The sequence below is a fragment of the Podarcis melisellensis genome, assembly GCF_964234715.1.
Source record: "Podarcis melisellensis genome assembly, chromosome: 12".
Taxonomy (NCBI): Eukaryota; Metazoa; Chordata; class Lepidosauria; order Squamata; family Lacertidae; genus Podarcis; species Podarcis melisellensis.
In genome coordinates, this window is record NC_138544.1 from 49,794,856 (window position 1) to 49,855,803 (window position 60,948).

The window sequence follows — 60,948 nt, forward strand, 5'->3', positions numbered from 1 at the left end:
AAGTTCACTGGGCAATTATTAGCATGAATAAGTCAGCTTCATCTTAAGTGACACTTTGCTAACCAAGAGGCGATTTTGTTTGAAATTAAAATAAACATGGGGATTTGGGGGGAAGAAATGTAGAGCACCATGTTGCATCTCCAAAGGTGTACATAAAACAATTTCACGCAAGGACAGCCAAGCACAACAGAATTGGGCACAGCTAAGAGAAACTGGATTACTAGATGTACTAAAGGGACAGCTACAGCCTCTCTTTCTAGCCTAGGTGGCAGCTCCTTCACACACATTTGCCCTAGTTTCCCATTCCTGCAACAGGCTTCTCAGATCTAAGGCCAGTATAAAGTTTAATCAATTAGAATTTGTTATGCATCAGTTATCAAAAACTGTACAATCTTATTGTGGGAGATTAGCAGCCAAACCGAACAAGTGCATATTCTTGCTAGTTATCATGAGAAGGGGCCAATACCACAGAGCTGTATTGCTGAGAGGCAAATACTCAAGACCATAGAAATGCCATTGGTAGAGTGGGCTCTGTATGATGTCATTTCCCCTCCTCTCCCAGAGAGGAAGAAGCATATCGTGTGTTCCTCTCTTTCCCTTCCTGTGACCAGGGTTGGATATAGACCTGCCTCCGCTTGGTCCAACTTGAAGCTGGTTATACTGTAAATGTGTTTTGCCTGCATGGTTTTTGCTGCTGCCATTGCTATGAACCAGTGCAAGATAATAAGTAAATTATATTTTTAAGCTTACTTCCCAAGCTGTTGCCAAGCAGAATATGAAAGGGAGAGCCAGCTTACAAGAGAGCTGGACTTGCTCAAAACAAGTCTAATTCCTATGCTTTAACTTTTGCTGCCAAGGATGGGATTTTGAAACTTTATTCTACCCACACATGTGGGCATCTGGAGGGATAAATTGCAATTAATATATCCTCTCCTACCCATTAAATCCATCACACACTTATTACACACATACAAAATCTAAGGAATTTAAAAAAAAAACTGCCATTAAAAGTTTTCACTTGTTTTATCATATCACTGCCTGTTTGTAGCTACTGTAAAATATCTCATAGCAGACCTGTGTCTGGAGCTTAAGTTGACATTAATTCATTCATTCATTCGGTGAATGAATAGGTACCATATGTACTCTGAAATCTGGACAGGGATGTAGGATCTACCTTTATTTTTAACAGAACTCTTTAACTGCTCCACACCAGTCAACTAACAGAAACCCAGCAGCGCTACACAACCTTAAGCAGCTGTTCATAATGGAAGTTCCCTGCACCATTGAGACAGTAATGGCACTGCTGGCTCCATTCTAACACCTTTTAGCAGGGAAATTCAGCTGAGGTGAGGCAGCCCCTCTCTTCCACCTGGAGCTCCCTGTCCATGCATTGTCAGAACAGATAGTAAGTGGATAGTAAGACACATACAAAAACCCTCCAAACCTCTCCTCTAAAACCTAGAACAAGAAGGCACAGCTCAGTCATGGAACGTATGTGCTTGAGGCATACGATCCCAAGTTAAGAAGAGAAACCGCCTGTAAAAGGCCTTTTTTAAGAAGTGTATTGGGTTAACAAAATTCATTTCTCTGGAGAGCAGCTGCTATTCAAAGCAGACCATTGTATTCTGTCAGACAGGCCAATGGTCTGAGAAGGCAGCTTCCTCTATGTTCAGTCTGCATGATGGCAAAAGACCAGTCAAAATTGTAATTAGTATAATGACTAGTATCAATGTTGATGCATTCTTAAGAAGCCTTCAAAAGATCAAAGCACGGAATATTTTTTAAAGACAGCTTTAGTGGGTCATACTTTTATAACCTATTATGATTTGAATCTGACTCTGCTGTGATGAGAGGCAGTTCGGCACTGTAGGCAGCCAGGGTCAACCTAATGTCCTTCTGATTAAAAGCCGCCTTTCTTGGGGAAAGGCACAGGGCACCTCCTTATTGCTACTGAAACGCAAACTGCTTAGCGGTGAACTGCGTGTTCAACGCGAACCGTTTGCAAGCCCCACATATTAATCCTAGCTCATCAGGGCACGGGCAGAATAATTACAGTATAGGCAGCACCAAACCCATTTAAGAACTTATTCCACAGGGCTGTAATTATAGCCTGTCCCTAATCCTTTAATTGCCACTAGCATTTGATGTGTTGCGGGCGATACCACAGGATAAATGGGGGTGGAAGGGTCTCAGCATAGTCCAAGGCACCAAGCGGAGCGGGCAGCAAAGGCAAGTAGTTGCCTGGTAAAAAGAACGTATGACAGCCAAACTAGACAAAATGTGTATTTGCATATAACATGGGTGCTGCTGGTCTCTTTTTATAAAATGCAAACAGCAACCACTGAGGATGGCAGTCAGTAATTATCAGGGGGTTAACCCTTTCCTCCCTGATACAGTCCTGATTAAAATTGCTCCTCTGTAGCTGCCATTTGTTTTTCTGGACATATGATGAAAACAAAGAAAGGAATACAATAATTTGGAACTGTGTGTGAAAAAACTGTAGAAATAATAATACAATGAGTCTAATCGAAAGTCAAATATGTTTGTTTTGCTTTATTTTTATTTATTTTTTCTTTTTCTCTCTTTCCCCCTCCCTTTTTCTTTTTTCCCTTACCTCCACCCCCTTCTTCTTCCTTTTCTTTCTTTCTTTTTGTGTTTCCTTTCTTGGTCTTTCTGTTTTCGACATGCTATGAAAAAGATAAAGAGATAAAAGTGTATTATGAAAACCTTAGTAAATTAAAAGTGATGCTATGTAATTTCTTTAGTAGTATCTATAAAATGTTTAAACTTGTTGACTGTCATGATCTGATGTAGCAACCACCGTGGTTTTTTTTCTCTCTGTTATTGTTGAATTCTAAATAAAGTTTTATTCACTTTTATGGAATGCCCGCCTCCCACTGCTATCAATAGGAGTTTGCATGGCAAAACTATCTTTCGCTGATCCCCGCTTATATGCTGCAGCCCATCATGCAATAGCCCAAATGGTCTCCAACGCTCAATAGGAGTTTTTGGGTGGTGGGCATGGGAAGCTGCAGTGGTTGGGACATGCTTTGTGCTAGTGCGAAGCTGGCACTGGAAATGGACGCGTTCCTCCCCTTGTAATATTGTTATTTCTGCAGGTATGGCTAGTGTGGTACTGCTTGTAAGATGCATTGGAATGGGGCTTCCATAGCCAGAGGCACCATAACTCTGTATAAGAGAAGCTGTGGGCATACCATGGAGAAGGGCTTTTGCTTTCATACCCTATTTGTATGGGTATGAAGACAACTGGAGCACAAACAGTATGTGTACAGTATTTCAATGTCTATGTTTATCCTCCCTTTTCTGCCTCAGAAGGATAATATTCCCAATGGATACTTAAAGCCCAGCACACCTTCATACATTTTGCCTTATGATTGTCCAGGTATCTTTAGGTGATTTCCCATAAATGCTGACTGAAATAGAGATTGCAGGGCAACTTCTATGCTCTCTTCAGATTCCTGCCAATTCCCCATCCAGTCACAATAGACTCCACAACCAATTTCCACAGAAATACACCTTTTATGGAGGGGGAAAGAAACTGTGATATATATATATATATATATTACTGCAATTCGGTTACACTCTTGGGACTCAGCTATACAGCTACAAATAAAATGTTTTAAGTGTGTTTTAAGTGCAATATACAATGTGACACTAAATGGCGATGGGGAGCCTTATGGAAAATTCAATGGATTTTTTATTTTAAAAAATTGAAAAAGCATTTTCAGAACGGTTTTTATATGTGTGTAGATTCCACGTTGCTTTAAGTACCAGAGAGCAGAACTGCAAGTTTGCACAAAACTGAAATCTAGAAAAAAAAATCAGAGTACAGTACTGATTTCTGGATTTTGAAGCTGTGCTAAATGAAACTACTTTCTAGCTTAGCAATAATGCTACAGTGTTAATACAACTGAAAAACAGTGCTGGTCTTTGTGTCATACACCAAGTATCCTTTTAGAATGACTCTTCCTTGCCTGTTATCTCCACATCCTGTATTTTTCATTTGGTTCTTTTTTCATAGTTGTGCTTTTTTAGGTATTCTGCTGGAGATTATTTTAGGCTATCCTTTAAAATGTTTGCAGTTTTGTGTAACTAGCTAATTTGCTAAGTTTTATATCTCCTCCCCTCAGCAGGCTCACTAATTAAGATACCATGACCAGACTATTGCTGATTACTTCTTTCCAGTTTGGTTTCAAGCTTTTACTACCTATTGAAAATATCTTTTCAATCAAATGTACATGTAGATTGTTGATTTTATGCAGTCTACCTTTCCCAAACTGTGCTACAAGAGTATCAAAGTGTTTTTTGAAGTTTTTGACTGCTTCGCTTTGCTCCCACAAAACTCCTCTTACCTTCCCTTGCCCTTCCACGAAGCCCTTAAAAAAATGCGTTAAAACAAATTCTGTTCAAAAAGAAGAATCAACATCACTGGTCACAGCCGTACCAGACTGTATTACTTCATTTCACAGCAACTCCGACATTATGTAATGCTTTTCAATTAAGCAGAAGATTATACATTCCTGCTTCCATCCCTTTCCCTAGTGGTTTTGAGTAAGCTTTTCGCTCTGGCATCTTCAGACACTCGTTTGGCAGAACTGTGTTTTTTTTCCAGATGAGAGAGAACAGCATGATCATAAAGAATGAATTATTTACAGGAAGATCAGCACTTCAAGTCACGTCAAGGCTTTGCTAATTGTATTTAATTGAAAGTTCCATGGCGAGACATATGCACAATGTTCTTCAGATTTATAACAAGGAAACCCAAGACTTATTATACATTTACTAGTGAGACAACCTAATGGATAGGCTGGTGGGATGGAAAGCCAACCACCTCTAATTAACAAAAAAAATATTTTAAAAATCCAGCTCAAATTTGTTGACAATAAACTATTTGGTGTTTGGGAGTTTGCATTCTTTTAGGATTGTACATTGGACACAATGGGTTAGATCCTGACCAAGTTGGTTGCACTTAGTGCCTACTGAAATCAATGCAACTTTCTACATTGATTTCCATGGGAACTAAGTGCAATGAAGTCAGGATCTCATCAAGAATATATGCATTGGAAGTGTTAACCAAGGACACCAATTCACCTGAGATTTGATGGGCAAATGTATTTACTTCAATATAGCAGCGCCAACCAACTAAATCTTCTATATTCTTCTACTGCTACTGTTGGTACATGAGAGATTATGAGTGGGACTGATCTATTGACAGTCATAAAGCTTATATCTGTGACCCCTGGGAATACTCTTTCCCAAACGTATAGGGACAAACTAGCCCATTCTTGAGCAAATTTCCCAGAAACGGAACCTTCAACAAGAAGCAATTTAACAATGAGAACAGTTATCTGTGTGAACATGTTCACAGCTTTTATTTGATCAGTAGCCAACTACTACTCACTAGTCCCCAAATTTTAAAAAAGAAAACACGAATTAAATAAATAGCAGTAATAAATCTCATACATTACTTTCGGAGGCTTAAAAATTCATCTCACTCACATAAAAAGCAGTACCATTTTCCAAAACACACTTACATACTCAGAGAGAGCTTCACTGGGTTGCCTTCTTGCTTCACCAAGGCATTCTATGTCTCAACCAGAAAGTGGCATCACTCCCACAATCCTCATGCATCGCTAGTTCTTTGTGCTCACTCAGAAAACCCACCCGGTAATTGTCGTAAAATACAAAATTCTCCATAATAAAACATTTGTATTTCAAGGTTACAGTACTTTTATTTTTTCTACAAACTAAGGCCCCATTTTACAATCTCGTCTGTTCAGGGAAGACCATGAAGTCTCAACAGGACCCACTGAAATCAAAGGGGTAATTTTCAAGCATAAAATCTCCTCCTTACATACTGGACTGCAGGGCTGAGATCAATGCAGGAAACTTTTGAGCACTCTTCCCTGTTCCAGAAGTTTTACAGCAATTTTGGCTCCCCCCCCCCCCTTGGCCTCTGTTTATCCCTGCAATTCCTGTTTCCACCATCTTCCAAACAGGAGCTGCCCCGTACGTCTAGCAGCTAATGCTGAGAAGAGTCTCAAATCGTCAGCATACGTGTGACTTTTGTTCAAAAGGTTCTGGGTTGTCCATTTCATTGCAATGCATGATTCCATTGCACACGGTAGGACTGAAGTCTTCCTCCCCAAGGCAAGCGAACATCCACACTTGTGTTCTGATATTTACGCAAAGTGCTTTCTTCTCCTCGCCAGCAAAAGGATCTCCATTAGACACAAGAGCAGGCACCACCACACGACGAGAATTATGACATAACTCCAAAGACAGGATTGTGGCGGCAAATACCAGGACCGTATTCCTCATAATCTTTCTTGGTGTGACATACTTCAAAGAACTCTGACTGAGAAAAGAAACAGAGAAAACGAGGTGCATATGAAGAAGCAAACAAACCAAGATTAATAACAAAGCATACGACAAAGCAGGTATGAAACAAGTGTGGTAATAATAATAATAATAATAATAATAATAATAATAATAATAATAATTTATTTATACCCCGCCCATCTGGCTGGGCTCCCCCAGCCACTCTGGGCGGCTTCCAAAAAAAATATTAAAATACTGTAACACATCAAACATTAAAAGCTTCCCTAAACAGGGCTGCCTTCAGATGTCTTCTAAAAGTCTGTGCAAAATAAGTAAAGTAAGTGCAAAATAAGGTCAATCAATCTAATTCCCCTCTTGGATGTTGGATTGGAAGCAGTGATAGTAGCAGAGAGATTGGACTTTGGAAACAACAGTGGCCAATTGTCCCAGTTTCAGGCATACATATACACAAACACTCCAAAATGCATTGCTACCCTCAACAGCCCACATTACTTAATAATACAATACAATTCAGGAGAGGTCAAGGCATACTTTCCTACAATGCACCACAAATTATGCCATAATGAGTAAATATGAATGTAAAATTTCAGATCTAGCCTGCAAAATTAAACAAAACAGAAAATAAAAAGTGGTCCCTCCCAACGTTTTTGGAGTAAAACTCCCACAACCCTTGACTATTGGTCATGCTGGCTAGAGCTGATGGGACTTGAAGTCAAACAACATCTGGAGGAAACCACGGTGGCTACCCCTAAAACAGAAGACAGAAGAACTCCATGTGATAATGCAAAATAAAACAATACCCAGCAATGGAAAGAACGCCAAACGAAAGTTAATCTTCTAATAATTCTCCTTTACCTAAGGAGAATTATGTCACCGTGAATGGGATTACCGTGAATGGGATTGGAGGAGATGGCCTCCAATTATTTTCCAGTAATGTTATTCTATAACAAAGTGTTTTCATAAGAGACATACTGTTGATGCAAGCATTGATCCTCCGAACCAGACTGCATAGCGCTGCATATGGTGGCTTATCACTTGAACTTCAACAGGTTTGGGCTGTAAAAGCAAACACAACCGGCAGTTCAGTATATCATCAAAACACAGCATGACCTTGATTATCTGAACCTGATCAGAGAAGCAACTGTACCTTAATCCCAGATGGTTGCTATGAGAGAAGGTAAGGAAAATTCTGAATGTCCAGCTGTGCAGAGACAAACAGATGTACTGAGGCTGGTACAGATTACTTATCCAGCATTCACGCAGCTTGCCCTGTCTGGGTCCCACACCCTGTTGCAAGTCCTCACAGCTTCAAACATCTTCTACCTGCTATCCTGCTTAGTTGGCACATGCCAGCTCCAAGCACCTCAAAACACATTCTCAGCTCCCCACCCACGCATCCCACCTTCTTGCAAAAGGATGCTAGAATCACAGCAGTGTCATCTACAGTCCAGAGGGGAATGGACAAGGAAATGCAGAAGTATCCCTGCTTCTATCATTTCTATACTGAGGGCAGTGGCTCCATTTTGCAGGTCTGAAGAGACCTAGCTCAATTATAAACCAGCAACATCTTGCAGTTGTGGCAAAAAGGAAACTCTCGAGAACAGATATTGGAGGAATGAGCTAAAATGCTGGGGGGGGGAACAAAGAAGCAAAGCTATATCTGGTGCTGCTGAATGTATATGATGGTCAGAAACAAGATTCTCCATATAAAAAAATGTTTATGTTTATCCTGGTGATGGTGAATAACTGGTGGTATGAGGGAAGAAGTATAATGGAATGGCGTAGGTATATGAGGCATGTTGCTTTCTTAGAGAAATTAACAAAGTACAAACACTAAGGAGGATGACTTTACAGGTAATTGGTATGGCTTTCTGAAGCAGGCTGGAAATTCTTCGAATATAGCACTTGTTTTGGTCACCCATGGCACACTGTAGAGAGACCCGTGAGGATAAGTGGACTATTAGTTATTGGATATGGGGACTATTTCTGTATTTCTTTGTATTATTGTATTTATCATGTTATTGTTCTGTTTTTGTTGTTCAAACAATAAAAATGTTTCCTAAAAAGAAAGAAAAGAAAGGAAAAGAAAAGAAAAGAAAATTCTAGAGGCTTTCTGAATGTTGCGATTCCTTTGGATTGGGAAAAATCCAGAAACAGTCAGAAGCAGTGCTCATCACATCACCTCCTCAAGTGCTCTAGAGCCAGTTAAAGCCATTTCCCCTTTGCTGCAGCATCTCAGATCTGGGCTTTGGCTTCACTAGATGCTTTTAGTACACTAGTAAAAATGTCATCTGATTTAAAGGCCTCATTAACAGAGCTACATGTGCACTTGCTTTGCTCGTTCAGGCATTTAATAGACAGTAAAACCCGTTTACCTTTATCCGACCACCACTGAGCTCTTCGCTGGTTTTCAGTCGAGCATCTACGACCCTCTTCAAGTCTCTCTGCAGCCGGCGCCCAAAATCCCTGAACATCGTGGATCCTCCTGAAAGAACCACATTCTATAGGGCAAAGAAATGGAACAGTTTTTGCCCTTTAGGCTATATGACCCAGGAGCAGCACTGAGCACATGGCAATTCTGAGTTAAAGCGCCATGTGCACGGCCACTGGAGGAAGAACAGGACACAAATATGCTAAAGCCACGTGACATTTGGGCTTTTGGAAAACTGGTCATGCCAGTGGCCCTTCCTGTAGCCATAAGCAGACAACCAGCTTACCAAGCTAGCAACTATAAAATGTTGCAAGTTTACAACACGCTCAAGGCTGTTTTGGAGTTATGTAAATCTGCCCTTAGCCATAAAAACACAGAGAGACTTTGAAAATGAACACAAGGAAAGGGATTGCAATGCCATGAGTCTTAGTGGCATTTTTTTAAGTGCTCTAAAAAGTACAGAACGTATATGCATTGTGACCTAATGATGAGAGTCTGTCTGCACCCGAATCTTCATTATTCCTCACTCTCCCCTTGCGCTGACCCACTTTCATATCAGCAAAAGAAGTTGAGCTACCCTGCCATCATTTCAGCACCTTGCATGCTGCAATCTATATTCTGCAGTTTTCACTGTGCTGCACAATAACATTCAAGTAAGTATAGTCCTACCATGAACTAAGGGCAGCTTCTGAAAAAGAGCACCAGTTGTATTCAAAAGAAATACCATATTTCATTATTAGGCAGTACAGCCAGGTGAGTCATGTTGATCAGACAGTGCCACCTATCTATCACGGTCAGTTTTTAAGCTAACCTCTTTGAACAGCCTTAATGGTTTGAAGGCATTTCTTTAATCAGCCTTCACAGTTCAAGACCTTTGTTTTTATCCTGCAGACAGTAGGGCTGTGTGATAAATCGCCGTATCATTGAATACCGGTACTGAAATAACATCATGGTAAGTGTTTCAATAGGGCAATATACCAGCGACTAGTAAATCACTTAAACTACTCTTAAAATTAGTTGAAAATATATTAAATATATTATATGGAAGTTTATTTAAAGTTTTTATTAAATCTACTACTTCCTTGCATTTTAAGGCCTTCCATCGCCGCAGGGAGCCTCGTCAAGGTCCTCGGCTGCTGCGGGGAAGTGCGGCACACCCTCCACTGCTGCGGGGAGGTATGGTGGGACCCTCTGTTGCCGCTGGGAGACTCAGGAAGGCCCTCCGCTGCCACAGATATGTATCACAATATTGATATTGTGATATTTAAAGGTAAAGGGACCCCTGACCATTAGGTCCAGTCGTGACCGACTCTGGGGTTACGATGCTCATCTTGCTTTACTGGCCGAGGGAGCCGGCGCTTGCCTGCATGCATGTGGCTAAGCCATTTCTGGCGAACCAGAGCAGCGCATGGAAACGCCGTTTACCTTCCCACCGGAGTGGTACCTATTTATCTACTTGCACTTTGATGTGCTTTCGAACTGCTAGGTTGGCAGGAGCAGGGACCGAGCAATGGGAGCTCATCCCGTCGCAGGGATGCAAACCGCCAACCTTCTGATCGGCAAGTCCTAGGCTCTGTGGTTTAACCCACAGCGCCACCCGCGTCCCCATTGTGATATTTAGCTGGTGATATATATATCGTAATGTTGAAAACCAGGTATCGCCCAGCCCTAGCAGACTGCCTTTTGTCCAGCAAGACAATAGAGCTATTTAAGTCAAATATATTGATTTCCATCACATTTGGAACTTCAGAAAAGGAAAACTTCCCAAAACAGAGGAGCTTGGTAAAAAAGGGAAGTTGGCAAAAAGAATGGGAATAAGATCAAATCTCTCCAGAATGGTGTTGGGTGAGTGAGTGTCAAAACAACAACAACAGAAGCTCAGCTAGAATGCATACTGCAGCTCAAGAAAGGTACCACTGAGAGCAAGAGGATGCCAGCATGGCTAATGGGCAGAGTGAAGAAAGCTAGCTGAGGGGAAAAGGCTTCTATCTTCCGAACAAAAAGGAACATTAAACTCTAGCAAAAGAAAAGGAAGCAGACAATACGGCATTTAAATTAGAAGAACACACCATGAAAAAAAAAGGGCCACCACTAACAAAATGTTTTAATACATTATGAGAAGCTTGAATTCTACTAGGGAGGTGGCTGGACTTTTGGACAAAAGGGGAATCAAAAGTGTGCAAAAGGAGGAAAAGCAGATTGCAGAGAAGCTGAATTCTTCCAATCTGTCTTCACAGTGCAAGATGTATGACAGATCCCTGTGCCTGAACTAACTTTCTCAGGAAGGGAATCTGAGGAACTGAGGCAAACAGTTATGACAAGAGACAAAGTTCTAGGCCTTACTGACAAATTGAAATTTGAAAAATCGCTGCATCCAAATTGCATCCACTTGAGAGCTTTTAAGGAACCCAAAGGTGAAAATTGCTGATCTTCTAACAACAACAAAAAAACCAGACACCACCGCTGAGCAGGCCCATCACACACATCCCATCTGCTGTATTCCAAGCAGTGCAAGGTTACAGAGCATAGATACACCCATGGTGTGTTTCAAAATTGCATGTCACCAACTATAATAGTATTTGATCACTTAAATTTCATTTTTAGAAACAATTGATTTTCATCCATATGTTTCCTTTAATGTTCAACCTCCCTTGTTCTATTACAATCAGCTACAATTCCAAAATAAAATACTATTTAAATTGTGCAATTTTAATTTTATTTTTAAAAGATAAGAAAGTACCCAAAACGAGGGTGATTAGAACCCTGTACGATTGGGGAGAGCTGGAACACTCTGAAATGCAGAATGGAGGTGATCATCTTTGATTACTGCCTCACATGGCCAGCCATGTTGAAAAGAGCACAATTTTGTCAGCTGAGTGTAAGAGAACATTGACTGATGCTCAGAAAGCAACATAACAGGGAAAAATATGGAGCACTCCGGGGAAGATCTAAGTAATTTAATCCCAGTTGGAAAAGATTTAAGAAAGAGAAACCAACGGAAAGACAGAAATTAATAAAAGCAGACTTCAGCTAGGCTCCCTGCTATGGAGAGTGCAGTGGGACTCCCAAATACAGTGTTTAGCATTTAAATTACTAACATACCCTAGAAATACAAAAAGGAAGGAGCCAGCAGGGAAGGAGCAGCACTCTTTGTTATTACCAGAGTGCTAACAATCAATTTCTTCTCAGAGAACCCACATGACAATAAGGCTCCCATTTTCCTTCAGTTCTTTTCTCTCAGGGTTGCCTCCCAGCTTATTTTCCTTCAATTCTTTAGACACATCTAGGGAAGTAGCCAAATAATACCCAGAAACTGGCATCATTAATGCATGAATAGCCAGACAAGCTAAGGGCTGCATCTTCAACCTACACATAATTAGCTTATACAATTCACAAATATCAATGGGGTTAGGTACAGGAGAGAATTCACAAACAAAAGCTAGCTACCAGATTAGGTGGCTTTCAAAACCTATTACAGAAAAATTCACAGAGGGGAGAGGGATCCATCTACAGTCATTACTGAAGCAGAATCTCAACAGACAGTGTACGTCTGAAGAGTCTGCTATTCACTAAGCTTCTGGAAAGGTGTGTTTGCATGGCAAATGCCACATCTTGCCACACTAAGGACATTCTGATGAAAGTGAGATGACTATATATATATAAAAGAGTCTCATCTAGTATTATCATGCTAATGAATAGCCTGAGAACCAGCCTGTGGAAGTCGAACCTATCAAAAGCACTCATTCTCACTTTATGTCTACACAAACCTCCAGGAACTTTTCACCAACATTCTTACCTATTTTAAGGGAAATAAATGCAGGAAGTGCCTCTCAAAGTTCAAGTTTTCCCCAATTCCCACCCCTGGCTGCATTTGGATGGTTGTATTGCAGCTTAATAAGCCCAAATATGCATTCCCTGCTCTCCTCTTCCTGCAGGGCACATCAACAGAGTGAGTTCTTCAAGGAACCATAATTTTCTGTTTTGTCCAAACAGAAAACTATGGTTATCACCTTCGGAATAAGTCAGGCTCTGCAAGAATATTTCTCCCGGTGTGTGATCTTTAGATGATGAGTGGTATACAAATGTAATAAATTAATAATAATAATAATAATAATACAAGCAACTTCTAGCGATTGAAGTTGGTTAATATTACTTGTACTGCCAATCTATCATACCAGCAAGACAAGACCACTGCTCTTAAATATTAAAGGATTACGGGCTTCTGCCACTTATAAAACTAACTGCTTTCACTCTTTCTTCATTCGTTTTGGGATTTGTACACATAATACGCTTTACAGAGGCTCCTCTGAATCTATGTCAGAGGTGGCTCAACCATGGTCCTCCAGATGGTGCTGGATTAGAGGTCCCTCCCATCATTGATGACCACTGGCCATACTGGATGGGGCTGATGGCGTCCAACAATATCTGGGAGACCAAATGAACATGCATTAAGTTACCCCCTCCCCCAAAAAAGACACCCCCCAAACTGTACCTTATATAAAGGGCGCCGAACATCAATGGGGCAGTTCTGTACAACGTCATCAACGACATTTGAAATGGATTCCATAAAGTCTGGATTGGCAAACTAAAAGAAATGTAAGTAGAAACACAGGTGATCGGTTCATTATATGCACACACAAGCAAGGCTGTGGTGAAAAGGCTAAAGAGACATAGTTTAGAGGACTGTGTTAGCCCATTGCAACAAGAAACGTCTCAGAGTGCCGTGCCACAATGAAGACTGACAAGGTGCTTTTGCAGACAACAGCCTACTCCATCCGATCCACCCAAAAGACAGACCAAGCTGACATTGGCAATAGCACCCCCTTACTGCTTAAACCTCACACGTGCAGCCACAGTAGTAATTAATACCATTTGTCTACCACCAGTTTGTCCCACAGATAATCAGTGGGTGTTAACTTTCTTTCTTTTTTTCATTTTCATTCACTTTGTTTGTATGTCGTTTTCCGCACATGAAAAAATCATGCTCAAAGCAGCTTTCAACAAAGAAAGCAGGAATGTATTAAAAAAAACCAACTCAGTACAAAAACAATTTTGTAATAACACAGGGGAGCAACAAGTAACTTCTGTAATACATTGGCATCAGTGCAGCCACCACAAACGTATCTGCAACAGTTATAAGTTAACATAATATGTTAATATCATATCATGGAAGAAGTGCTTCTTCCATGGCTTATACAACGCTTAATACCCATTCCTAGTTGTTCTCAGTATAGAGACTGCAGGAGATTAAGGGCTAACTCCCTCATGTTACCAGTGTTACATGGTAAGTTCCCCTAAACTAGAAAGCATAGGGTACTATTAATAACAGTTGTGTGTGTACATTTAATTCTAATGCATCTTACTATGATTCAGCCACAAGGTGGTGCTCTCTCACAAGAAGTGCCATTACATTCCTTCCTAATATGACTAGTACAATTATTACTTTTAATATTATTGTTGTTTTATAGAGTGTTAGAGGAGGGGCAGTATCTCTGGCGGGGGATACATCATGCTCCTTCTGGGGTAGTCTGTCCACCTGTGGCTCTTAGACGCTGTCAGCATGTGACAGTGGACACACATTGGAAACACCTTTTAACTGGCCGGTTAAACCAGGTAAGGGTAGCTGATGGATCTCAAAGACACACTCTGGTGGACTGAGCAGACAAGACCAATAGTGGGTCTAACAGTCAAGAAGGCAGGTTTCTACACATACTATAGAGGGAAGTGAGGGGCAGATGGGGCTCGTCAACCTGGGGAGGGAGTCCAAGGAAAGCTCTGATCATAACCTCTTATGCCTTGCAGGGTATCTTCAGGAGAAGAAAAGGATAAGGAGTTAACCCTACACAAATCCAGAGTGGAGTCCCTAAGGTGCTTGGATGTCACCTTGTACGCCTCCTTCCAGCAACTCCTGCAGTCAAGATGGTGCCAAACATCTTGCTTTCTCTGAGGGGAGGGTCCTGTCATCTGGGCAGCCCAGGACCTCCATACACACTGCCCTGGCTTGTGTCCCAGAGAGTTCACTCCAGTGCCACAGTAGCTTGTCTTCACCCCCTGAGGCACACTCCATTGTCCCTCAAGAAAGGTGGATGCCAACAACATGCACTAGTACAGAAGACTCTTACCTCTGGATGAAAGAAGATTTCTGGCCCAAGAAACCTTTCATAACCAACATCTATGATAAATTTATTTTTGTTGATTGAATTGATGCCTGTATATTGCTTTATCCACTTGCGTGGATCTGTATCATACTTGGCAAATTCCTTCACTATGTCTGGGCAAATATAACAGTACTTTTCCTATGGAGAAATACAAAGATGAAGAAACACAGTTATTTTATTGAATTAAAGGGATAGGCCATCTGAATGCAAGAAGGTCTCATTCCCAATAAGGTGTACATCTGTGGCCTTAGGCATGCAATTGAGAAGAGACACAGCAGCATCCATATCAGTAGGAATCTGTCGCCCTGTCTTAAGAATGCTACAATAAACAGCTTTTGAGCAAATGGCACTCTATGCTTGTAAAGAAGCACTCTCCTCTCTGGCTGATCTGCAGTCGAAGAGAGAGAATATCCCTTGAAGCACAGCTATATGGGAAACACCAGTGGGAGGGTCTGCCATTTGAACCAAAATTCAGGGTCTCAACCTCTTGAAGCCCATAATAAGCACAAGTAAAAAAAGTGGAAATGCAGCATATTAGACTGCCTGTTTATACAAAATATTATCTTTCTGTCGCCAGTAACATTAGCTCCTGCAGGCAATTATGACCAGAAGCAATTCCCATGCGTGGCCAGTGCAGAGAAAAACATAGCTCACACGAATTGCTTGCAGGCATGCCTGCAATCACCTCATGTGACTGGATAGCCAAGGGGCTTTTGCCACTGAAGTTGATGCCCTTCCCTATGCCTGGCAAGCGGGACAGATCTAGCTGGCTGGCTTTGCTCTGGCTGTCAATAAGCACCATATCTCTCCCTTTCTGTTATAAGGAAAAAGAGGACCAGAACTCTGAGGACACCTTGTTGAAACAGAACATATAGAACCATTGCCCCAGAGGAAAAAAATGCTTGCCAAATAAAAAATTGGGGGCTTTTGAAATCAGTTTAATAAAAGTCTTGACTCCGCACCAGTTTTGAGTTTCACCTCTTCTTGCTTTTTCAGTCACCGCTGCCCTAGTTTCCCTTTCACGACTTATTTTTTCCCATCAACCTCCTCCCTTATGGGACACAAAGGGACAAGAGTGTGTGCAAGATGACAGAAGATTATCCTGCTCACTTCCTTCCCCCAAGTCCCAAAAACTCTAACTAGCTGTCTATGCATGGCACCGCTGTGCTGCAACAATCACAGAACACAGTCACTAGTAATAAACAATTGAGAAAAGATGTGGCAGGGGGAATATTTTACTACAAAGTTGTTATATTTCAATGATTCACTGGCAATCTATTTCTGGGCAGGCTGGTTAGTTTCACAAAAGTGTTTACCTTTATGGCTTTAGCTGTCTCCAATGATTGTTCGGGTGGAATTCCCACCTCCCTCTCCCTTAGGAGCTGTTGAATGAAATATGTAATATCTCTACCTGCAATGGGGATGTGTTTGATGCAACTGCCAATTACATAACCTTCTGCCTATAGGAGAAGGAGAAAAAGGGGTTATGAGTAGTAGATCCATAGCAACATGTTCAAACAGTTGCTGCTATCTAGCGTTTATAGCTCAAGAGAAGCCATACTGATAGCACAATCCTATACATATGTCTATTAGACATAAGCCCCATTTAGTTCATTGGGACTGACTCCCAGGCAGGTTAGTCTCAAGCAACTACAACCTCTCTTGCAGGTGACTAACTTTTTTCTCCCTCAACTTGGATTGCACTGGGCCCACAGCAAACCAGTCCCTGAGATGCCAACTGCTACAAGAAGCCACCCTTTGGCACTGCTGTCGCCTAAAGCATAATAGTCAGGCATGCAAAATATGTACTCATGAGAAATGCCAAGCACATAGTATAAAATGGGATAGAAATAAGAAGGGCTCTGGTTCAAGCAAAACAGTTGTGTGAACCAGTTCTTACTTTCATGCTCTAAATGGAAGTTTAGCTTCTTCAGGGTCCCAAAAGAATTAAGCTGCAGTGACAGAAGCACAGTTGAAAGCATGCCCTAAGGGAGAAGCAGCTATTTTAATCAACCTGGGTAGGGATCCAAAAAGCTACTTTTCATGCACCCAAAGGTTTGCATGGTCCCAGTGGGGATTTTGCCCTTTTCTTTCATCCACGTCACCACCTTGCCATACTGCACTAGAAATTACTGCAAAGCACTCTTCTTCAAGAGCCTGCCTTTGAAAAGCATTCAAAAACTATAGCTGGGGCAAAACGAGATGCCCTTTTTGGGCTTCCACAGATGGAGCCCTCTTTGAAGAGCACATTAGTCAAGCTTTGCATAATGTCCTGCTCATTTCCAACTGCAATTCAAAATGCCAGTTATTACCTACGAAGCCCTGAACAATTTGGAACTAAGATAGTTGAAGGATCACATCCTACCACATGAATCTGTCCTGCCACTGTGTTCAACATTCAAGGCCCTTCTCCATGCTTGACACCTTCAGAGGCATGTGGGGGACACAGGACAAGGCTTTTTTGGTTGCAATATCCAGACAATGAAACCCCCACCCTAAGGGAGGGTTTTATTTCTCCAAGCATTTGGCATGTGTTGAAATTTTTTTCCCCACCTTTCTGTGTTGGTTTTGGTTTAATGTACTGTCTGCTGCTTTATTTGTCATCTTTATTGTATCTTAGATTTTATGGTACGTGCTATTTAATTTTAAGTGGAAGCTACACTGAGGACTCTTCCAAAGCAGGATATAAATCTTTTAAATGCAATACCACTTGTATTGCATTTGAAACCCATACTACTTGTAAATCTGAATGGACTTTCAAAGTGGTTTACAATAAAGCAAGAGTTTTTTGTTCAAGAAACAGGAATCAAAATTTCATTTGGGTTCTTTGACTTAATGTATAGATTCTGAGATCCTGGACAACTTAGTTTTTCCTACACAACACCGTTTTTATATGTCCCTATTTTCAAAAGGCAAGCAAGATCTTCAAATGCTTCACTTAAAAGCATGGTCTTATTTGAGATCAAATCAGTGTGTGTCTACCACATTCTGATACTAAATGTTAAACGTGTTGATTTAATAAATTCCCTTCCTTATTATTTCAAAAATTCACATAATAATATTCCTGTGCTTTTCAGCTGTGGTAAGAAAAGCACATAATGTTGAATATACATGATGCAGAACACATATACCACTTACCACTGGAATGACATGGGTCACACCATCACCACTGTCAACAACAGTTCCAGTTAAAGTACGTTCCCCAACTTGCCGTGAAGTCCAAGACGCAGCTAAAGCCAACACAGCCTGCACAGGGTAAAAGATTACAACCGCAACCATTCAGCAGCCATAAAACCACCACCCAAATTTCCAGCCAAATTGAGAACTAACAGATTAAAAACTAGAAACCTAAGAGCTGCTAGGAACTTGAGCTATGAAACAGGAAGCCTTCCGTTCAAATCCAGCTTAAGCCAAGAGTTAGCCTGAGGGTCAAACCAGCCGCCATGATAATTGAATGAATGCAATTCACATGTGCTTTTTTGTTATGTAAATAGAGTGAAAGCCTGAACAGCTAAAACTACTATTTGAGGTTCAAGAAAAGCTTGTATTGGCAGCAACAGTGGCTTCATTCAAGATGCAAGTAGCAACTTTCAAGAGGCCAGTTTTTTCCACTGTGATGGGGTGGGAAGAGAAGTGACGTCATAAAGAGATGATAAAATGATAGAACTATAAAGTTAGAAAGGACCCCATGGATCTAGTCCAGGCTTCCTCAACCTCGGCCCTCCAGATGTTTTGAGACTACAATCCCCATCATCCCTGACCACTGGTCCTGCTAGCTAGGGATCATGGGAGTTGTAGGCCAAAAACATCTGAAGGGCCGAGGCTGAGGAAGCCTGATCTAGTCCAACTCCCAGCAATGCAGGATATGCACCCATACAGGGATCAAACCCGTGATCTTGGTATTATCAGCACCACACTCTAACCAACTGAGCTAACCAGCACCTTTCCCTCCTTATCCCCTCTGCCACAGTCCAGGGTTTGCCCAGGATTCCCCACAGGTGCTATCAACATAACAAACTAACAAAAAAACAAGCATGTGGGGCAGCAGTGGCCCAATGGAGCAGTGAAGGTGAGGTACCCCAGCCCTCCTGGCTTCTGAACACAGCATGAGGGGAAGGGACAAGGCACAGGGAGCTCAACATTGTGTGGTGCAGCAGAGCTAATCCAGCACTTATATATCTGCCCAGCACCAAGCTCCCTGCACCTTGCACTTCCCTTTCTGGTAAGCACTAGTGCCACGCTGTGTTCAGAAGCCACAAGGGCATTGGTGTTGTGGTGGAGCCACAACACAGGCTGCTACTGATGTGGGAAAACATATGGGGATAATAATGCCAGTGTTAAACAGCCTGTTAAAGGGATTGCCAAGACAGCAATATGTTAAGAACTTTAAACATTGGGAAGGAGTTAAGTCTTATCTATAATTAAAAAAAACCTCTATCTGCTATATAAAGCAAGCAGAAAGGTTGCCTGCTGGGCCACCTGGGGGAGGAGGGGAGAGAGACAGAGAGAGACTTCATATTATGCCATTTCTAAGAAAAGTCTGTCCCAGTACCATTAGATGTAGCTTCTTGAAATGCAAAGTTTAGAGCTTAAAGTGTTTTTATCAATCACTTTCCACAAACGTAAGTAAAACAAGAACTTATAGATTGAGTTGTAGCAAAATCAGAGGTAAATAGCAAGAACATAGCATGCATTAAAATCCACATAAAAAGGTAGTTCATGTACAAAACAGATACAGGAATGCTCTATTGGTCCTGTTCACCTTCAGTTTAACAAATGATCTATTTGCTTCCTTCTCTCCCTCATTAGCTATCCTGTAGCTGGCACTCTACCTAGCCACATTAAACGGAGAGGTGAGGCCACAGGAACCACTCCACTGGTTCAGCTGAGAGACCCATTGAACCACATTTGGCTCCTCCTCTCCCCTCAAGCGTTTCCATTTAAGCTGATCATTATACAAACATCAAAATTTTAAGAACTGGTGCTTGAGTTTGATTGCTTTCATCTTCCCTCCTCATTCCTCTGATTTTCCATCCTTTAAATTGCAAACCTACAGGCTGCAACTATATCGTTTCTCACTTATTGTTTGTAAGGTGCTTTTTGTTACCAGCCTTTTTGGCTGAACAATAGATAAAAAAGCACTAAATAAATAAATATGGATTTCATCACATCTAGCAAAAGTTTTCGCCTCCAAATTAAAGCAACCTTCACACTCTAAAAACCCTTAATTTAAGTAATAGGCGCAGAGATGTCCATACTTTATTCTGCAAAGATATTGTTCACTGTTAGAGAGATTCACTGTTTACCTGAACCGCAATGTAAAGTCCTGGCACGTTAAAAGATTCAAACATGATTTCTGCGAGGTATTCTCTGTTCTCAGGAGTATTCAGTGGTGGCTCAGTCTGTTTTTAAAAGATATTATTAAATTATAAAAGCATAAAACACATTTTATTAAACTTGGCATTGACACTCTGTGTGTGTGTGTGTGTGTGTGTGTGTGTGTGTGCTTTTAGCAGTGCTGTTTTTATAAATATATGTGAATCAAAGACAGTCTTCCTCACAACCTGGTGCCTTGCTATTCAGCCCCATCAGAGACAATGCAGTCCAAAACATCCACAGGGGAGAAGATGAGGAATACTAACCTAAGAGAACATGGGACTAACTATTCCCCAGTTTTTTAAAAAGTTGTAAAACGTACATTTAAGAATGGCAAACCTTTGGCCTGTTCTGCTTACCATCAAGAAGTAGTGATCTTCTGGTTCAGCTCGAAGATATTTAAAAATAACCTGCTCCATGAATCTTTCCATAAGATCCCAGTCTTCCACAAGACCATGTCGTATAGGCCACTGAAGCAAAGGTAAATGGAAAAATATCACACTACTGAAAAGCATGTCACTTTTGCATAATATGTTTGTATTCTGTTGTCTCAATCCAGCAGACATGCTGCACACAAGGAACTCATCATGAGCAGGGCCTGCCCCAATTGGTTCCCAAATAAGAAAAACAAGTCATGCCCGACACTGAAATGCTGAAGGGAAGAGTCCCTTTGCATGCCATGTTCTGTGTACACACCATAATTCAATGGCTTTCATTTGTCAAATAATATGAACCTGTCAAGGCAGAGTGTGGTCTGACCTTGCCAGGCCCTACATACACCAAATGAGAGTGCTCTCAAAGTCCTTTGCAACACCTTAACTCAGACAGCAGTCACAAAGGCAACAGTACCAGGACAGGAGATGCAGCATGGGAAGAACCCTTGCAATGCTTGGCCTCTGCCTGATCAGGAGAAAGCCAACACAAACCTGAACAAAACATGTAGACACAGTGCCATGGTTTATGGAGTCACATATGCAAGGAGCTTGCAGTCTAGGTTGCAACAGCGGGAGAGAGGAGAGAGAAGTAAAGAGAAAGGCAAGGGTAACAGGGGACAAATACATATGTACACATAACCTTGACTGAAATGAAAAAGAAGGACTAAGGGTGGAGCTAAAGACTTCACAGGTTTAAAGAGAGATTTGAAGGAAAGAGGCACCAAGTACTGGGAAGGGCTTCAAGCGTATGGGGCAACAAAAGAGGAAGAGTGGAGGTGACTAAAGGAGCAAGATACTTTTGCACGGTAAAGGATAATCAAGTCAGAACTCTCAAATACCCAATTCTTCTCTGTGCATTGGTCATACCCACTCTGGGGTTGCTACATCTTAACAACACATCCATAAAAGAAGTATTGTGGAATCAGATTGGTTAAAAACATGTGTCCTCACTAAACTGCACTGCGCTACATCTTGCAACAGCCTGCAGAGCTACATCTTGCAAGAGCAAAGATCAGCCTGCCCCACAGCTTCTTTCTTTCTTTTCTTTGAAGGGTGCTTCATTTTTTACTCCAGCCTTACCTTTGTAGCATAGGTAGGTTTATCTACGGCTTCATCTCCAATGAAAAAGTCTAGATCATCAATTCCTTGGGTAAGCCTCCTCTGTGCTTGGTCACCAACTTTTGCCGATTCTCTTATTGCAATACCTACATTAAAAGAATTACAAGACGCCATCCCATTAACACCACCCTTTTCTAAACTCTAAAATCCTAGCCAAATATGTACAATTTCACAGCCAGGTGGCATCTGCAATTCAGTATATAAATGGACTGGAAGATTATTCAAGTTGTATCCATGGGGTCAGGTAAAGAGGAAGTCCCTTGTCTGCTAAGGCAGATCCCTGGCAGCAACACAATGGAGATAGGCAGGAAACAGGACTTGTCATAGCAACCAGAAACTAGTCTAATGGGGGCCGGACCTGGCAAAGAAGGAAAGCAAGCTTTTCTCTTCAGTTATCCACTAGCCAAGCACAGTAGTGTAGTAAATACCATTTCTCAGAAAAGAGCAAAATGTACTCCACCCAAAGAAAGCTGAGCTAGAGAACTGAAAAGCAGTCGCCTCTCTTCATCAATCAGCACATATTTTATAAAGAAGAGTAAAAATTACTTACATGATGGGATAATGAATTGTGGTTCTGTATTCCCTGCATAACCCAGTTTTGTATACCTAAAACAAGAAAGTGAACCAGTCTTCAAATGCGTATTGTGGAACAACAAAGCTGCTGTTATACAAATGTGCTACACAAAATACTGTATAATTAGCGACTCACACAACACTTAGTGTTTGGACTAGCCTTGTGTTTTAACAACTCGCTTGGTAGCCAAAGGTGATGAGGTATATTCCCTGAAAGTCTGTAAGTTGGCTGGCAAAGCAAGGATAGGTCCCTTCAATCAGGTAAGAACCAGTAACCATTTCACCAGGCTATAGTTTAACCCTGTTCTTCAAGAGACAATCTGAGGACCTCATCAAGGACCGCTATGCCTCCCATAAGATGCTAGTAAAATTGAATTGCCATGTCATGAAATGATGCATGGCTAAAAAGTTTGTCACCAACATGAAAAGTTTGGAAAACTCTGGTCTATGGTGTACTCGGGGCAGCATCAGGGCCAACTTGAGGGCCAGGGAAGGGGAGCTGCTGTTATCTACAGAAACCCTCTCTGTGTCTTCAGGGTCTCTGTCAAGTTGTGGGGGGGGTCTAGACTGTGTGTTCCTGACACTGGGCAATCAGGACAGATTAGAGATTCTGCTGGTTTACCACCCACCTCGCTGCCCAGCAGTCTCCCAACCTGAGCTGACAGAGCTGGTCTTGGAGGCAGTACTGAGGACTCACAGACTGCTGGTTTGGGGGGACTTCAACATCCATGCTGAAGCGACTGGTCCTGGGGTGGCTTAGGACTTCATGGCTTCCATGATAACCATGGGGCTGTCCTGACATGTCTCTTGCTCAATGCAAGGCACACTCTAGAGTGACCTTGTTTTCTCAACAGGGCAGGAAGAGGGTGATCTGAAAGTGGGGGAATCATGCCAATCCTGGCCCAATTGCACTGGCTGCCAATTCATTTCCAGGCCCAATTGAAAGTGCTGGTTTTGACTTATAAAGCCTTAAATGGCTCAGGAACACAACACCTCAAGGACTGCCTCTCCTCATAGGAACCGACCCAGACCTTGCCATCATCATCTGAGGCCCTCCTTCACATGCCTCCTCCATGAGAGGTCTGGAGGGTGACAACATGAGAATGGGTCTTTTCTGCAGTGGCCCCCTGCTTGTGGAATGCTCTCCAAGGGCGCCAGGCAATCATTCCTCTTCTCCCAGGCCTTTGGTTAATTAAACAATTATGTGGAGCGGGCATTATTTTTTCTTTTTATATTGTAAACCACCTTGTGATCTTCAGATGAAAGGCAGCATAGAAAACGAATAAATGACAATAATAATATACCACCACTTTTGAGAAGTTGTATTAATTTACAGCAGAGTCCTGAGCATGCTTTCCTAGAAATAAGTCCCACCAATTTCAGTGGGACGTGTTCCCCAGGCATGTATGTTTAGGGGCATACCCTTAATTCAAATGCAGCAAGGCCTCAACACTAAAAAGTTATAAGGCTCCCAAGGAGACCTTACACTGCTGAAACTAACAGTTAATATGAAATGCCGTTTGACTTCAACATCAAGGCACATGTCATTCCAAACAATCTTAATATAGATCATTCTGACCATGTGAAATCAGGGGCATGTAAACTGATCGCTAGGGAAACTTGTCAGAGAGAGAGATGATTTATACAACTGAAAGAGGAGCAGAACCTGGCAGACAGTGCGTTTAGGTAGAAGAAATGAAGTAAAATAAAAAATTCAAATCATGGCTTGGGAATGAGATACAGGATGAGTGGTTATTAATCAAAGGATCAAGCAATTGCTAAAACTATTTTGGGTTCTACTAATGAAACACATGCCTGCAATCTAAAGGGCTCACATCTGAAGACTGCTTAGTTGGGGTGTCTAGAGGGCACTATCTTATTATATCCAGTGCTAGCTAATATGTATATGAAGCCACTGGGAGTGGCCATTAGGAATTTTTGGGCCAGGAGCCATCCATATGCTGATAACACTCAGCTTTATTTCTCTGTAACATCTTGAGTTGGGAGAGGCCGTTAAGTCCCTGGACAGGTGCCTGGAAGCATTGGCAGGATAGATTTGGGAAAACAAGCTGAACTTGAATGCTGGCAAAATGGAGCCACTATGGGTGAGTGGTTTCCATGTCTGAGACACTGGTCAACTCTCTATCCTGGGTGTGATTACACTCCCCCTGAAGGGCTAGGTTTACACTATGGGTGTGCTTCTGGATCAATCTTTGTCACTGGAGGCCCAAGAAGCCTCAGTGGCTAGAAACACCTTTTACCAGTGCGCCTGGTACAACTATAGCTGCTCCTGGACCAGGAAAGCTTGGCTACAGTAGTTCATGAACTGGTTACTGCAAGTCTGGATTACTGAAATGTTCTCTATGTGGGGCATCCCTTGCGCTTGATCCGGAAGCTTCAATTAGTGCTGCAACACAATTGCTGGCAAGAGTGAAACCCTTTCAGCAAGTAATTATCTTTGCTCAGAGACCAAAAACTGGTTGCTGATTTGCTACCAGGCCAAGTACAAGGTGTTACTTTATTTATTTGTTTGTTTGTTTGTTTGTTTGCTTGCTTGCTTGCTTGCTTGCTTGTTTTATTTATTTAATATAATTTATACTCCACTTGATTTTTGCCAAAAAAAAAACAACACTTCCTAGTGGTTTACAAGAGATAAAACAGTAAAATCAAGCCATTAACAGCTTGGGGCCAGTTTACTTGTGAGATCACCTTACCCCATATGTGCCTATTCAACCACTAATCTGTGGAAATGGCAATGTTATAGGTCCCACATAATACAGTACTTGTTCTACATATATAAGAAATCAATAATTTAGTGTGGCAGCACTCAATGTCAACATACAAATGCTTACAATAATGATATGCTTATTTCCAGAACTAGAAAAATTTCAGGCACATAGTTTTGTGCGCAATTTGACATTTTTCAAACTAAACTCATTTTGCCCTATAAAATTTTTACACAAAAGCTCAAATTATGGGGAGGCTTTTTGGAGTTTAGGTGTTTGAGAGAAGTGAGCGCATTTTAATAGCATCTTGAAAACATCTGTTAAAAAGCAATCCACTAATTGCTTTTTATAGCTCAGTCAGTAGAACATGAGACTCTTAAGGGTTGTGGGTTTGAGCCCCATGATGGGCAAAAGATTGCATTGGAGGGGTTGGACTAAATGACCCTCATGGCTCCTTCCAACTCTACAATTGTATGAGACCCCTTACTGCCCCCTCCAAGCAAAATGTTAGCTAATCCACAGCCTCGCTGTAGCCTGTGTCTCCTCTGCTCTCTGTGTAATTTGAACATTGGCCAAACACCAAGGAGAGCACCTTCTCCACTGTGCAATCTCCATGATCCATCAAGGAGGCCTGCTTTGTACGAAGCAGAGAAAGAAGGGCAGACAGAAAAGCATTTTTAGTTACTCCCCCACTTATGGAACTTTCCCACTTGCCACATCCAAACCAGCATTTTTTATTTTTTATTTTTTTTATCAATATTCTCTCTATTGGGGCTGCTTTCCGGTGAGCAGGTTTAAATAAGCAGATAGATTAGTATTTTTACTTTTCTACATATTCTGAACTTTCAGCATAGAGCAGACCATAAAACCGAAACAAATGGATCTTCCAAATCATTTGAAGAAGCAAAGAGGGGCGAAAAAGATTTCAGAGAAGAACTTGTTTTCATTTCCTAAATTAACAAGGGTGTGTGTACATATTACAGATGGCATCTAAAGAGCAAAACTAGTCTCTGGAATTCTACACTAAAGGAAAAAGTCAATTCCACCTGTAAGCACAAAAACCAACACCTGAAAGCAGAATACTATGAAAAATTGTGCAGTTACACTTAATTTGCGTATTTTAAACCAACTAGCCCAGATCACAAGAACTGCACAACTAGCTATGTGTGTCCAGCAGGGCTTTGGACTCATGTTTCTCAAACCCTGGTCCCCCACTTTGCATGGAAAATCTTTCAAAAGGAGCAATGTTTTAAAAGTAGCTTGTGTTGTGGCCTCTAAAAGCCAAGTGCTCTATGGGCACACCCAAGCCCTGAGGGGGCACTAAAAATAGTACAGATCCAAGTTTTTTTCTCCTAGACTTTTACAGTCTGGTTAGAGTCGTTTATTGGTCATGTTACTTAAAAAAGAAAGTCTAAAAATAAATGCAATGGGCCGTGAGGGAGGGGCATTGGAAGAGGCATTGCTGTTAAGAAGCATGGTGCTGAATTTCCAGAGGGGCAGGTGTGTTAGCCGGCTATAACACGAAACAGCAGAGAGTCCTGCAGCAGCTTTAAGTCTAACCAATTTATTATGGCATAAGTTGCAATGGACTACAGTCCACTTCATCAGATGCATGAAGCACTCCCTAGAGTTGCAGGTATAGTGGCTGTAGTAGATTGTAGACAATTAGGTTAGAAGGAAATTAAATGTAAAAAAACCCAATTACGTTAACAGTGGTCATCATAAAAGCAGTTGTTGTTGATAACACAGGCATCCTGGCATTGGAAATCCAATATACACCTAAATGATTTTTATTACACTTTTTCTCGATTCCATCATCATCATCATCAAACCTTTATTGGCATCACTTCTTGATTCCATATGGATACTGAAGATACAGTCAAAATTAATCATCTTCACAATGTTTTATGGGTTTCATACTCTCCTGGCAACAGATGGAGACTGACACAGACTCCAGCCTTACTTGCTCAACTAGGACTTGCTTATCTGTGACTGTGACATCAATCAAATGTCTTGGCAAGAAAGCACTGGTCAATTGCTATACAATTCCTACCATATGACACATGTGCACTTCCTAAGAGCGTTCTATCCAGTGTTACTCAAATTCAGAACAGACCAACAAAAATGAATAGATATGCTTAACTTACATCCATTAATTATCAAGGATCTACTCCAAGTAGAAATTTGTTGGCTACAACCCAGGAATCCTGCAATCCAGGAACTCTAGGTGATCAGCCAGCACTTGCCAGAAAGCCTGGAAAGTGGCAGGTCTCCAGCATGCCAGCCAGACTTAAGAGGGGTTTGCCTTCTTGGCAAAGCTTGGCCAATCATAAACTTGCAAAATGTGAAGTGTGTGTGGAGTAAATTGGGCAGGGCTTTCAGGAGGCTGTTGGCAGAATTTGTAGTTGTGGGATTTGGGGATGCATGTGCAAGAGGACTTCAAAAAGAAGGGTTGTAACTTGGGTAACTATTATTCCAAACACAGGAAGAGCTACATTGTTGCCCATCTGGTGACCGTATACAAAAAAACCTTTTAACAGTTGTACTGAGAGATGGTAATTTAAGAAGATTCTCCTCTGCAGCGCTAGAAAGTCACAAGCTACACATGTCCAAGTGCTACAAAAAGGAACCATACTAAGTCAAAAATTCCGCTACCCAGTGACTACTGGAATTATCACCCCTCCACCTGTTGCTTCTATGGGTCAGTTCCAGACTAATGTAGCTGCAGTGAGTTCACCTTCACCTTAATATCAATGTAACAACTGATTCATGATCAATTTAAGTGCCATTTATTTTAACTAGAACTAAGTGTGACTTACAAAGATCCAGTCCTATGGTTTTAACCTTCCCCCACCATTACTTTTCTTTTAAACCAATATGGGTTTAAAAACTTGATTTTCCCCCTTTTACAAGAAAGCTGCAAGAGTTATTATAAATTAAAGATTTATACAGCCTGTAGCACACAACTGCAGGTATGCACATACATTTCAAAAAGTATTCAGTGAATAGATAATTGCAGGCTTATAACACTGATAAATTTCAAGGTTATATAGATCTCAAACCACAATGTGAGAATCAAATACTTTAGCATGTATGACCAAAAGCTTCTGTAGTCACCAATTCTTCTACAGGAGGTTAAGCAAGAAAACAGAGGGTGGGGGACTGGGTGGGGTACAAGGGCTTTACATTCTGGCTTAAGAGATGGATTTTGAAATGAATTTGTGATTTAACACTGTCATTTGCATAAGGGGACAGGTGAGGAGAGAGGGAAGGATAACATCATCACACCGTACTGTACATATAAAACACTTTCTGTGCTGAGCTAAGGGTGTCTCAAAAGCATGATGAAGGTCAATCCAGGTAAATACACCACTAAAAGAGAACATAAAATGAAAGGTCGTTGGTTGCTTTGGAGATAGCCCTGGTTCAGGGGAGGGTGTGCTGTTTGTGTAAAACAAGGATGGCACAAATTAGCAAGGCGGGGGTGGGGCGAAGTATTATGAGTTCATTTTGGACACTTTGAAAACACTGGCAATGGAGGACAAGAGAGCAGGAAGGGCAGAACAGAGAACAGAGAATCCTTAGGATTTCAGACTCCTGGCACCTCTGTTCATAAGAAGGAAACCTAGACAGAGGCTTGCTTCTTAAAGCTGCGGAGATGAAGGGGCATTTCTAGAGGAGATAAAGCAAAGCAGCTATTCTTATTTTTTAATTTATATACTGCTTATGTGCCAAAATGACTTCTTATTAATAGAGGGCACCGAAGGCATCAAGGATAGAAGGGAGAGCGAACAGACCCTGGGGTGCAACCCTTCACTTATCTCTTTCGGCTAACTGTTTTCAAGGAATAAATATTCTATTAAAACCTGACACTATAGCAGCAGGAAGGGGAGAAGAGGTACCAAGAGAAATCTCACATCCTTTGGGAAAGGGAACATGCGGGAGGAGGTTAGCCTAAGAGCAAGCATCCCTGGGTGGGTGGAAGAGAAAGACGAAAAGGCAAAACTGGTTGTGGCACGTGTGAAATTTGGGGTGCGGGGTTGACAATGAGAACACGTACCCCCACCCTGAGGAGAAGGGGATCAAATACTAAGCCGCATCAGTATTTGGGGTAGGGTGGGGTGGGAAGATGCTGGCAGGGAGAGGCTGCCATGGGCAACCCCGAGATGGAAAGAGGAGATCGAGAGGAGAGACAGCGAGTCTTTTTAGGGGTGAAAGAGAACATGATAAGGAAAGGGGGCTATAAATGGAAGGGCCTTGGTGATGGGAGGAGGGGGCTGGCTCCTCTCGGGGAGAAGGCGCCCCAGTTCTCCGAGAGAAGGTGCCCATTCTGGGGCGAAGGAAAGGAGGGTTTGGGGGCGCCGCCCGCCCCGCCTTCACTCACCCGGTGCCGCCGTCCACGACGCACGGCGGCAGGTGGCTCGCCATTTTCGGGGAGGCGGAGGGGCCTGGGAAAGCCGCCCACCACCAGCAGCACCAGCAGCCGCCACAGCAACGCTCCGCAGCCGACGAGCCTGACAGCGGCACGCTTGCGCCAAGGCCCACGCTTCTCCCGCCGCCACCCCCCACCCCGCTCCTCCGCACCCGCCGCGGCGGTTTTAAGCGAGGCGACGCAAAAGCCACCCGTCGCCGCCGCCGGCGCCTCCCCCGGCGGCCATTTTGGGATGTGGCCCAGGCGAGGCCTTTGCCCTTGGTGTCAGCGGTCGCCTAGCAACAGGCGCGGCTGAGGCTGGAGGAAGAGAAGAGGGCCGACGTGCCAGGGGAGAAGCCCAGGGGCGAACAGCGAGAAATGTGCCTCGTGTTGTTTTCTGCTTTATAAATAAAGTGGCATTTAAAAACGAGAATATATATAGTATGACCCGTAATACTGGCTGTTCTGGGCAACCAAACCAACTGCCATCTTCCTGCTTTTCTTTTTATTTTAAAGTAATATTTATTATAGGTTTAAGGGTTACAGAAAGGAAAAAACAAAGTTAAACAAAACAAAACAATACATTACAATAAAGAAAAAAAACAGAAAACACTACTTATCTTAACAAAAACAAAAACAGAAACAATTAAAAACACAATGAATATTCCCATAACTTACCTTTCATTTACTTGTTTCATTGACCTCCTCACACCTCCCTTTTTTGTATTCTAGTTCAGTTAGCTATTTCAGCAAATCCTTTCCATCCATCTTCCTGCTTTTCTCCCTCCACCAAAGCCTTTCTCGTCTTGTATCATGGCTTTTAGACTGCAAGCCTGAAAGCAGGGCCTACCTTGTAATAAGTAATTCTAAGGTCTCAAATATATAATAAATATTCATAAATGCACATACGTAAATATATAAACCATGTGTCTGAAACAGTACAGGAGAGCAATCCTGAGGCCATTTTGACTCTCCCAATGACCTCAAATATTCCTCCTGTCTTAAGGGCGTATTTGTGTATGAATAGGGCGAGCCTGTGATTTGGATTCAGGAACTAAAGAATTAACCATCACAAGAAAATGGTCAGGCTGCCCAGGTAATGCAATCAGCAACCATTATTAGGTATCCTGGCAGACAGGATTTCTGCAGTAGGCCGCCTCCTATGATGTATGTATGATGATTTTGGGGTGGTCTTTGGCTAAGGGGGTTGGGCAATGTCAAAAGTCTTTAAAGGTTCCTGTAGTGCTTTTTTTCAAGGGGGACGCAGGGGAACGCATACCCCTAAACAATTTGTGAATCTAAGTTTGGCCTCATTGAGGAGCAGTATTTCAATATAAGTAGAAAAATGAGAGGACCCCTATTTTTTTTAAAGAAAAAAAAAGCACTGTGTTCCTGCACACTTTTGTTCAGGGTCTCTCCTTCCTGGAAGGAGCGGAGGGAACTCTGCTTTACAATCCTGCCTCCATCCATTTGCCAAACCCCAATTTTTATTTCAATCTTCTTTCTTTTTTCTTTTTTCTTTTTTTGTAAGCTGCCCTGAGAGCCTTTTTTTAGCGGGGGGGGGGGCTGGATATGCTTATTTTAATAAATAAACAATTAATAAAATGCCAACAAAAGACTCAAGGACATAAACCAGCTTTAAGATGCAGCAAGGCTGTTATTTCAATGGCTGCTGTTGTGGTGTTTTTCAGGGTCCTTAATGCTGAACAACACATTTTGAAAACACTGATACATATAATAGCACTCAAATATTGCAGCACATGAGAATACTATAACAATAGATTGCCACTTTTTATAGACATTATGTCCAAAGCAATGTTGTACGTTTCTAGGAAACCTTTCTAATATGAAAGGAGTTCTCTTGAGAACATTTTTGCAGCAGTGAGTTGCCATGGGGTGGGGTAGGGATACAGATACAGATACAGATTATACAGAAAGAGATATATAGATACAATATAGATGATACTGGTTTGTCTTCTGCTGCTTACCAAGGGAAGGTACAGGATCAGGATTTTGTTTTGTTTCATAGGTTGATTTTGATATAAATAAAAAAAGAAACTGCTCCTATTCCTTTATGGGGTACCCAAGAGCCTATATAGAGTCCCTTTGTAGGTTCTCTATCGGTAGGAGAAAATAACAGAGACCAAACAGAGAATATTGAGAAGCAAAGCAGCTAGTAAGCCTGAACTTTATTGACTGTTGCAACAGGGTGCTCCCCCACTCGCAGGAGAGAGGAGGAGGAGGACCACGAAGCACGTGTGCTTGCCCTTATATAGCCATTTTGAAATTCCCTGCCCTGGAGCTCAAGACCACCCCTCCATACATCATACATACATCACAGGAGAGGTGTAGCCCAAGACCACCACCCCACAAACATCATACCTACATCACAGAAAAGGCGGTCTACAACAGAAATTTGAATGTTGTTGTTTTCCCTGTCTGCCAGGTTATCTGATAATGCCTTATCTGATTGCCTTTTCTAGTAGTCTGGCCATTCCTTTGAGATGGTAATTACTTAATTCCTGAGACAATGGGAAGGTTTTTTCATTTCCTCCCTTCTTGCAGAGAAACATTTGGTCAGTTTGGGAGTTAAAATGGTTTCAGGACTGTCTTCCTGTGCTGCTTCAGACATGTGGTTTATATATTTATGTACGTGTTTGCTTGGTACATTTATGACAGTAACTGAATCCTTCAAATTCAAATTCTGTCTGATAAGGAATTACCTGGGGCAAATTCCCATGAAAGGTGGTATAAATGCAATTTAATTTTACCTAATCTATCCATCTTTCAGTGTTGTGAAACAAGGTGGAAATGTTTATATAAGAGAAATTATGAAGAAAACACCATGAGGATTCAGAGAAATGAAGTCCTTAGGCAGGTAACAAAGGTACGTAATGCTGCCAGATTAAAAGTCTGGCAGCTATTGTTAAGATTTATCAGAAGCATCTCCATGATGCAGCTCTTTAACATCACTTTCCATGATGTTCTTGTTAAGACCTGAAAAGTCTGAAAAAGTGTTGAAGGTGTAGATTTGTGCACAAATACATCCTGCAAGCAGCAACGTCTGATCCTACCATCAGAATAAATTAAATAATGCCCTGGAATTATCTTTCTTAAATCATTTCATTTGTGAAAGCTGTGCAGGAGTAGGAGTGTTTGGAAAAGATGGAAAAGGGACATTAAGGCAACAGTAAGGGGACGCAGGTGGCACTGTGGGTTAAGCCACAGAGCCTAGGACTTGCCGATCGGAAGGTGGGTGGTTCGAATCCCCACAACGGGGTGAGCTCCCATTGCTCAGTCCCTGCTCCTGCCAACCTAGCAGTTCGAAAGCAAATCAAAGTGCAATTAGATAAATAGGTACCGCTCCGGCAGGAAGGTAAACGGCGTTTCCGTGTGCTGCTTTGGTTTGCCAGAAGCGGCTTAGTCATGCTGGCCACAGGACCCAGAAGCTGTACACCGGCTCCCTCAGTCAATAAAGCGAGATGAGCGCCGCAACCCCAGAGTCGGTCACGACTGGACCTAATGGTCAGGGGTCCCTTTACCTTTTTAAGGGGTGTGTGGAGAAAATGGCCACAATAACTTTAAAGAGACCAGCAAATTTCTGTTCTCCAGAGCCAAGCTGCAAACTTAACTATGGGAGCTCATAAAGCTTACCTGCTTCCCCAATCTTTTCCACACCCACCCAATGCCTAAAACAGAGCTTTCCAAACTTTTCATGCTAGGGACACACTTTTTAGACATGCGTCATTTAAAGACACAGTAATTCAGTTTTACTAGCAAACCGGAGGTTAAACTAACCCCTTTCCAGCCCCGGGAGGAGTGCGGGGAGCATTTGCGCAACACAGCTACACATTGCAGCGGACACACCAACGTGTCATGACACACAGTTTGAAAAGCTCTGCCCTAAGAGATTCCTGCAAACACCCACACAGACTGCAAACTAACCTTGGGGAAACTTATCTGTCCTTTCCCACACTCCAGCTTGCTCTTAGACCACATAATTGGGTGATAGAGGTTGAAGAGAGGGGAATGTTTTCTTCTCTTATTGTTTGTCTTTGCTGCTGCTCCTTTGTTGTCTGTCTCCAATTTGATGTTTGGAGATGTGGAGGTTGGCAGGAGAACTGTAGTTTCCCCACTATTTTGGAAAATTCCCAAGTGAATCTTCTAAGAAGAGCTTTAGATAGCTCACCCATCTCTGGTAGTCAGTTTGTGCCAGGAAGCTAGTGGTCTGGGGTGCTGACTCACATCTGCACCACACATCCAGAAAATTCAGGGGGGAACAGATTAATAATAATAATAATAATAATAATAATAATTTATAACATAACAAATATACATACACATCCAGATGTTCGTCAACTGCACATCTGGAACTACCTTACTAGATGGAGACAAATGCATGTAACCCAATCCAAGTAATGCCACAATCTCTGCATTCATTATTTTCCTTAAACATCATGCAGAGCTATTTACACACTCCTCTTTGAATCATTCATAATGCAGTCAATAAGAGAGATAGTGGATGGCTACATTTGATCCATAGGTATGTCCAGCGCTGGTGACAGCATTTTTTCTGAATTTATAAAATAAATGTAGGGCAGTCAAGTATACTTTTTCTTACTAGTGGACGAAAATAAGCAAGTTCATGTCCCCCGCCCCTTTAAGAAATGCATCAAGCTCTCGAATCTTGGGGAAGAGGGAGGAATTCTCCCTTTTACACAAATTTAGCATTAAAGTTTCTAGACTTTTGTAATCCCAGTGGACCATATGCCACAATATAATATACATTTGATTATTTTCTTTTTGATCTTAACATTTGTAAGCCATAAATAATAGATTGCAAATGGAATTCTGGGAGTGAATTCATTTTAAGCTGAGCACTAAACTATTTGCAAATGTACTTAGGCAACAGTCCAAGAGAAACATTAAAAAATGTCAATCGGCTATTGGGAAGCAAAGTGTCACCATATGTTAGATTAGGAAATATAAATTATAAGTAATATCTGTCAGATCTACTAAGAGTAAAAGTAAGGAAAGATGTTATTAGAGGCTTAGGAAAACCTCTCTTCAAACAAGACCAGACTTTCAACTGAGGATGGCTTCACATGCTGTGTTTCATACACAGAAAGCACTTCTGTGTAGGGTACTAAATCATGAAATATGAATGGGGATTGTGTGATGAATGTGACAGATAAACCCCAAAGCAACAAGCCAGCAGTGTTTGTAGAAAACAGACACCCAAGCTTTTGAAAGGTAATGAGTAAACTGCATTATTTTAAGAGCTCATCAGAATAGCCACATCAGACTCTTGACCTGGAAATCCCAGCTGAGAAGGTAGGTATAGCATAGTGTCTCAAGGATTCTGGCAACCCTGTAACTCTGGTTGGGAAAAGAGGCTGCTAAATAGATTAAGCTTAGCCTGCTAGATTCCCTTTTCCTGGAAGGACTGCATTTTGTATAATTAAATATATGGTCACATACAGGTGGTTTGTTGCCATAGGGCAATGGTGGCCAGGTGACGCCCTCCAGATGTTGGTGTTGTTTGACTTTAGCTCCCATCACTCCTGACCACTGACCACTCCCACAGGAGGTAATGATGGCCAGCGACTAGGATGGCTTTAAGAGAGGATTAGACAAATTAATAGGATAAAGCTATCAGCAGATACTAGCCGCGATGGCCCTGTTCTTCCTACTTTTGGCCTGATCCAGTGTTGTTCTCATGTTTACTATCTGGAGTTCACCGTGTTGGCTATACCTGCAACAGAAGCTAATCAGGTTTAAGGTGCTGGTTTTAACCTTTAAACCCCTATACAGCCTAGACCCTCATACCTATGGGACCGTCTCTCCTGGTATGTCCCATGGAGGACCTTGTGGTCTTCAAACAAAAACACCTTGGAGGTCCTGGGGCACAGAGAGGTTAGGCTGGCCTCAACCAGAGCCAGGGCTTTTTCGGCTGTGGCTTCAATCTGGTGGAACGCTCTGTCACAAGAGACTAGGGCCCTGCGGGACTTGACATCTTTCCGCAGGGCCTGCAAGACAGAGCTGTTCCACCAGGCCTTTGGCCAAGGCACAGTCTTACCCCCTCCTTTGGTAGTTCTTCACAGAACTCTAGCCCAATGGTTGCCATCAATTTGATTTTAACTGATTTTATAATGAATTGATTTTAGAATGTTGTATTATTTTACTGTTGTTAGCCACGCTGAGCCCGGCTTTGGTTGGGGAGGGCGGGATATAAATAAAATTGTATTATTATTATTATTATTATTATTATTATTATTATTATTATTAATGGTCAGAGAACCTTCTGAAAGGGGGCTGGTCTTTCTTTCCCCCTCCCCAGGCTGGAGGTGGCATCATCTAGGATCTGCGTATGTGAAAGAGGACGATAGACTTGTAGTGCTGGAAATTAGTCTGAAAGAGACACAGGCGAGAGTCCACTGCTGTAGTTCGGGAAGGGCCATAGCTCAGTGGCAGACCATATGCCTTATGCCCAGGTAGGACTGGGAGAGATTCCTGCCTGCAATACTGGACAGCTGCTTCCTGTCAGTGTACTGTACACAATACTGTGTTAGAGGACATTCGGCACAGAAACATGTGTGTATACCTTTAAGAAGTTTCTGGGATTAATTGGCTGCAGGTGACCGTTGCTATAAAGGAAAAAAAGCTGAGTTTTGTTGCTTTGCCTGCAGGAATAACATCCACCAGAGCTTGTGTTTATTTGTTTAGTAATAAAGTCTTCGTTTTTCCGTTTGGTGTTTTTACACCTATGTCTCCTGGAGTCACTCTGTCCTCTGCCACCAGCTGGCATCCCCCTCCAATAGGTTATGGGCCCAGTCCCCAGTCTTGAGTGGGCAGAGACAGAGCGTGAAAAGAACCCAGAGACTGGAAGCAACTCAGCGTTTCTCAAGCAGCTGGCTGTGTGAAGGCATCAGCAGGGAGTGTCTGTTTGGGACCAGGAGCCGAACGTTTCTTCAAGCCACGTGTGAGTAAGAACTGAGTGGAAAGCTGAAGGCTGGGTGGTGCCATGGCTGGACTTGGAGCTGGAGCTCAAGGGGGAGCTTCCTATTTTCCAGTAGAGAAACTGGGAGAGTCCAATTATATGTCATGGAGTTTACAGATGCAGGCGTTTTTAAAGAAAGAACAATGTTGGACTGCAATTGTTAACCCTCCTGTAAAAGAGGAGGATGAAGAAGTAGATGAAGCAGACCAAAGGCTGGAGGACAAAGCCTATGCCAATTTAATTCTGAGTTTAGAGAAGTCTCAGTTATCTCATGTGCAAGACCTTGAAACAGCAAGTGAGATTTGGCAAGCACTGAGAGCAATACATATTAGAGACACTGCTGGCAGCAAAATTACTCTAATGAGAGCTCTGTACCGAGCCAGACTAAGTGAGGGTGAATGTGTTTCAACACATCTTCAAAGAATGCGTGATTTATTTTCACAGTTAAATGAACTTGGGGAACATTTTTCTGAACAGAGAAAAGTTTATATTGTGCTGTCTTCACTTCCTGAGTCATGGGACAATTTAGTGATGACTCTGGAAGCAATCCCAGAAAGCCAATTAACAATGCATTTCTTAACTGGCCGTTTGCTTGATGAGGAGGAAAGACGCCATGAGAGGAAGGCCACAACCCCTCACCGTAACTCCAGAAATGGGAGGCAGTCCAGTAAAAGATATGCAACTGATGAGGAGCGGCATCCTAAAGAGGTTGTAGACCACAGAGAGGAAGCAGCGTTCACAGTTAGACGATGCTATCGTTGTGGGTCAACCAAGCATTTAGTACGACAGTGCACTGTGTCTGTGGGAGAAAATACAAGACAAGGGCGGCCTGCGTTTGCTGGGAAGCGAGGAAACAGGAAGAATCGAATCCAGTATGTTTCTGCAGCAGTTCGAGGCACCAGTCACGACGTTGGACAAGACTGGATTTTAGACTCAGCAGCAACAAACATTTTTGTCAAGTCTGCACAAACCCTTGTAGAAAAGCAGCCTTGTAAATCTGTAAATGTAGTACTAGCTGATGGAACAGCGCATGAGTCAGCTGGAAAGGGTAGTGTGAATATCAACTGTTTAAGTACCAAGTTTACCAATGTTTTATGTGTACCAAGCTTAGAAAATAATTTGCTTTCAGTTACAAGTCTTGTTAAGCAGGGATTTAAAGTAACCTTTTCTGGTTCAGGCTGTAGAATAGAGAAAGCTGGAAAAGTGGTTACAGCGTCGCTACAAAATGGTTTGTTTGTTTTGAAAGACCAGCTAGTAAGTGAGTCTGGGGCATGTGTTAAAGCCTGTAATAGAGCCTTGCATGATGAGTGCCAGCATCTGTGGCATTGTCGTTTGGGGCATGCCAATTTCCGCAGTATTGCAAAAATGCCAGAATTAAGCAAGGGAATTAAAATGAAAAAATGTTCAGTTTTTCTAGACTGCAATACCTGCAAGGAGTCTAAAAGTAAGCGAGGGTCTTACCCTGAAAGTACTAGAATTAGCAAGAGGCCATTTGCTTTAGTACATTCAGACCTTTGTGGGCCATTTGCAGAGTCTGAAGGAGGAGCAAAGTTTTTTTTGGTTCTTGTGGATGATTATAGCCGGTATACTTGGGTATATTTGTTAAAACACAAAAGTGAAACTGGTCAACTGATTAAGAATTGGATCAACTATATAGAAAGGCAGTTTCCTTACAAAGTTACCCAGTTACAAAGTGACCGTGGAGGCGAGTTCATGTCTGAAGCCCTCCAAGTTTGGTTGAAAAAGCGTGGTATTTGTCACCGTAAATCGTGTCCTTTTTCACCTGAAGAAAATTCAGTTGCAGAACGCAAGATAAGATCTTTACAAACAATGTTAGATTCAATGCTATGTGATTCTGGCCTATCCAGGAAGTATTGGGGAGAAGGAATTCTGTGTGCTAACTACATACAGAACAGATTGTTTCATTCTACCATAAACAACACCCCTCATTTTTTGCTTTATGGAAAAAAACCCTTTTTGGACCATGTTAAAACTTTTGGTTGCTGGGCTTGGGTTCACATCCCAAAAGGACAGAGAAGGAAAGGTGAGCCCAAGGCAAAGAAACTTAGGTTTGTTGGCTATCAAACTTGGTCAAAGGGGTATCGTTTTGCACTAGGGCGTGGCAGAGTTGTAATATCAAGACATGCAGAGTTTTGTGAGCAAGATGGTTGGGTTCGTTTACATGGAAATTCAGAAGTTATGTTATATTCTGATAATACAGATAAATTTGTGAAATCTGAGGAAGATAAGCCACAAATTAAAGAAAGTTCTGAAAGTGACAGTGATGAGGATTCAGGGGATGAGGATCCCAGTACACAATCTCCTAAAGCTGAACCAATTTCTCCTGAGCAGGATGAATCAGAAGGGGAAGATAGTTCAGAGGGGGAGAGTGTTCAAGTTAGAAGGTCACAAAGAAGCAATAAGGGGGTACCTCCAGAAAGGTTTACTATACAAGAAGCTAAAACTGTTGATGTGAAAAAGGAACCTCGTGATTATGAGGAAGTTTTAAAGTTACCACACCAGGAAATAGTAAGGTGGAAAAATGCAATGAAAGCAGAAATGAAATCTTTAGCAGAACACGATGTCTTTACCATTGAGCCATTGCCAGAAGGAAAAAAGGCAGTGGGCTGTAGATGGGTGTATAAAATAAAACACTTGGCAGGTGGTGATGTTAAGTACAAAGCCAGACTGGTAGCACAAGGCTTTACTCAAAGAAAAGGTGAAAGCTTTGATGAAAGCTTTTCTCCTACTGCAAGGAGTGAAAGTGTACGCTTATTGTTAGCTCTTGCAGCACAACGTGGGTTTAAGGTAAACCATTTTGATATTGAAACAGCTTATCTTAACGCAAATCTGCAAGAAGAAATTTTTATGAATCAAGCGCCAGGTTTTGAGGCAGGAGAACAGAATTCTGTATATAGGCTGAACAAAGCAATTTATGGGCTCAAACAGTCAGCTAGAAATTGGAACGAATGTCTTGATAATGCTTTAAAAAATCTTGGTTTTAAAAGAAGCTTAGCTGATAACTGCTTATACACTAAAGGAAAGGGTGATAAACAAGAATTGTGTTTGTGTTATGTTGATGATTTGCTTTACTCTACAAAAGGTGACAAGCAAGTGAAAAAATTTGCAGAACAACTAAGAAAGGAATTTAAAGTAAGAGATTTGGGGCCAGTAAAAAATTATCTCGGTTTAGAAATTCAAAGAACAAACGATGGAAGTTTTTTGTTGAGTCAAAAAGACAAAATAGTGGAGTTACTTGAAAGAAACAATATGCAAAACTGCAAGGGAATAAAAACCCCAATGGAAATAGGTTTTTTCAAAAATGAAGAAAAATGCACAGAACCTGTAAATCCTGAAATGTACCATTCAATAATTGGAAGTTTATTATACATTTCATTGTGGAGCAGACCAGATTTGAGTTATGCAATTGGAATACTAAGCAGACTAGTAAGCTGTCCTACAGAAAATGCCTGGAAAGGGTTAAAACGTATTTTCCGGTATCTAAAGCAAACACTTGATTATTGTTTAAAATTACCATCTTCAGGGTCCACAAAATTGCAGTGTTACGTGGACAGCGATTGGGCCAACCTGCCTGATAAAAAATCAATTTCTGGAATGGTATTTCAATTTGGAGATTCTTTAGTAGGATGGAAATCCAAAAAACAAACTATAGTGGCCACATCATCAACTGAAGCCGAATACTGTGCATTGTCGGAATTATGTAATGAAGTAAAATTTTATGTTCAGATCCTCAAGGATATAGACGTAGAGTGTAATTATCCTATTCAAGTTATGGAAGATAATCAAGCCGTAATAACCTTGTCTGGATCTGACCTGTTTAGAAACAAATCAAAGCATTTAGAAATTAAATACCAAAATGTAGCTGAAAATGTAAAACAGAATCAGATAATGCTGAAGTATTGTGAAAGTACACAAAATGTGGCGGATGTATTTACAAAAGCGTTAACCCTTGAAAAACATACACGACTGGTAACAAAGTTGGGAGTTGCAGTGTGTGATATGTAAATATGTTCTTTTCTGTTTAAAATACTATTGTTTCTGTTTGAATGAGAGGGGGTGTTAGAGGACATTCGGCACAGAAACATGTGTGTATACCTTTAAGAAGTTTCTGGGATTAATTGGCTGCAGGTGACCGTTGCTATAAAGGAAAAAAAGCTGAGTTTTGTTGCTTTGCCTGCAGGAATAACATCCACCAGAGCTTGTGTTTATTTGTTTAGTAATAAAGTCTTCGTTTTTCCATTTGGTGTTTTTACACCTATGTCTCCTGGAGTCACTCTGTCCTCTGCCACCAGCTGGCATCCCCCTCCAATATACTGAGCTAGATGAACCAATGGTCTAGTTCTCTATAAGGCAGCTTCCTATGTCTCCACCCGCCTAGGTTCTGCCAGGACACTGAGGTCCAGAGCCGAGGGCCTTATGGCGGTTCCCTCACTGCGAGAAGCCAAGTTACAGGGAACCAGGCAGAGGGCCTTCTCAGTAGTGGCACCCATCCTGTGGAATGCCCTCCCACCAGATGTCAAAGAGAAAAACAACGACCAGACTTTTACATGACATCTGAAGGCAGCCCTGTTTAGGGAAGCTTTTAATGTGTAATAGACTATTGTATTTCAATATTTTGTAGGAAGCCACCCAGAGTAGCTGGGGAAACCCTGCCAGATGGGCGAGATATAAATAATAATAATAATAATAATAATAATAATTATTATTATTATTATTATTATTATTATTATTATTATCCCCCTGGAAAGCTAAATGGGGAGCAGGATCTGCTGCAGTATTCATGCTGTGAACCTCATGCTTATGGTCAGCCTGTATATACTTATGTGTAAATAAAACTTGGCCTCCCATAAATGCCTCAAGTCTCCAGTGACCTCTTTCCAGGAAAACTAACCCAGAGTGCATGCTGGAACCCCTGGAACTTCTCAACATAATGTGTGACACTATGTAGGATACGGTTATGGTTGTATTCCATGCGAAGGGAGCAGAACAATCCAAGAATATGACACCATGCAAGAAATATTAGCTCAGCCCAGGAAGTTCACAAATATTTTTGACGATTGCAATAAGCCAAACTCCCTTAGTTTTTGCAAACAAGGGAAGTAGAATTTTCACCTTCACATCTTGCTTCACATACAATAGAGTTTCCCATAGCTGTTAATTTCTCATTAATTTGTGGCACCCGTTATAAGAAAAGAGATCAAACAGAGCTCACATGGAGATGATGAAGCAGAAGCAACCATAAAGTCCAGTGCAATTGATTTTCTGCCTTATGTAAATCTAGGGAGGAAAGTGTTGTCGGATCTAACTGTCATTTTTGAGCTACTATCGTCCATTATAAAATGAAGGGTTGCTTTTTTGAACGGAGAACTGCTGAGTTTAATGTGGCGTTTTATCTTTTGTTTGTTTTGATCCATCAATATATTAATGGGCTTTGAACACCGAATGCATTTTAACACATTAGCCATTACAAAGCTAAGCCTTCTTCCATAAGTTATACAGAAACTCACAGGTAAACTTTTGAAATTATGAAATCAAAGGAGAGCCTACAACACCAACATGCAAGTCCTTCTTCCTCTTGTTCTTGCAGTTTGATTCTATTTAGAGCTTTTACAAATGCTATCTTGTTTAGTCTCTTCACAGGCTCTGTTATCCTTCTCACAGTAGACAAAGCTATGATGAACTTTGGGAGCAAAAAGATGAAGGGGAGAAAAATTTACCAGCCAATTGAGAAAAAAACATTTCAGGATGCACCATAAGGCAGGGGGAGGGACATTTACCCATCTCAGCTTCAATCTATAATACTGTATAGTGTTCAGAATTTAACATATGTATTTACAGCGCAATCCTAATTGTGTGCACTCAAAAGTAAGCCCTATTAGATTCAGTGAGCCTTACTCTGAGGTAGGTGGGGCTAGGCAGCCTTATTTAAGGTATTGTTGCACACCACCCCAGCCTATTATTATTATTATTATTATTATTATTATTATTATTATTAGTTGCCTCAACCATTCTGGGCAGCTTCCAGCATATATAAAAACATAATAAACATTGAAAAGCTTCCCTACACAGGTCTGCCTTCAGATATCTTCTAAAGACTCCAGCTTACCCAAGGTTCATGTTTCCTTCTGGAAAATGAGGTGCAGTGGAGAATGTATTGTTTTATGATACAGTATAAGGTATATTTACATATATATATACAACCTGAGCCTAAGAAGGAGGGGCTCATAGCATTGAAACCGCAAGAGGGTCATACTTCTCCCATAGCAGCCTTAGATTAAAAAAAGACACCAGCCATCGTTCTGCCTCTCTCCAGCTTGCCGCGTTTTACAAACTGTCCTTATTTAACTCCAGCCCACATCATCCCCAACTGCAATCTTAAACTCCCCACTTTGCGGTCTCTCTGCTATCTCAGAGCTCAGGGAGGGGCTCCACCCATTTGCCGGCTGGCACAGAGTCTCTGCTTTGATGATGGCCCATCTCCCTATGTTTGTTCTTTGTTAATGGCTCTCTCAGGCGATTGGCTGAACACGGAAATCTATTAAGAGTCTGACTTCCAGTTTAATGCCCCACATGTTGATTAAATTCTAACACCTACCAAATCCAGGAATTATGGGTGCCTGGCACCCACAAACTCATTAAAAAAATTGTATTACTTACGTCCTGCTTTTCAGTCAAACCTCCCAAAGCAGTTTACGAAGAAATATTAAAACAACTCACATTGATTAAAACTATATAATAAAACAGCCAAGACAACCTAGGTGGGGGAATGGACTATTTGAAACTTGGGCTGTGTAAATACTATGCCTTTAAAGTTCTTTCCCGCAAAGAATTCTGGGCAGTACATACCCCTCACAGAGTTACAATTCCCCCCACCCTTCACAACTTCACAAACTACAGTGCCCAGAAATCTTTGAGGGAAGGAATGTGTTTTTAAAGGTATAGTGTGTACACACCCTAGATTTCTCATCTGGACAACATGTTCCTTAGGTGGTGGCGATCGTGGGAGGGAGAAGCCATCTCACCTGGAACCTTTGCAGGTAGGTAATGGGCAGCTCTCTGTGCTGTCATTCCCATCTTTCTCTCTTTCCCTCCAAGGCAAAATGGTTCTCAGAAGCCCTACACTGGCAGTTGCAGGATGGAGAGGCCATCTTCCTCATGTTAAAAGGTTCTCCTTGAACATTGTATTAAGTGGCAAACACATTCCAGCATTAGGTCCAATCTTAATATATCCCAGAGGGTCTGGGGCAACCCAGTCAGATGGGCAGGGTACAAATAAAATAATATTAAAGTTAGTAAACATGTAAACATGGGCCACTTCCTCCATGATGTAGAGGTAAAAATATATATGGAAGGGTAGATCATACACCATGTATTCAGACCAGCCTTTGGTGGAGAAAAATAGGCATTCCTGTGCATAAGGTTGCAGCAATAATGTAAAACAACTAAGCCATACTTGACCCAGTGAATGCAAATACACACAAGTCCACACAACAAGGCGATTCATACTACGTCAGTGAGCATGTGAAAATAAATACCCATTGGTTCATGTGGGGGCATTTGTTCCCTTTCTCCCCAGCTCCTGCAGGTATCGCCCACTGGCTTCCACTTTGGATTTGCCCCATTGAAGGTAAACAGTTCAGAAGGTGGAGTTAATTCAATGGCTGCTACCTAAGGGAGCTAGAACAGTCTCATGTCATATAAATTGGGGTGGGCAGATGTGTCGAACCAAAGATGAATGTTCCAGAAGCTTTGCGAACGCCATCTTGGCAGTCAAGATAACCCCACAATTAATTGGTAGTTGTTGTAGCAATGAGCTCATACGTACTTATATTCACTTGCTTTGAGATAAGCTAATTGGCGTGCTTTGATGTTATCCTTGTGGGCTTGGGGTGCTGGGATCTGAGCCCAGAAAGGGGAGCTATCTGTAAGGTTTGGGTATTTGCCACCTGTGTGTCAGCTGGAATGACAGGTGCCGCTTTGTGTATAAAGAATGGATGCACCTTTGCTTGGGCACAGACAAGCCATCTCCTTGCTGCAGTGCCATCCCTTGTCCGCAAAGACTAGGCAACCTGGCAGGCTTCTTTAATATGTCTTTAATAAAACACTAGAACTGGCCATTCTTCTGTTTTTGGCATCCTTCTTTGGTATCCCTGCACCCAACCACTCCCACACGCCCTGCTTTCGGTCTACGGTTTGGAACAGTAGACTTCAGACTTGACAGATGTGCTTTGTTTAGTTTTTTACTAGAACCGCAGAGCTAGGTGCAAAAGTTATATCGTTGAGAATTAAAGAATAGGGTGTCTCTGAGCACACTAGAAGCCTAGGAATTTGTTTGCAATACCAGAACTGAAGTGCTTTCACACAAAAGTCCATTCCTGGGCGGCAAACACATGACTTCCCTCAAAAAACCCTGGGCACTGTTGTAGCTTAGTAAAGGTGCTGGGAACTGTAGTTCTGTGAAGGGCAAACTACATTCCCAGGCTTCTTTGTGGGGCATTCATGTGCTCTCAAATACCTCATTTCACTGAAATGATTTCAGTAGCCTGAAAAGTCGTTTCTGCCATTAAAGAATTGTGAGTCATGCATTTACGGTATTTCATGCTAGGAAAGGCACACTTACCCAGAAGTGTTAAAGAAGCTCCCTTGTTGCTGCCTGTAGTGCAAAGCTTCGCTTTCATCAGGCTTCTCATCACAAACGACCCACATTTGCTGTGTGTGACTCATGGAAACAAGTGTCCCTCTTGGCCCGAGCTTGTGGGGAATGACATGTAATCTTAGTTAGAAAATGAGCAGGGGGGAAATCCACAGGCAGCTTCTTCTGCCCTCAGGCTGCTATTCAACTTTAAACATTCCCTTCTTGAAGCACAGCTCACATATGCCTTCCTTATGCAGCATAAACTGGCCTGTGGGGGTGCTGACTTGAGCTTACTAAACATACTACTCATTTCCTAGTATGAAGGACAACATGGCAAGTGGAGGAGGGGAGAGATGTGAACACCTATCAAGGATGCAGGGAGCATTATTACGGTTTAAGTTGTACAGAATGCAACCTGCAGGTGCTGTTACAACACAGGCAGCGCTGACAGTCAGGTTGTGTATCCACAGCAGTGACCAAAAGAGGAATGACTGCTGGGAGGAGCACAGACAGAAGAAACTCCATGGTGCATCTGCAGCAGTACAGCCGTTCATCTGCCCCAGCTGCAACAAAACATGTCTCTCCTGTATCAGTCTCTATAGCCACAGCAGGTGCTGTCTCCTGAGACAGATACATGTCAACATGCTGAGAGCTGTGGGGACCGCCCCAGACTTTGCGCATAGGAACTTTTCTGGAAATTACTGTAGATCATGGCATGAGTAAAAAGATTGACATAACTTAATATGACAGGTGGCGCTAAAGGGTTGTGGGTGGTGCTGTGGTGTAAACCACTGAGCCTTGGGCTTGCCAATCGGAAGGTCGGTGGTTCAAATCCCCGTGACAGGGTGAGCTCCCGTTGTTCGGTCCCAGCTCCTGCCAACCTAGCAGTTTGAAAGCACGTCAAAATGCAAGTAGATAAATAGGTACCGCTCCGGTGGGAAGGTAAACGGCGTTTCCGTGTGCTGCTCTGGTTTCGCCAGAAGTGACTTAGTCATGCTGGCCACATGACCCGGAAAAACTGTTTGCGGACAAATGTCAGCTCCCTCGGCCAGTAAAGTGACATGAGCACCGCAACCCCAGAATCGTTCGTGACTGGACTTAACTGTCAGGTGTCCTTCACCTTTACCTTTAATATGACAGGAGAGACCTTACATTATGAACTTCCTTGAACCCTGGTATCTGCTGTAAAACCAGGCCTGAGATCTGCTATCAGGGATTGTCTAGCATCTTCAAAAAGCATTCATTTCCTAGGGTGGTGAAGGCCAGGGCAAGCTGATTGTGCTTTATTTATTTATTCAAAGCATTTGCTCCTGTTCTTCAGCCAAAAAGCTTCCCAGAGCAGCTTACATACAATCAAAACAAGACAGTCCCTACCCACAGGCTCACAATCTAAAAAAACAAAAACATGACACACAAGGGAGAAAGGATCATAAAAATCAAAACTCAGGCACCAGTTTCTAAACAGTTATTCCCGTAATGACCAGCTGGCACAGTTCAGGGGCAGGAAGTGACTGATGGAACTGGGGCTCCAGCAAAGCTAATGAAATGTACCTTCTGCTTCCTATCTCTCCCACTGAGAAGATAGGCAGCCTGATGGAATGGCTGGCCCCAGATGTCAGTTCAGGGAAGAGCAGGCCTAATAGAGAAACATACTTTCCCCTGGTGAAGTCAAAATCTCTGCATCGATATATATAGCTGCAAACAGGCTCTGCATATTTTCGTTGGGATAACATGATTATAATATACCTATGTTTGGGGGGATATGAAGGTTCTCCACACGCAAGAAGCAACCCAGGTTTAAGTAACGAATGGCTTAGAACTCATGACTGTTCTAATCTTGGATGATTTTCATCCTCTTGCATACGCCCCATGAGAAAGGCTGCTGTCGATAGTTAAAGAAGTGCTCTTTTTCTTACATGGTTTAAAGAGCAAAAGACATTTAAAATGGCAGTTAATTACAACTGGCATCTGGGTGAGCAGCCATAGAAATAGGATATTGCTACTCGCCTTTTCCTATATCTGCAATAAGAGATCTTATGCAAACAAGCTGCTTCAATTTGCCATCTTTCTTTTACGCTTTATGGTTGATTAGTCTGAGCCGTTTTGGCTGGTTTCCACTGTGCCATTCTTCATGCATCATGTTTTGACTGCGGCTTGTAGTTTTATCTTTCTAGCAATCCAATCTCGTCTCAGTCGCATCATAGTGCAGATGGACAGCATAACAAGGCCTTACATTGATTCAGACTCTTGTCCATCTAGTCTTTTCTTTTTCTGAAGCTTGAAATCCGTTTACTGGAGGTGCACTCTGGGGCATGGGGGAAGTTTGAACCTGGAACATTTCTGCATGAAGTGCATGTACTCTACCTACTGCATTACAACATCTCCTTTCTATCGTACCTTAAAACAAAGTTGGTTCCAGAGGAGCTGCAGTACTGCACAGAATGGAGGGGAAATCCCAAATTATACAAACACTTCACATTACATGGAGAGAACTTGCCTAAATTAGATTAAATATACACTTCTGCCCGTTCCTTTCCAAATTTTCCATTTAGTATTAATGATGACTAGAAACCTCTTCTTTAAAGAATGAATACTTGTGGTTTTACAGATTCAGCTGCATGCCAGGTTCCATAGTATTCACAGCTGGGAAAGAGCGCTAGCTCAGGAGTCAGCAACCTTTTTCAGCAAGGGGCCAGTCCACTGTTCCTCAGACCATGAGGTGGGCTGGACTATTATTTTGAAAAAAATAAAATAAACGAATTCCTATGCCCCACAAATAACCCAGAGATGCATTTTAAATAAAAGGACACACGCTACTCATGTAAAAACACGCTGATTCCCAGACCATCCGTGGGCTGGATTGAGAAAGCGTTTGGGCCGGATCTGGCCCCTTGCTGTATCTCAATGCTAGAGAACATGTTGTCACACATGGAGGCTGCCATATTCAATCTCTCGCTTATTGGACACCATGGACAGCCCCTGCCAGGCAGTTTAAAAAATACTGAGCTAGGCAGACCCAGCACAATAGTTTCATGTGTTTCTAGATTTGTACCAAACCATCCCCATGGACCTTGCTCTCTCCTTCTTTAGAGAAGAGCTGTAGCTCAGTGGTAGAACATTTGCCTTGCATGAAGAAAGTCCCAAGTTTATATCACCTGCATCTCCAGGTACCGGTCACCTAGCAGAGGATATGGATGCTACAGATAATTCTAAATGCTAGTCAAATCTGTCTGCTTTGAACGCCTCCCATCTGAGTAACAGCAGGGATCATCATTCCATATGGGTTACCTCTGTTAGTGTTAAGGGTCATCTAACCATGGTGGGGAATGGAGATGTTGCTTAGCAACTGGGCAGAGTGGCATGATGTTCATGAAGGTAACATGCACTCTGACTGGCTGTGTAGTTCTGAAGGAATCTTCTCCTCTGTATGTTTGGTTGAATGTCTCCCTGATACGTACAAGGCCTTAAGTAAGAATGATAAAAAAACTTTCTCCTCAAATTACAGTTTTCATTCAGTTTCAGCAGAGTGTTTTCAGGATTTTCTTTCCTCTCTGGATACTTTGCTAATTGAGGGGTGGGGCTGAAGATACAGAAGCTGAGGTAAAGCTATTCCCATCACTGTCCCAGGAATGGCTACTCCTGCTCAATTTTTCTTCTATCAAAGGCATAGGAGCAGGCTCAGTAAAACAGGAAATCCTATTAATCATACCCAGGACTCCCTCTCAAAAATAAAATCTTATATATGCCTAATGCCCCATGTTAAAAGTTGCAGCTGGAAATCTGATTGAACAGGTGCTGTTTATTTCAGGGGAAACTGCACAGTCACACACAGAGAGAAATTGGAAATATCTCCTTCCCTGTACAATAGTCCATGGAATGATTGCTTTGGTTCCTGCAGTTCCTCTGCTAGACAAAGGTAATTGTATCTTTGTTCAATTACCTTAGTAATTTAATGTATGCTCTCTCTTGGGATATTAAGAGGATTAATTTGCTCTTATTTGCAAAGTGCTTAAGGATCCTGCCATGGAATGCACCATGAATGCAATTAAAAGGAAAGTGTGTCTTTATAAGCGGCAAGAGAAATACGAAATATGATTGGTTTCCCCCCCCCCCCCCCCAGTTCTGGTCAGGCTCTTGCCTTGCTGCTATTCAACATTTCAGGGGTTTTACTTGTTCACACTAAGGCTCACTTGTGACAAGTTTTAATTCTAAACATTTGAATACAGTATGCCCGCAACTTACATGGGGATTATGTTCTGGGGATCATGCCTAAAGCCAAGTCTCAACCCATTGGGTTCTTTCTTTTTTTAATAATATTTTATTAGGTTTCACAAAAATTAACAACAATAAAAACAACCCCAATCACACAAAAACCAACAAACTCATACAACAAAAAATACCAACAAAAGACAAAAAAAAAATAAAAAACATAACAAAGAAAATTCAAAATTAAAAACAAACTCTGTTTCAAATTAATAACCTTCCAAATCTTATTTTCCTTGCTTCCACCCGCTTTCCTTTCATGTACTCCATTTTAAAATTAGTTCAGCAATTATCATATTATTCAAATTCATTTTTTATCTTTACCTTTGTACTCTTATTTATCTTAGTCACTGGAACCCCTTCATTTCATTTACAATGCCCTTAACATTCATAAATTTTACAATGTTTTTGTAGGTAAACTTTACACTTCTTCCAGTCCTCTTCCACCTGCTCTTCTCCTTGATCTCGGATTCTGCCAGTAATTTCTGCCAGTTCCATATAGTCTATAACTTGCATCTGCCATTCTTCCAGGGTGGGTAAGTCTTGTGTCTTCCAGTGCTTTGCGATGAGTATTCTTGCTGCTGCTGTAGCATACATAATAAAGGTTCTATCCTTCTTTGGCACCAATTGGCCGACCATGCCCAGGATTAAGGCCTCTGGTTTCCTCAACCCATTGGGTTCAATGGTGAGTGAGATTGCCATAGGTCATTTTTCCGGTGGCAGCGGCTTCCCACCCCCCTTTTTTGCCACACACCTAAAACAGAATGCACAAAAATTAAATGTGCATAAATTGTGGGCTTACTGTATGCACCTAAAATGGAAATCGTACACGTACTCATTTATCGCATTATGTTCAACGGGTTTTACACCTCACGTAAGTTTGCTTAAAATGGTTTTTGGCCGAAATCCTAACAGCTAATCTGAAGTACAGTAAACCCTACTGAATCCAGTGGATTTTACTCCCGGGTAAATAAGTGGAGACTAAGACTTGTTCGAAATGGAAGGAAGTGAGAGATATTACCTTCTTGGGCTCAATGATCACTGCAGATGGTGACAGTAGTCACGAAATTAAAAGACGCCTGCTCCTTGGGAGAAAGGCGATGACAAACCTAGACAGCATCTTAAAAAGCAGAGACATCACCTTGCCAACAAAGGTCCGTATAGTTAAAGCTATGGTTTTCCCAGTAGTGATGTATGGAAATGAGAGAGGGACCATAAAGAAGGCTGATCGCCGAAGAATTGATACTTTTGAACAGTGGCGTAGCGTGGGGGGTGCCGGCTGCACCGGGCGCAACATCTGGGTGTTAGGGTTAGGGGGCGCAAATCCACGGGTTAGGGGGCACAAATTACTTGCCTTGCCCCGGGTGCTGACAACCCACGCTACACCACTGCTTTTGAATTATGGTGCTGGAGGAGACTCTTGAGAGTCCCATGGACTGCAAGAAGATCAAACCTCTCCATTCTGAAGGAAATCAGCCCTGAGTGCTCACTGGAAGGACAGATCGTGAAGCTGAGGCTCCAATACTTTGGCCACCTCATGAGAAGAGAAGACTCCCTGGAGAAGACCCTGATGTTGGGAAAGATGGAGGGCACAAGGAGAAGGGGACGACAGACGACAAGATGGTGGGACAGTGTTCTCGAAGCTACAAACATGAGTGTGACCAAACTGTGGGAGGCAGTGGAAGACAGGAGTGCCTGGCGTGCTCTGGTCCATGGAGTCACGAAGAGTCGAACACGACTAAACGACTAAACGACAACAACAAGACTTGTTCGTATGAGCAAGCCCCACCGAACATAGAGTGATTTCCGAGCAAACACGCCAAGGATTTCACTGTCAGGCTACTGAATTCAGGTTACTCGTGAGTAAGCGCGCCCGGAACTGGTGGGCACGAGCAACCAGCGTGCCCGCCCTGCAGAGCGGGAGGTTGCGCACCAAGCAAGACTACTGCTTGAAATGTAAAACATGAAATCGAAACCCTTCGGTCGCATTGCAAAAAGAAAGAAAGAAGCCTCCACTCAGGAGCGCTTCCATACGCGCAGCGGGAGATGCTCCAAACTGGAAAGCGTCGGAATAATACACTGTCAGTCAGAGACGCGCCCGAATTGCGCGTGCGCGAGGCAGAGCATCAGCGAAGGAGGCCTGGACGCCCTGTAATGAAGTTTCCTTCCTTTTCGCCCCACCCCTCCACCTCCAGATCCGAGAAGAGCGCATGCGCGGCAGTTCCGGCGGCGCTTGCGCGCCAAAGTATGAGGCCGTTGGCGCCTCCCTCCTTTTACGGTTATGAGCTGCCGTTGCTGCGGGTTTAGCGATGACTGACGGGCTCGGGAAGGCGGAGTCGGGCGCCCAGGTGAGGCAGAGAATGACGCACGCGCACGCCCCCTCCCCCGGCCATGCTCTCGCGCTGAGGGGGGCGGGAGGAGGGGTCTCTCCCATTGCCTCTAGCGGGTGGGGAAGACTGACACAACCCAGCATCCTGTTTCCAGCAGGGGTCAGCTACGGACTCTGTCGGGAAGTCCTCAAGCTGGGCTCCTGCCTCTTCCCAGTCACACACACACACACACACACACAGTGGTACACAGTCTATGAAGGTGAAAAATAGAAAAGAAAACAGAAAAAGGCAGCCAACGATATATTTTTAAAACCTTCAGGAACCTTCTCCACAGGATGGTTGATGGTAGGTTAGCTTGTCGAGGTGTGCAGCTGGAATAGGCCTTGACACTTGGGAATTTTCTAACCCATCTTTCAGCTCTCACAAGGCGGCTTATATGAGCCCCTCACACGGTTCTTGTTTCTTACCTGTTTTTCCACCTGCATTTCAATGACACCTTCCTTTCTAAAACCAAAAGGGGGTATAAAAAGACTTTAAATAAACTGAGGATAAAGCGACAACCAAAGGTTCGTGCATGTTCACCCAGCAGCTGCCTTTGGACTGCCATGCCTCTGCTTCATAAACTGACATGTGGGCCTGTTTCTCTTGGCCGTGCTTTTCTCCTCGCCCGCATGAGCCAGGAAGCAAGACTTCAGTTAAGTGTTGTTTGCCATTATGTCTGAAAAGGAAAGCTCTGGTTAATGGCTTCCAAACAACCCTGGATATAAAGCCCTAGTTTAGTGTTCCTTGCTTGGACGTCATTAACCAGGAGTAATGGGAAACTATAGTTAACTGAAAACCTGTTTCCCTGTCTGCAGCTTGCAGCAGGGAGGAGCAGAACACCTGCCTTGCAGGCCCTGGAGTTCATATCTTGGCTTATTAAGGTGATTGACAGCCATCCAAACACAGCCAGAATCTCCTACAGACCATCTCCAACCAACCTCACAATCAGCAGCAAGCCAGCCCGGTAGACTTCTCTGGGAAGTGGTTCCATAAAATAAGGTCCTGGATATAGTATTGCCACATTTTTTCCTATCTTTGTGTCTTATGTCGTAGCAGCATGACAAACAGATTTTGAGGCCAGGAAAAACTCCACCCGCCTAATTAAGTAGTCAGGGGAAAATATCGTAATGACAGGTATGGAAAATGTGAATTATTTGCCCTGTCAATGCCGTAATGGGCAAATTTCTGCCAGTCATTTATCTTCTACAATCGCTTCCAAGGGGTAGGGAGGAAGATGGCAGGGCCAGGTTTACAAGATGCTACTGAGTCAGTGATAGCACTATGCAAACCTAACTTGACACACACCCTGGTTTCAGGATGGCAGTTGTGAGCTCTGGTCCCTGGTGGCTGTACCAAAACTTGGGGAGGAGCCATGACTCAGTGGTAGAACATTTGCTTTGTATGCAGATTCAATCCTTGGCATCTCCAGGCAGGAGTGTCTGCAGTCCTGGATAGCTGCTGCCAATCATCGTAGTCTGATCTAGTGTGATCTAGTGTGAGGCAGTTCCCTGTGTTTACAAATGATAAAGAGATTTGACTCCCCTTCTTTTTTACATACAGAACTCTACAATTTTATTGTTTGTAGATTTAATATATGTCTGAAGTGCATTTACTCCATAAATGTGAAGCTGTTACTAATTTATTTAGGGTATTCCATATCCTACTTGAAAGCCCCAAGAGGTTCTCAGAGTGGCAGAGAAAAGGTTTGTACAGTACAACTGCATCCAAAAAGATTAGCACATATAATAAGAAATAACATGGCGCCTGGTTTTTTCAGACTTTTTTTGCCCTCATTCTTGGACTTCCCACTGAGGAACTCTAAGGCGAGTGGGTTGAGCCGCTAGACTTCACTGTCCACAATGAAGCCAAGTATCGGTACTCCTTTGGCCATTGGCAGTTCCCAGACAACAGTTCCCAGCAAGGACCTCTGAGGCAAGGAAATGGAGCTGAGCAGCTGGACATCACTCAGCCCAAGATGGAGCCAAGTCTTACTGATAGATGCCAGCTTCAGACTACAGTAAAGCCAACCCCACTCTGAGCCTTGGGAACTGCTGTCTTCAGTACAGAGTGGCTCCTGGGGGTACAGAAATTGGCAGTCTCCGTTTTCCAAAAGTTTATATAACCATCAAATGGTTATTAAGAAGAGTACTTCATTTCCGTTACATCCGAGTTCCATTTTGACCATTTGTCCATGTCTCTAGTGTGCTGTAGAGGTTAGGCGTGTTGGACTACAAAAGCCTTACTTTGGTCCAGTTGCTATCTTAGCCTAGGCCACCTCACAGGGCTGTTGTGAAAATATAATGATGGAGGGGAGAGAGAATGCTGTGAAGTCCTTTCAGCAACAATGGGATTAAATAAAAGCTGGGGGTGTTCTTGCAGTGGAATTTGTTAGGTTCGTAAAAATTTCAAACTCTCTTTGGAATGGATAATAAATACAGTATTTAATAGTCCATTGTAGGGATTAATATTTAATATCCCAACAGTTTGGCTTAAGACGGTTAGCACAGAGGCTGGCTTTTGTTGGGTTTTTCTTTCTATAAAACTGTTAGCTGACTCCCCTGGGATGTTGCCCATCGTACACAGCATGATGCTAAATGGCTGCAGTTGTTTTGCTTTAAAACCTAGAAAGTAAACATACATCAGAAGCACAGGTGCATTAGTACTTAAATTATCATAATAATTTGCATGCGCTGTTCTCCAGATAAGCACCTGCTGTTATATGAGAAAAATATGTGAACCTTTATTATAATATAATCGTATTTAGCCTGTAACAAACAGTGAGTAGGATACTTCTTGAGAGTGGCTAGCAAAGGGGAAGGAGGTAGAACAGCAGCCATGGAGTTGCATAGGAAGGTGTCTTGCACTAGATCAGACAAGTTAAGTATTATCTACTCTGACTGGTGGTGGCTTCCCAGGGCCTCCTTCACATTACCTGCTTCCAGATCCTTTTCATTGGAGATTCCAGGGACTGAACCAGGGACCTTCTACATGCCAAGTATCTGGGCTGTCACTAACTAAAGCCTCTCCTTCAGATAGTCTGTGCAGAATGTATTGGCTGTGAACTCAGATGTAATGGTTTCCATATAGGTATGTAGTTTACAGGTCTCCTGGATCCATTACTGTCGCTTGTGACCTTGGTGGCACAGATGGCCTTCTATCAGCTTCAGCTGGTGGCCTAGCTACACCCCTATCTGGTCAGGGATAGCCTAACCTTTGTGGCCCATGCTCTGGCAACCTCTAGGTTGGATTACTGCAATACATTATACCTGGGGCTGCCTCTGAAGACCTTTCAGAAACCTCAGCTGGTGCAAAATTTGATGGCCAGGTTGCTCAACAGAACAAGATGGTTTGAGCATATAGCCCCAGTCCTGGGCCAACTGCACTGGTTGCCAATTAGTTTTCAGGCTCAATTCAAAGTGCTTAGGACCTGAGAACCTTAAGGACTGCCTGTCCTCATACAAACCAAGCCAGACCCGGTGCTTGTCATCCAAGGCCCTTCTCTCCCCCCCCCAAAAGGTTCAGAGGGTGACAACATGAGAATGGGCCTTTTCTGTGGTGACTTCCCATCTGTGGAATGCTCTCCCCAGAGAGGCTCGCATGGTGCCATCATTAGATGCCTTTAGGCGCCAGGCAAAAACATTCCTCTTTACAGAGGCCTTTGGCCATTAAATAATCTATAGCTTCTTAAATATTTTTTGGGGGGACTGTTATCATGATTATTTTATTGTTATGGTCTGTATTATGTTTTTCATGTTGTGCAATACACTGTCCTGGGATCTTTGGATAAATAAAATAAAAAATAATGAATAATAATTTTAACTTTGGTTAAGTATTCTATATTCGTTTTGTTAATCCTAGATTCTCTCTGTGTGTGGGAGATAGACTGGAATATGTCATAATTATTTGCAATATTGCTGCTTTAAACTGCTTTAAAGGTCTTCAATACCTACCTTCTTCTGCAGAAGATTGCATGAGGAGTAGAACTTATATAATAAAATTGCAGATTGACTATCAAAATTAATGCAAATTAAAGAGTGAAATCACCTTGGATGCAAGACTATTAGGGCAGAATATTCCCCTGTATATAGTGCCTAGTCATGGTGACTATGTTTTGTGTGTGTCTTTCTCCTCGTACTCCAGGACATTTGTGGTATTGATACAAAACACACCATTAAATTGAGAGACTTGTCCATCTAACACAAAAATCCATATTGCATTAGGCTCCCTGGCTGTGCTGTCCATGAATTTCTTGGTAAATGTCATGAAGCTTGCAGACCAAAATAAATGGCCTGTTTGTATCTAGAAAGCTTCAGCAGAAGACAAATGGGCAAATAAAGAAGAAAGATAGTTTGACCTTTTCTTGACTGCCTACATGCATGTGTTTCGATCTAGCCTGCACTTGGAACCAAAGCTGCTTTAGTTGCCCCAGCTGGATTATCATTTTCCTTGACCGAAAAGGACTGGACAGTACAATTCTCTTAGTCTTTCTATATCACTCAAATTTAGGCACAGCCAACAACCAGATAAGGTGAGACCACAATCTTTTTTGTCGGGGAGTAGTAATGGAGGAAGATGTTTTATGAAAGTCGTCAGGTTAACAGTTCCTCTACCTTGCTGTTAAGTTTATCTGTCTGAAGTTACAGAGAGATCATCTGGAGGTATTGGCACACTGAGGACCCTCAAATATATTTTTTCCCCAGGTTGCCCAGATGGAAGAGGACAAACAAGCAGCAACTCACTCTAGGCAGGATGGAATGGGATTGTTTAACTTTAGAGATCCTGGGTGCTTAGGAAAGAAAGTTGTCCAGTATTTATCTGCATCTTCATCCTTGATGAATCCTATTCAGTGCTTAGGAGCATTGCCCGATACTCTTTTTAGAAAATGTGTTGGTGGCAGTGGATTGAACAATTGTTTTGCCAGCTTTGTTTAATATGTAGACTAACATTTGCTGGACTGGGGGAATCTAGCAACCACCAGGCATGCCTTTGTTACACTGAAGGTCCAATGTGTCATAATGCCTTTTATGCAGGACATTTGCTGTCAAAATGCCTGGAAGCTAACAGCTGGTGCAGAATGTGGCAGCCACTTTCTTGATGGGGGGGGGGGGAGCCATATACATACATGCTGCATACTGAACAAAATGCATTCCCTGAAAACCATTTGTTAAACAAGCATTCGTATAATGAGTCCACATTTCCATGGATTCCTATGGGAGTGTTTCTAATATGTAATCTCCTGCTCCCTGATTTCTCCAAGCTCTCTCCCCGCTCCCTATATGCATGGTTTATGCCCAAAAATGACTACTGCTAACCAGCAAACCACAAACAAGGAAGTGGGCAAACTTGGATATCTGAACCTGCAGCATGTATAGCAAGGTTTGGACATCATTCTTTTCATTTGGATAACTGATTTTTTTGCATAATGAGCAAGCAGATAGCAGGCCCTGTGTGTACATGCTGGTCTGTGCTCTGTTGATTTTCAGATTCAATTCAAGGTGCTGGCTTCGAACTATGTAGCCTGGCTGGGCCCAATCTGCATTGGACAGCCCCACTCTCTATATGAGGCTTTCCATCTTCTGTAATCAAGAGGATCCTGGCAATAGCCATCTTTAATCAGGAAGCTAAGATCAGTGGGGAAATGCAGCAGGGCTTTCTTAGTGACCTCAACACTATGGCACTCACTGTTGCAACTCAAGAGACTTACCTCAGCACTCGCCTGCAAACTTTTAAAAATCACTGTGGTCATATTTAGGAGGAACTTGCAATTCTGTATTTATTTTATGTCTGGTTTAATACCTCTCTTACTCTAACACTTACAATTGATCCATTATATGCTAATACAATATAATAGAATGTTGCTTTTGGAGCATGAAGACTTTATTGCTGGATTTCAGATTGTAACAGTTTCTTTTATAAGCTGCTTTAAATAATTTTGGTGAAAATACATAGAAATCAACCAAAATAGCAAGTTTTATTGAACTGACTTCACTGAGGATACAGTGTATTCTGTTTATGCATGCTTTCCTGCCCACAGGTTTTTATTTGGATTCTATAGGTGGTGCCATGTCTAGAAATTTAAAAGTAATTGAGATATACTTTTAATTGTACATGCAGCAGTGCAGTTAAAACCAGTTGCTGGGAAGCCATTGAACTCACACTAAGTTTTGTGCACAATCAATACATTTAGCTTGTTGACTCATTAATTTCAGTAAAGTTGACTTTCTCTTTGTTTCAAAGCTTCTTGCACGACTTGAAGGCAGAAGTTCTCTGAAGACGCTTGAACCTTGTCTGTTTGCTGATGAAGGATATCCTATTCATGGTAAATACATACACATCCTTTAAAATATTCACAGTAATAATTGTCTTGGCATATTGGAAGATAAATGGTAAACAAACAAACAAATTAAAATTTATGCTCCCCATTTTCTTTTTATCTTAGCTTTGGAAGGGAAAGTTTTTCTTTCTTGCTGCCTGAGAACAAAATGGTTGGCATGAGTGTGTGTTACACACATCAAGAAAAGAAAATATATTCACTTGCTTCTCAGAAGTGTAGCTGTATTGGTTTGTTGCATTAAAATAAAATAATCAAATCCAGTGGGGCTTGCTTCTAAATAGACCTGCGTAGGTTTGGGAATTTGATTGTACTGAAAAGTTGCACATGATTTCAGGTAGAGGTGTGTGTGTTACAGCTGAAAGCTGAGCCATTTGAAAGGTGTCTTGAACAGCAAATGCCTTCCTAGCTTAAACATTTGCTTCTTCATTATTAAACAGGAGATATTGTTGAATTCCATGGTCCAGAAGGAACAGGAAAAACAGAAATGCTCTATCATCTTATTGCCCGCTGCATTCTTCCAAAATCTGGTGGTGGCTTGGATGTTGGTGTGCTTTTTATTGATACAGACTTCCATTTTGACCTGTTGCGTTTAGTGACTATTCTGGAGCACAGATTGCCCCAAGGCACAGAAGAGATGATAAAGCAGTGTCTGGGGAGGTTTTTCCTTGTTAATTGCAGCAGCAGCCCTCAGCTGCTTCTTACTCTTTTCTCTTTGGAAAACATGTTTTGCTCTCACCCTTCCCTGTGCCTCTTGATTATTGACAGTATATCAGCCTTTTATTGGATTGACAGAGTCAATGGAGGGGAGAACCTTAGCCAGCAGGAAGCAAACCTAAAGAGATGTGCTCAGTTCCTGGGGAAGCTTGTAAGAGAGCACCACTTAGTTTTGTTTGCAACAACTCAAACAATCATGCAGAAATCGCTGAACACACCTGAAAGTTCAGGAAAACACCACAGTGAAGCAGATATGGACTACCGGCCTTACCTCTGTCAGTCGTGGCAACGGCTGATAACTCACCGAATCTTTTTCTCCAAACAGTGCCATTCAGGCACCGCAAAAGGATTTTCAATTACTGCTTGCCATGTAAGAAATAACAGTGTTGTAAAACGCCCATTTAGCATTACAGAATGTGGGATCCAGTTTTGACAGTGGACTGTTTTTTAAAAGTAGACTATAATTTGACACCGCAGTCAAGTTAGTTTTTTTAAAACTTGTGCCTTTTTTTAAAAAAAAGGTTAATTTTTTATGCCAATATTTTCTAAAATAATAAAGATTCAGGATTGTCAGACTTTGTGTCATGCAGTATTGAAGCCTTTAAAAAGAGACCTGCCATTCCAAAAAAGATCATTTATCCATAATGTCTATTAGCTGCTTTTGAAATGGAAGCATAGAAATGGAAGCTTTTTTGAAACTGAGCACTGCACGGTTGAGCTTGATTCTTTGTTATATAAGTGCATTGGTTGACACTCGGCACTGCACACATTTGAACTTAATAGGAAGAACATAAGACAAGCTTGTTGGATCAGGCCAGTGGCCCATCTAGTCCAGCATTCTGTTCTCACAGCAGCCAACCAGATCCCCATGGCAAACTCAACATAAGCACAACAGTGCTCTGGCCACCTGTGATTCTCAGCAACTGGCGTTTAGAGGCATACTGCTGCCAATGGTGGAGGTAAAACAGCCATAAACGGGTACACACTAAGGTCCCACCCCACTCACCAACTGCTTTTATCCACATTTACCCTTTCAGATGGGATAGTATTGGGGTTAAATTGGGTTGCGTACTTTTGGCCTGTAACTTGAGTTGCAGTTCTAAAGAGTACTGAAAAACTATGCATGCAATGGTAGAACAAATAAAGTCACTGTCCTGCATGAGATCCAAGTAGAACATTTGTGTTTGGAATGCAGCATGCAACTCATCAAAATTCTGGCAGACCAGTTTCATCTAATGAGAAATGACCCGCAGCTCTGGCAAGAAGAAAACCATATTGAATCAGTAAAGCAAATGCTAATTGTATTGGCTTTGGAAAGCTTCAAATCCTTTGCGAAATAAACTGTCTTCTGCATTATTTACAAATCCAGTACATACAACGGCTCCAAAAAGAGGAAGGTTCTCAACAAACATGGGCAGTAGTTCAGATGACCTTCCATTAATTGATGGTGGAAATGCATATTTTTGACTGCTCAGTGTGTATCGTGTACGTTAATATACTGCAACCCTTGATAGGTCGGTTCTGTGATCTACATATTATGGATGGAGTGGATGAGGTCCCCTCTTGATAACTCTGGCTGAACAGGAAGGTGCTGTGGAGTGACTTTGAACAGGAATTCATAGATTTCCCTATGAAATTTCTATTATGGACTAAAAAGAAAAGCCATCTACTAGATTTTCTTTTAATAATGATTCTTGATTCCATACTCAGACTTAGGGATAAAGTTAAGGAGCTATTAAACCCTGGATTTTCTCAATTAGCTACTTAAATTAATGATCATAAAGTATTACTACCTTGGTCCTGTTGTAAGATGATTTATGAAGAGACTGTCAGAAGCTTGAATGAAAGGCACTCTTTCATTTCTTTTAAGATTAGATCTTACTTGACTCATGAGTTGAAAGTTCATCATATGGAGCATTCTGCTAGATCAGACCAAAGACCTATCCTGTCCAGCACCCTGTTCCCCAGATGCCTGCAGGAAGTCCACAAACAGGAAGTGGTCAAGGTGCTTAGATGAG

At 42.1% G+C, this 60,948-nt stretch overlaps 2 protein-coding genes and 1 long non-coding RNA gene across 6 annotated transcripts; 1 reads left to right on the forward strand and 2 right to left on the reverse strand.

Annotated features, from left to right (window-relative positions):
* Positions 1–5,969: 5,969 nt before the first annotated feature.
* On the reverse strand, positions 5,970–29,757 carry ACTR3B (actin related protein 3B). Of its 2 annotated transcripts, none has more exons than XM_081882613.1 (12): positions 29,565–29,757; positions 22,432–22,487; positions 21,843–21,967; positions 20,688–20,798; positions 20,259–20,354; positions 18,091–18,198; positions 16,269–16,412; positions 14,917–15,090; positions 13,287–13,379; positions 8,739–8,864; positions 7,336–7,419; positions 5,970–6,375 (listed from the first exon to the last, which is right to left on the reverse strand). In XM_081882613.1, exons 1-12 carry the CDS (start codon positions 29,606–29,608, stop codon positions 6,070–6,072), a joined length of 1,467 nt encoding a protein of 488 aa, XP_081738739.1. In that variant the 5' UTR covers positions 29,609–29,757; the 3' UTR covers positions 5,970–6,069. The 2 variants fall into 2 exon arrangements, with proteins under 2 accessions (XP_081738739.1, XP_081738738.1); XM_081882612.1 differs by having other exon boundaries at positions 6,145–6,379; positions 29,565–29,753.
* A 4,272-nt stretch (positions 29,758–34,029) lies between these two features.
* LOC309353412 lies at positions 34,030–51,537 on the reverse strand. Of its 3 annotated transcripts, XR_014161823.1 has the most exons (4): positions 51,300–51,537; positions 45,233–45,363; positions 43,635–43,783; positions 35,246–35,346 (listed from the first exon to the last, which is right to left on the reverse strand). It is a non-coding gene; the product is annotated as an uncharacterized lncRNA (long non-coding RNA). The 3 variants fall into 3 exon arrangements; XR_014161821.1 differs by lacking the exons at positions 35,246–35,346; positions 51,300–51,537 and adding an exon at positions 34,030–35,207 and having other exon boundaries at positions 45,233–45,926; XR_014161822.1 differs by lacking the exon at positions 51,300–51,537 and having other exon boundaries at positions 35,244–35,346; positions 45,233–45,926.
* A 179-nt stretch (positions 51,538–51,716) lies between these two features.
* XRCC2 (X-ray repair cross complementing 2) lies at positions 51,717–59,503 on the forward strand. The gene is made up of 3 exons (XM_081882702.1): positions 51,717–51,858; positions 58,120–58,201; positions 58,654–59,503. The coding sequence occupies exons 1-3, from the start codon at positions 51,820–51,822 to the stop codon at positions 59,361–59,363; spliced, it is 831 nt and encodes a 276-aa protein (XP_081738828.1). The 5' UTR covers positions 51,717–51,819; the 3' UTR covers positions 59,364–59,503.
* The last annotated feature ends 1,445 nt before the right edge of the window (positions 59,504–60,948 follow it).

Bases quoted from the DNA above. Each gene is read 5' to 3' on its own strand.
- ACTR3B (XM_081882613.1), bottom strand. From the start codon at position 29,608: ATGGCGAGCCACCTGCCGCCGTGCGTCGTGGACGGCGGCACCGG. The intron at 16,413-18,090 runs GTAAGTGGTATA...CTTCTCCTATAG, and splicing joins TGACCCATGTCATTCCAGTG to GCAGAAGGTTATGTAATTGG. The intron at 13,380-14,916 runs GTAAGAGTCTTC...CATTTCTTTTAG, and splicing joins AAATCTTCTTTCATCCAGAG to TTTGCCAATCCAGACTTTAT.
- XRCC2 (XM_081882702.1), top strand. From the start codon at position 51,820: ATGACTGACGGGCTCGGGAAGGCGGAGTCGGGCGCCCAG. The intron at 51,859-58,119 runs GTGAGGCAGAGA...TTTGTTTCAAAG, and splicing joins AGGCGGAGTCGGGCGCCCAG to CTTCTTGCACGACTTGAAGG. The intron at 58,202-58,653 runs GTAAATACATAC...ATTATTAAACAG, and splicing joins TGAAGGATATCCTATTCATG to GAGATATTGTTGAATTCCAT.